Here is a 71,362-nt window from a genome sequence, read left to right as displayed (position 1 = left end):
ACCTCTACGCACACACGGTTTCAAACAAATCAATAAAATGTCCTCGCTGTAATGCGAAGGAAGAATAAAAGTAATTTGGAAAGAAAATAACAGTAATTTAGAATAAAATAATACCCACGCATTCAATCATCCCACAAATGTTTATGAGCACCTTCTGCCGAGCACGGTGCTGTCGAGCAGCAAACAAAGCCAGCAGAAAGGGGGTGCTCACACAGCCCGAGGGTCGGGTAAAGCCAGCAGAAAGGGGGTGCTCACACAGCCCGAGGGTCAGGTAAAGCCAGCAGAAAGGGGGTGCTCACACAGCCTGAGGGTCAGGTAAAGTGCAGGCCATGCCTGTCTGGGCATCCTAAAATAATAACTAGGTGCCGGTGTCTCACTGAGTTGATGACTCCCATAAACACTAGCGTTGGTGGGTCAGGCTTCATTCTCAGGGTGGGTCCCTGGGGTGAACCGACTCCTTCCCTGTGGAATTGTCCTAGACAAGACCGCAGGGGACATCCGAGGAACGAAGCTTTCAGGAACTGCCTGAGAAACTCGAGGAGCTGGCAGAATGTGGAGACCTGAGCATAAAAAGGAGGATTGCCACACACCTCCAAAGGAGAGAGAGCAAGAGAGGTGTTGGCCTGGGCAGGCCGGCTTCCCTAGCTGTCTCCGAAGATGCCATAACACCCTCCGGATCTCAGGACTCCTGAAGTCAACTGAAAGCCACTCCCAGGTTTCCTTCTCATCCCCTCCCACCTCATCCACATCCACTCTAGGCTGGCTTCTCTCTCTCTCTCTCTCTCTCTCTCTCTCCTCTCTCTCTCTCTCTCTTTGCCCAGGTATTTTCACGGACTCCCCCTCACCTCACATTTGTGCTGATAACACTCCTCAGAGAAGACAGCCTTGTCCACGGTCCCAATGCCCCTGCCCACCCCACTTCACCCTTACCCCTCGTCTGGGCTCCTTGATGACACCCTCCGTGTTCCCGCTTCTGCTACTCTGAGCGTAACTGAGCAGGACTTCTGTCTGCATCTAGGGCACTACCTGAGGTGCAGGAAGCCTTCAATAGATGTTTTATTGTTTTACTATTGTGGTGATGCTTTAGGTTTGTTTGTTTGTTGAGAAAGAGCTTCACCTAGCCCAGGCTAGACTAAAAACCTTCTATGGAGCCCAGGCTGGACTTGAACTCCTAATTCTTTGGTCTCCATCTCGCAAGTATTAGATTACACCCCGATAATACACGAGTTGAAGATGTGATCATTTTTTTTTAATCGATAGCATCCCAGAACCAGTGCATGTAGGCAATGGCACACGTCTGACCCCAGATGCTTATTCCACAATGGTGTGATGAGATCTCCAAGTCTGCCACAGCAGAAGTAGGAGGTACCGAAGAAGCTGACCTGCTTATTCAGGAAACGTCCCCCTGGGGAGTGGAGCACCAATAATATAAGTCAGATTTGGGGGTTCAACTTGAAGGTCAGAAAAACAAAACATCCAGCCACTGGCTCTTACCTCTACCTCAACCTGAAATGGCGATCCTGCCTCCAGAAATCTCAGAATGAAACTGAGCTGTCTCCTGTTTTATATTCCTCTCTAGTGCTGGGATTAAAGGCGTGCACCACTACTGCCTGGTTTCTATGGCAACTAGCGTGATTAATGGGATTTAAGGTGTGTGTCACCACTGCCTGGTTTGTGAGGCTGACTAGTGCGGCTGTTTTACTTTCTGAACTTCAGGCAAGCCTTCTTTACTAAAATACAAATGAAATGCCACTACAGGGAAGTGAGCAGTTTAAACGTTTTCTAGTGCACGCTGGACATAAGGAACAGATGGTTTTTGTCGGGGAGTAGGTTCCCAGGAACAGTAGCCCTTGCTTGCTCTGCCTGGGCTCCTAGCAGCGGGGTGAGCAGCAAACAGCCTGTCAAGCACCTCCTGTTTACTCACCTTGTGCTACATTTGTTACTGATGACACCAGAGCCACCTCAGCTAAGCGATAACATTTTTGTTTTTTAGTTCCAGTAATTAAAAAATGGCAGCCGCTAGTCATTAAAGCGGGGAAACAGATAAATGGCCGTGGTAATCATCCCATTTTTCTCTTCAGAGAAAACAGCAATGCTGGATGCGGTCGTTTTCAATAACTATAGAAAATAACTAATTATTGCCAGAACTACTCATTAGGAATCTCTGTTCCCGCTCTCCCTGCTGCAAACACATCCATTGTTTAACACAATCACGAGGAAGGGCGAGGGAAATGTCTCATTACCCGCTGACGGGCACCGCTGGCAAGGAAAGATGAAGATGCCGGCGCTCCTGGGAAACCGGGCATCTCAGGACGGCTTGTGACCAGTCACAGAAGTGAGGAAGACATGAAAAGGACAAGGGGAGAGGAGTGTGTTTCGGTTTCGGTGGGCCAGTCACAGGCGGCTGGCTGTAGCTTTGGAGAACTAATCAAGAACCTGGTAAAAGCAGTAGGTGGATGGACTTCGTCACCTCGGCCACTGAGATTCCCCACATCCCCCCCCCCCCCAACACACACCCCGTCTAATCTTGGCTGAACCACGCTTCTCAGAAAGGCTGCCTGCCCCTAATGGAAAATAAATTCCTCTGGATTCCGATAGCGCCATTTATGGCTCCCTCCTCAGCCCCTGCAGCATTTAAATGCTTTAAAGCTCACACACTCATCTCTAATCTTCTAGGAAGCCAAGCCAGGCCTGGGAGTGCTTATCTCTGCCCAGACTCCTAGGACCAAGCGGAACTGCCCTCCTCCCCGTTCAGCACTGAGCTCCACAAGGGCCAGCGGGAGAGCCCCTCACACCATCCAGGGTGCTATATCCACTCAGCACATGTAACCTTGGTCCCTCTGTGGTCTTGCTTTCTGATCTGAACAAGACACACTTCAGACCGACACTCCCAGATCTAAAATGCTTGGGACCAGAGGAGTTTCCGGCTTTGGACACGTTCAGATATTGAAGCATTTGCATGTATATAATGAGACATCTTGGGGCTGGGAGTAGAGAACGAACACGAAATTCATGCATATTCTATACACACTGTCCACATAGCCAGGAGGCAATTTTATACAATATTTTTTAATAATCTGGGCCATGAAATAAAGTGTTGGGGTTCAGAACTTTTTGTTTGCATCATGATATTAACATGTAAGCAGCTTTGGATTTGGGGTCAGGGAGACTTAACTTGTATCAACCACGGGGAAAAGACAAGTAACTGCAGAGATTTATGTCCAAATCTGGGCTCTGACTCGTGTTTGGGTGAGTCCCCCTCACTGTCTGGGTCAAATCTGTTCATTGTGAGAGATGGTGGGTTCACAGTGGGGTGCTGGTCCACAGTACGTGGAGGGTCACAAGAACAACCTTGATGCTCACAATCACTAGGGGTGCCGGCATTTCCAGACCCTGACGGGGGCACTGATGTCTTCCCGAGCTCAGGCAGCCCCAGCACAACACACTGTCCATCTTCTATGTGACTCAAACATCTCACACCCTGTACTTGTGCCCATGTGACCCTCCAAAGTCACTGTGCTTTCAGCTCTGCTCATCTTTGGCTGGGAAGTATTTCTCTCAAGTCATGGGCTGGGTGGGGTGTGGAAGGAATCTATGCAAAAGATTAAAGTAAAAATGTTGCAGGCATGGTGGTGGTGCGTGCCTTTAATCCCAGCACTCAGGAAGCAAAGGCAGGAGGACCTCTGTGAGTTCAAGGCCAACCTAGTATACAAAGCAAGTACCAGGCCAATGAGGCCCTGTCTCAAATACACACACACACACGCACGCACGTATGCACACACACTTTCTCACCACATGCACATACACACATGAATTCACATGCACGTAAGCACTCTCTCTCTCTCTCACTCACACGCACACACACACACACACACACTTCCACAAGTTCTTGACTGTGTACCATATGCCTGTTTGTAGGCTGGCTTTGGGCTACAAAACAAAGCCAGGCACCATGGGACTCACGGCCCTGTGCGTTGAAATTAGTGTTTCTAGAACACACAGATATTAATATCACACCACCTGAAGTTCAAAACCTGCCTTCAGGGGCTGGAGAGATGGCTCAGTAGTTAAGGGTATTTATTGGCTGCTTTTCTAGAGGAAAAGAATTTTAAAATTTACACCCTGGTAATGCTGCAGCATGCATGGGCAGCCTGTATATGGCGGTTCTGTTGAACTTGTCCATATTGGGTTTCATGGTCTAAGTTGATGAGGACCACAGACCAGGTCTCTCCCTCACTCTTCTCGAGGACCTGGGTTCACTTCCTAGGGCTCATATGGTGGCTCACAACCATCCTCAACTCAAATACCAGGGGATATGATACCCTCTTCTGATCTCTGTGGGTGCTGCATGCATGTGGTACTCAGACCTATGGATGTTGATATATATAAGCCTGCTTGTCTCAGTAAGAACCCCACTGGGTGCCAGGCACTAACCCAGCACTCTGGACTCAGATAAGAACGCCGCATCCTTACCTAGCTCAGGAGTAGCAGGGGTTAAGCTGGCACACACTGATGGGGGGTCCTGATCATGGAGGAGCAAACCCAGCCATGCAAGTCCGTATTCAGCTGCCAGCATCACACTGTGAGCTAGCCTGGAGATCACGCTGCACCTGCGTGATGTCATGTCAAGGAGCCCGTGTGATCACTTCTGCCTAATACCTGTTCTACTGGAAACGTTTCGGTGAGGCTTCCGTTTGTTTTTACAGACAGACTCTCAGAGGTAAGCCGAGGCTAGCTTCAAACTCTCCATCCTCCTGCCCCTGCTGGGGCTGCAGGTGTACAGCAACAGGTCTGGCTACTTGATGTTTTTATTTAGCCTATTTGCAATCGTTAAGCCAGTCTTTGTCCTAAGTGATCTTTAAAATCAGAAGAGTAGGAGGTGGTTTGTGGGTTTTAATAACGTTGTTATTTCAAAATGTCAGCTGTTGAAACCCTCTCTCCCACAAATGTTGAAATCCTAACTCCTACTAACTCCCATTAAATGACGATAGGTTATGACTTCGGGAGGAAATAGGGCCGTGAGAGTCCCAGGAATGAGACTGGTGCCTGTATTTGCTGCTTTTCTCGTGCTTGTGACTTAATACCCAACAGACGCAGCTGGGTGTACTTTGCTTCGCAGTTTCTGCGCGTGCCATTCGTGATGGTGGGGAACGCAGGGCAGCTGAGCCTGTGGGACCTGAGGCAGCTGAGCCTGTGGGACCTGAGGCACGACTTATTTACAGATTGGCGGCTCAGGAGCTCAGGAAGCAGAGTTCAGAATCAGTGCTGGCTAAACCCCACCCAAAAGCTCCATAATCTCCCTAAACAGCACCCCTAGCTTGGAGCCAAGTGTTCAGACACATGAACCTGTGGAAGGGAATTTCACATTCAAACTTTTAACCAAGCCCTTCAAGAACTCAGGCTGGAGAGATGGCTCAGAGGTTAAGAGCACTGGCTGCTCTTCCAGAGGTCCTGAGTTCAATTCCCAGCAACCACACCGTGGCTCACAACCATCTGTAATGAGATCTGGTGCCCTCCTCTGGCCTACAGGGATACATTCAAGCAGAACACTGTATACATAATAACAAATGAAGGAGGAGGAGAAAGAAGGAAGAAGAGAGAGGAGAAGGAGGAAGAAGGAGGAGGAAGAAAAAGGAGAAAGAGGAAGGAAGAGGAAGAAGAAGGAGAAAGAGGAAGAAGGAGGAAGAAAAAGAAAAAAGAAAGAGAAGGAAGGAGGAGGAAGAGGAAGAAGGAGCCCAAGAACTCTCCAGCCCTGTTCCCATTCCACTATGTGAGGGGTCAGAAGAGGGCACTGAGCATCTGGTCCCTTCCAGGTTAGCCTGACCTCACACTTGAGGATCCCAGAATGAAGAGAAATGTATTCTACTCAATCCACTCCACCTTGAATTTGGTACATAGCTACAGGGCAAATACATACCAATTCAAACTGTGTGTCCTCTGGACCCCACCATATCAGACATTTGGAGAATGCCAGCTACTACCAAATAACAAGGCCAAAGTTCACTTCTCTGTTTTAAGTTTACATTTTGGAGGGAAGCAGGCCACAGTAGAGGTCAGAGGACAATCTGCAAAAGTCTGGAGATCGCACTCGGGGCCTGCTGAGCCATCTTGGCTGTGCCACACCTGATGAGGGAGTAAGGTTCCCCATTAAGACATTCCAGGACCCAGACCCTTCATTCTAAAGGTTCCCTGTCACCCTGGACCCTGCTTGCTCTACTATCAGAACACGGTCCAAGGACGGAGTCACGTGAGGAGATTGCTGAATAATTGTGAGAATAAATTCCAAGAAATGAAGGCAAGAGCTTGCGACCTCAGTTTCTTCAAATATCCTGAATTTTTCTTGGACTTCTCTCCCCGGTGTAGCAGACAGGAGTGAGTTTACTTCAGATCGTTCGTTACAACTGGCTGTTGTTACTTGTTTGTGTGCCTCTATGGGAAGACATGCTTTTGCCACACGCAGAGTGTGTGTGGCTTGCCCTGTGATCCTGAACTTTATTCACGGGGCTCCTTTGGCCCTCAGAGGATAAACTGACGGATGTGCTGAATAAAGTTGGCTATGGCCTGAGACTTTAGCCAGCCTCCTTTATCAGCTCCAAACTCCCTGCACCCAAAGTGTCTCTCTGATCTCCTTTGTTTTTTTTTTTTTTTTTTTGTTTTTGTTTTTTGGGAGGAGACAGTGTGTCATCTTGCAGCTTACTGCTGTCACTGAGGGAAAATGAGGCAGGAGCTTTACACAGAAACCAGGCAGGATTGCTTGCTCCCAGGATTCCATTCAGCTTCTTTGATATGGTCCAGGCTAGCTGGTGCCACCCACAATGGCTGGGCCACAGTCACTAACTAACAATCAAGAACACGTCCCACAGGCCAATCGGGTGGAGGCAATTCCTCGGTCGGGTTTCTCTCTTTCCATCTTTATTGACAACCAAGATCGGCCATGACACTGCCCCTGGATTCTCTCCATCAGCTGAGAGGTGAGAAACAAAACGGCTAACACATCCCATTGTTCAGAATCCATCCGTGTGACCCTATCTGAGGGCAGGAGCGCTGGGACGTGAGGTTGGTCACTGGTCTGAAGGGAAGGAACTCGAGCTGAGATGGTCTATCACCCCCTGGGTGAAGTGGAGGTTGTCAGTGTCCTGGCCCAGGTGACACAGGAGTAGGCAAAGCCAAGATCAAACTCAGGCCAGACCAGCATGGCAGACACCCATTCACCCCTCTGGCCAGGGTTCTCACACCCCTGCTGTTAGGAATTCATCAACACTCCCCTCAGGCTGGCTAACTGAACACACGCTGAGTGAGCGTGTCTCAAGCTGAGCTCACCTTTTCCCACATCCCCAGGCCTGTCGCCTTCCCCTTTATCTCCTGTGGTATTCAATGAGACCATTGGCCATGCCAGGGAACTGGACCGTCTCATAGGTTCTGGCTGCAAGGAACAGAAAGTCCAGCTCAAAACATGCCAGAAGCTTTGGGAAGTGACCCTTTGCCTATATAATAAATCTGTAACATCAATTCTAAAAGCAAAAATCATGGTGGCTCAACCTCATATCAATATCCTGAGCCCCTCTGTCGCTCTTTGACTGCTCGATTGCACCTGTGTTCATTTCTTGTCTCCTTGCTGTGACAAGTGCCTGTCAAATGTACCTTAAGGAAGGACATTTGGGACTCAAAGGTCGAAGTACAGTCTTTCGTGGTGAGGAGATGTAACAGCAGGGTCATGAGGAACCTGGTTACATTGAAGAAGTACCAGCAGGCCCTATGGGACATCCAGTTACATTGAAGATGTAACAACAGGCCTGTGGGATACCTGGTTACATTGAAGATGTACAGCAGAGTCATGAGGAACCTGGTTACATTGAAGATGTACCAGCAGGCCCCATGGGACACCCAGTTACATTTAATACTAATAACAGGCCTGTGGGACACCCGGTTACATTGAAGATGTAACAGCAGGGTTATGGGGTACCTGGTTGTGTTAAAGACGTAACAACATTCCCACCTCAATTATCACCCAAACCAGAAATGTCATCGTAGACATTCCAGGGAGGACTTTGTCTCCTACGTGAGCCCAGATCCCCACAAGATGACAGTATTAACTATCGCCACACACTCATGGTCCCAAAGTGACTGCCCTAACTCCAGGTAGCACACGCAGATAGCAGTGTCCAAGGGTAGAAAATGACAGTGTCTGCCCAAAGGCCTCTAAAGAAGAAAGTCCTCCTGAGGTGCCCGTCACCATCTCTTTCAGTATCCTGGCTGCAACCACACCAAATGTTGTTGCTCAACCAGCCATGGGCAAGGACTTGCCGTGTGATCAGAGCTGCCGGCTGAATTGCGTTTCCTCTGGGGTTGCTGCCTGTGCTCTTGGAACTGGCAACCTGATTCAGGAACTAAACACAAAATGGTGCCGTCTTGGAACGGAAGCTGAGGTGGGTGACGCACAGTGCATATCAGCTTCCTCCTGCTTCCTTCTGCTCCTTCCTCCCCGCCTGTGGCTTGAAGATCTCACCTCCTTTGTTTCCTCTGTCTGCACACCTGACTTCTGGGCTCCATGTGGGCCACCGGGCTACTTACTTCCAAAACCTCAGTAAGTTGGAACAGCATTGCAACAAATTGAGTCCTTCTCGGGTGCCAAAATGAAGTGTTCTTTCCCTCCAATGGTTATACTGTCAAATAGATCCCCCAATCTTTCCCTCCTAGATACTCCAACCGTCAGTTTTATCCCAGTTTTTCGTGCAAACTACTTGTTTAAAAATGAGCTGTCGGAATTTCATTTCGCTGGTGCTGTATCTGATGTTCTTGGTTTCAAGAAAATAATTATACTCAAATCTGAATTTTTTTGAAGCTGCCTCAATTAACTCTGGTTTAAAGTGTTTCATGGGAGGGAGACCATGGATGTTGGTAGCTAACTGCCACTTGAAAAATGCAAGAAAGATGCGACCACCAAGCAGAAATATGTGCATATCGCACACATGGCAAAGCAAGCTTGCAGTATCCTCCTCTCCCACCCCAAACCCCATCCCCTGCATTCAATTCACTATCAGAAATGGTGATTTCATTCTTCTAGTTGCCCTGACCAAAAACCTTTGTGTATTAATTATGAACCGCTGCCTAACAAATCACCCATAATTGGGCATCTTGAAAGTATACGTACCAACTCCTGAATCCTTGAGTGAGAATCTGAATCTGGCTTAGCTGACTCCTCCTTATGGCCCTCCCAGGCTGCAGTCCTGTACTTAGTGGGTGCCAAGAACACATCTCAAGGCTGACCAGGGCTAGAGCCATGGCATCTCAAGGATCACCAGGGATAGAGCCGTGGCATCTCACCAGCCGCTGACATGATTTTGTTCTTCTTCTTATTGGACTAAAGCCTCAGTCCTCTCTGACTGTGGGTCAGGGACTGCCCACCCCAGTTCCCTGCCACACAGACCACTCTAAGGCAGCCTGCTCCATTGACAAGTGCAAACTTGGATAAAGAGAGGGAGCCCAGCAGTGAAGACCATTTGCTGTTCTTCCATAGAAGTCACGTTCGGTTCCCAGCATCCATGCTGGGTGGCTCCCAAGCACATATAATTCCAGTTCCAGGGAATCTGATACCCTCCTCCGCCTCTTCAAGCACCTGAACACGTGGCCACACTCACACACAGATACATGAATAAAAATAAATCTTAGGCAAGGGGAGGGGCTAGCCAAAAAAGTAGGTGAACTTACCACCAAGAAGGTAGGCATTGTGTTCGTCATGGAAGTGAGAACTCATAGACTTAAGTAACTGACCAGCCTGCACCATATCCAGTGAGCAACAAGTTGAATTTGGATAACTGGTTGTTTGTTGTTAATGTTTGTAAATTTTTTTTATTTTTACTTTATGTGTAGAGTGTTTGGCCCGCATGTATGTGCGGTGTGCAGTGCCAGTGGAGGCTGGAAGATAGCGGCAGGTCCCCTGGAACCAGAGTTACAGACAGTTGTGAGTGCCATGTGGGTGCTGGGAATTGAACCCAGGTCCTCTGGAAGGACCAGCTAATGCTCTTAACTGCTGGGCAACTTCTCCCAGTCCTAAAGGGTTCTTCATCTTGCAGTTAGATGCAGTCCTGGTCCCTGGGAATTTGACAAGCATGGGTTGCTGTATTTATGAGAATGTAGCAATACTAAGCCACTTTCATGATTCTAAGATATAAACACACATTTTCAGCAGCTATGTTTTCTCAAAATGCCTCCCAGCCTTTGACTTATGGTCGGTTATACAAAGTCACAACATCATCGCCATCGCTCAGTCCTTTCTGCCGAGCTCCACAGAGCTCCAGTTACAAATCTCCATTTTACTTTATATTTTTGAGACAGGGTTCCTCTATGGAGCCCTGGCTGTCCAGAAACCCACGCCATAGACCAGGCTGGCCTCAAACTCACAGAGATCTTCCTGCCTCCCGAGTGCTGGGATTGATGGCATGCACCACCATACATGGTCAGTAACAAAATTTTAAAGGGAGCCCCAGCAGCACCAGAGAGTGCATGGGGTAGAACGCCCCCTCCTCAATGCCATGGATGGCAATAACAGCATGGCCACTGCTGTCCGGCGATGTGTAAATTCTATGGACATGGGTTTTACCTGCTTTGTTTATCACTGTGCCTCACACTTGAGGGAAGGCTTCTCTGTGGGAGAACAGTAGAATACATAGAAATGTAGTCTCTCTCTCTCTCTCTCTCTCTCTCTCTCTCTCTCTCTCTGTCTAATACAATAAAGAAACTCTAAGACTTCTTCAGGGCTCCATGCTGAGTCCATCTTAGGTCTAACCACTCATCCCAACTCCAAAGCGAGAAAGTCCCCTCTGGATCAAGGGTGGTCTCTGACTTAACCTCAGAAACCACACTATCTAGTCCTTGGAAAAAGCTGCAGGGGACACTCTGCCAAGATGCGTGCAGCTCTGAGGACGCCGTCCACCAACAGACAGACGATGGGAAGGAGGAACAGTCGTGGACAGCGGCCCAGGACGGGAGGAACTAGGTGTGCTTCTCTGCCTAATAACCCAAGGCAAAGGAATCAAGGGGCTCTTTGTGAAAGGAACTAGTCAAAATTTTCCATAGCAACAGGCCCGGAGCAGACAAAAATGACCCCTCAACTCTGAGGGCTTGCCTTGTTGTGTCTGAGGTTGGCCAAGATGCCAAAAATGTGTCCAGTAGCTTAAATCATATTTTAAAACTCCTTGGTAACATAGCCGCATTCGGCTCTACAATTAGGTTTAATACAAAAACAATGTTTTGTTTGTTTGTATGGAGATAGCCTACCATGTGCCCTGGGTTATCCTTAAATTTCTTTTTGCCCTTATTTGTGTGTGTGTCCGTATGTCTAAGCGTGGGGACCGTCATGCCACAGCACACGTGTGGAGGTCAGAAGACTACATGTAGTTCTTTTGTACCAGAAGGATCCTGGGATCTAATGCAGGTAGCCAGGCTAGGTAGCAAAGCTCCTTTATTCTGACCCCCCGCGTAGGGCCTTAAACATTTGATCCTCCGCCTCTGCCTCCTAGGGACTGGGATTACGGGCATGTCCCCCCGTGCTGAGCCTTGAACTCACATAGATCCATCTGCCTTTGCCCCCTTAGATCAAAGGCACATGTGACCACGTCCAGTTAGGAATGTGTAAGAACTGGCTCTTTCTGCTGTTGCTGCTGATGACTAGAGTTTGCCCATAACAGCTCTAAAAAAATATAACGGGATACGAAAATGAACCCCAAAGAGGGGAATGTCCGAGGATGAGACACGGACTGTGGACAGGGCGGGTGCAGAAGGCTGTGTCTGAGGAGCACGTTCCTAAACAATGGCTCCTTTAAGGAGTTGGTGATTGTGTAAATGCTATTAAGATGCCACGGGAGGGGCTGGGGATGCAGCTCAGTTGGTGGCGCACTTGCCTCACGTGCATGAAGCCCTGGGTATTATCGCCAGCACTGTAAAAAAACAGATGTGGTGGTATATGCCTGTAATCCCAACTCTGGCGAGGTAGAGGATCAGATCAAGGTTATCATTGGCTATAGGGGAAATTCAAGGCCAGCCTTGGCTATGTGAAACCTTGTCTTTAAAAAAATAAGCCCTCCAAAAAAGAGAAAGGAAGGAAGGAAGGAAGGAAGGAAGGAAGGAAGGAAGGAAAAGCCAGGTGGTGGCACACACCTTTAATCTCAGCACTCGGGAGGCAAAAGCAGGTGGATCTCTGTGAATTTGATGCCAGCCTGGTCTACAGAGCAAGTTCCAGGACAATTAAGGCTGTTACACAGAAAAACCCTGTCTTGAAAAACCAAAGGAAAAAAAAATGTTCTAAGAGATATGGAAAAAAGGTGCTGTGGGTAGGACTTGGGACATGGTATTTAGCCCAAAGTCACTAGAAGATAGAAGAAGCAACTTGGAAGGGTGATGTCTCACCAGAGAGAAACCCGGGGGAGCCACCTGCCCTGAAATCGTCTGCTGAAATCGTGAGGCACCTTGCCCCGTTCCATCTCTCTCCACAGGCAGCATCCCCTGCATCTGAAGGCTGTGGCCCGCAAGGGTGACAGCAACTGCTGGGGACATCAGAACAGCATCTGTGGTGGTCTGAATGGAAACGGCCCCCATAGGCCGATAGGAAGCGGAGCTCTTAGGAGGTGTAGGGCTTTGTTGGAGGAAGTGTGCCATTGGGGGGTGCGGGTGGGGGATGGCTGTAAGCCTGCCCCAACTAAATGTTTTCCTTTGTAAGAGTTGCTGTGGTCCTGGTGTCTCTTCACAGCGATAGAAACCCTCACTAAAACAGCCTCCTTCCAGGTAGACCTTGAGAAATGGCAGCCGACTGGCTCAGTGTTCAGAGGCACCGTGTTCTTCAGAAGACGAGAATGACAGAGTCCACTGTGGAACAGCCTCGAGGATATTTTCTAACCACTCGTAATCCGGGTGGCCTTACAAAGTGACTCTTTTTCACTTATTAATTATGGCTTTCTAAGTGTAATTTTAAAAACCTGCATAATGTTCACACAGCCATCGTCATAACGTGTACAAGTTTATGAGCGTTTTTCTTTCTCTTAGCACCCCTCTGTGAACCGGTCTTCACCTTTGACAACTGCTGCGTCATTTTAGATGACAGCAGGACTTTGTTTTTAGTTGGCAACACCATAACTTACATAACAAACACTCCAGTTTCTCCCAGGTCTTCTCTGTCACTGGCTCTGATGGAAATCTTTCTCAAGGCATTTATAGACACTGACTGCTAAAACCCATTTTCATGTTCTTTCTGGTCCGATGAAAGAGGGAATTTTTTTTTTTTTGAGTGGCCTCTGAGTTGCTTTTAGAGACATCGAGTCCTATGTTTGTTATTGAACCTACAGGACAACTGGAGCTCTCTGTTCTCTGACACCAATCAGTCCCGCCCCAGAGCTGCTCAGAAGAGGGCCGGTCCTTCAGCAGCTACTCCATACGTGAGTAAGAAATGAGTGCATGGCAACACGCCCAGCGAGCATGTAAGAGCATCCTGGAATCCTGGTGTTCCGAGTCTACGGCATACCCACACGGCTGTGTTGCCTACTTCACGTACGGCAGAGGGAGCTGACCTCTGAGGCTACTGAACTATTTCAACTATGCAGAAATGTATTTTTAACGTCTCGTTACGGGCTCTCTCTTCTGCTTCCCGGCGTCTTTTACTCATCCCAGAAAAAAAAAAAATTCCAGTGAGTCATGGTCCATTAAGGATGCAGAGGTGAAAAGAAAAGAAAGCAGGAGGAGGGAGAGGGGGAGCCCTGAGCGTCCCTGGGGAAGGAAAAAAATCACCAATGTGTAAAAGATCATCTGGGCTTCATTAATTAACAACACATCACTGGTATTATTAGCTTTGGCCTTGATTAGATTTGATCAGATTAGTTTGATCCCTGCTAGCACCCTGGACGTTAGTACAAGCGATCTTCCTGTCTCATGCTCGTCCTGGCTCATCCTGAGGAGGGCCGTGCTGATGGTGACGAGGGTGGTGGCAATGATGGCACTGCTCAGGGTGGCGGTAGTGACAAAAGTAACGGGTGTGGCGGTCATGATGGAGCCTCTGTTGTGGGAGTGGTGGTGGGGATAACGAGGGTGAAGATGATGACGATAATGAAGGTGGCATACACACATGGAAATATTGTCATTCTATGCCCCAAGTCCTTCAAATGCATTGACCCACAATTCCCAACAGTCAGCTCAGCAGGTATTGTTGTTCTGAGTTTACAGAGTGGAATCTGACATTGGAGCAATTACACAATTTGGAGTATTGGGAGAGACCCTGAGGCCGAGGGAACTCTCGACTCCCCTTACACACAGGGACTATGGGTCCACTTGGCCACTTGTCTTGGTTAGGATGGGATGGGACATGCACAGTAGTAACAAGCTTTGCCCGACTTTCCCAAGCTCCTTCCCTGTCTGTGTGACCAGATTCCTTCAGGTGACAATTGGGGACAGCTGTCCTCCATGCAACGACTGTCTATCCAGGCTGCCTGGACCCATCCCTTTGAAGCTGTCCACATGGTCTCTGCTCACTGTCATTGTCCCGAGCCCGTGACTGCTCGTGTGTTCCCACCAAAGGAGGAAGGAAGGAATGGGAACTGCTGAAGCCCAGACGTGTCTACCACATTACACTCGGGCACTGTTCCTTCATCTGCCTATGTTCATGGCTGGCTGTCTCCCTTTTCTCTTTTCATTCAGTCTGGGAGTACACTCACACTGAGGGTGAGCTTCCCTCCTGCACAATGTCTGTCCGGAAATACCTTCAGGTGCACATCCGAAGGTCTGCCCCACTTGGGAGCTGGTAACCGAATTAACTGTCACGCCACGATGGGAGTTCACTGTGACCTTGGTTAAGCTTGGCTATCTCCCCCAAAGCCACACCTCCTATCATAATCTTGGGGGTCAAGATTTCAACATCTGAACCAGAAGGGAAAGGAGGGCACAGACATTCAGACAACAGAGATCTAAAGAGAATGGTATACACTGTGCCCTTTCTCAACTGTCTTCCCTTTCGAACTTGTATTTAGGACTAGGTGTCATAGTGCAGGCCTGGAATCCCAAGACTCAGGCATTGGAAGCTGGAGGACAGTGAGTTTAAGGCCAGCCTGGGCTGCAGAGTGAGACCTCATCTCAAAACAAGCAAATCCAAAATAAACCAGCAAAACCTGAAGCCTCTGAGCTGCCTGCTACTATCTAAACGGACTCCCGTTGACTGAGGCTGCTTGTTCGTTCCCGGCTGCCCAGACCATAAAATAATCACACAGAAACTATGTTACTTGCAATATGGTTTGGTCAGTAGCTTAAGCGTATTTCTAGCTAACTCTTATATCTTCAATTAACCCATTTCTATTATTTTATATTTTATCATGAGGCTCGTGGCCTACCGGCAAGGTTCCAACTGACAACTTGCATCTTTCTCCTCTGGTGGCTACATGGCTCCTCACTGACTCCATATATATTCCAGCCTGGCTATATTCTGTTAAGCCATTGGCCAAAATTAGCTTCTTTATTAACCAATAAAAGCAACACATATATAGAAGGATTTCCCACACTAGACTCTGACCTCGGGTCTCTCCCACCATCCCAAGTACCTTTTTGGAGACCTGGCTTCTCTCAGCACTTCTCAACCCGCTCCTACCCTACAACTCTCCAGCCCTTGAGTGTCCTTTCCTTCCCGTCCCCCCACACCTCCTCCCTATATAACTCAGCCATTTTGGCTGTGCAGTCTCTTGGTTCTGCTCCTGGGCCTCTCTTTTCCCTCCTGCCCTCTCTCTTCTTCCCTGTCCTTTCTTTTCCTCTCTCATTCTTTCCTCCCTGACCTCTCATGACTCAGTCTATTCTGCTGACCATGTTTGGTCTGGACATGGATGCTTCTTCTGGCTATTTTCTCCCTCATACCTACAATAAAAACCTTCTCCTCGACCATCCCTAGGAGCGGTCATGGCCTCATTTTCACTTAAAGGCCAGCTGAAGGCCCCCAGAGATGAGCACATTCCAGCCTGAAACTTGAATATGGTGCCTTGTACTGTAAAAGGTAACGTGCAGGCATTGCTAACTTAAGGATACAGAGGTGCACAATCACCCTCGATTTCCCAGATGGACCCAAGTTAATAACGAGGACCCTTACAGGGAGGAAGAGGACCCAGATAGGAGATAGGACCACAGAGCAAGAGGTTGGAGTGGCACACAGAGGGGTCGCACGCAGGCAGGGCGAGAGGAGCAACGATCTCTGGAAGCCTGGGGAGGAGGGAGGCGGCTCCTGGTGGAATGCAGCCCACGCAGCCCTGACCGAGAGCTGCAAGAGAGCAGAACCGGCTTCTTCAAGTCGCTGCGTTGGTGGTGACGTGTCACGGCAGCCCTGGGAAGCCCACTTCGACTGCCCCAGGACAAACTGTGAAGGGCCACTGGCTCCTCACGTGGACCTGTGCGAAGTGAGATGAAGGCCTGACCCTGTGCTGCCTTCTGCGTGTGTCTCCTGTACATTGACAGCATAAGACACCGGCATAAGGCTACTGCAAAAAAACGCTCAAGTACGAATCTCCTGGGAAGCCGGTACTCAAGCCTGCACGCATCTTATGCTGTCTCTAAGTGCCTCTTTCCTGTAACCCTGTGTGTAAATCCCTCCCTAACAAACTCCAGCTGCGTCTCCTATGGGCTCACCTGAGAACCTTCTCGCCAGGCAATCAGGAATCCCCACCCCAGAGGTCTCTGAGAATGCCTTGCCTTTGTGGGGTTAGAGATGGGGTTAGAGATGCATCTCCATCCCATCACCGCTGTGACACTGGTCATGTCTCAAACAAAGGGCGGCTGCTAAAGAATTCTTTCCTTCTCTTATTGTTTATTAATTTATAGGCAGGGTCTCAGGTAGCCCAGGCTGGCCGCTAACTCAATTTATAGCCAGGGATGACCTTGAACATTGCTACTCCTGCCTCTACCCCTCTGTGTTGTGATTGTAGGTGTGGGCCTCCATGACTGGTTTTCTGCGTGCTGCAGACCCAGCGGAGGGTCTCCAGCACCCTGAGGAAGTACTCTGCCAATCGAGCTACATCACTAGTCTTTCCTCCTTCCTTCTCTTCCTCCTTCCTTTCCTGCAGCAAATGGGATCATAGAATGGTCCCTGACGCACAGTGAGCAGGACTGCAGATGGTCCCCGAGGCACATTGCATAGGACTGCGGGCAATTAGGAAAAAATCATGGGTCACAAGGGTTGCACACTTAAGCTAAGACCTGCTTTTGCTGTGGATGAAGGTTACAGCCATGTTTGTAAGAATCCCAGGCTTCCAGACGGAGAGGAGAAATGCCGTATACACTCAGGCTGTTAGCATGTTCACTGCTGGTCTCATGTTCTTGTTTGAGACCACTGTGAAGAGGACCACTGTGAAGAGAACGTTGTATGGAGACAAGGCCACAGCCAGTGCCGTCAACCATGATGGAATTCTTCTCTCACAGCCGGCGAGAGTTCAGATTCCCGAGCGAGGGGCTCCTTTCTCTTCCCGTGTCCCCCTAGCTTACCCTGTCTTCCTATCTTGTTTCCATTGTCCTTTTAAGTCACCCTGGTGTCCAGGAACAACAGGGTAAAAGTCTTGGTGACAAGAGACCGAGGCCACACCCAAGCAGGACAGATCACCCCCAAGATGAGCTTTACTCACAATGGGAAGGCTTAATCTGAGGAGAGATTTTTCTCCAGAAGCCAGATTTGTTCCTTTCCCTGATCATTAACAATGGACCTGATGACCCTGCGGGACCCGAGCTGAGACAATGCCAGGCGGGAACACACGTCAGGACCCCAAGTCCCGACTCCTCCTAAAGTTCACCTGGGTTCCCTGAAGATCTGCAGGCCTCAGGCTCGGCTCTGGCTGCCCTTCTGCCCTCTGGCTGCCGACACGGTAACTCTGCCTTCACACCTTTCTTTAGCTAGAGGATCAGGACAGGTGACCAGCCCGGCCTGCTGAGGAGGCAGAAGCTGGGCTTTGGGGCTGAAACTGTGGGTTACCCTGGGAGGTGAAAAACATACAAGGAATAAGAGCAGTAACAATGCTGTACGGACAGCCACCAAGTGTCCAAGTGCACTCCTGCCTGTCTGGACAGGAACCCCACAACCCCATGGAGGAGGCTGGTCTTACCTTTACCTTAGAGGTGGACTGAAGGAATAGCGCCCCCTGCTGACAGGGCAGAAACAATCCAGATGGGATTTTTATGTATTTATGTATTTATTTATTTATTTGGTTTATCGAGACAGGGTTTCTCTGTGTAATAGCCCTAGCTACCCTGGAACTAGATCTATAGACCAGGCTAGCCTCGAACTCACCGAGCTCCGACTGCCTCTGCCTCCCCAGTGTTGGGATTAAAGGCATGTGCCACCACCGCCCAGCTCCAGGTAGGATTTTAACATAAGCCAAAATCTGGCAAAGATTCCATATGCATCTTGCCCAAGGCATGCGGCAAATCTGACTAGGGAAGTTGAGGCAGTCAGCTGGAGTTGCAGTTGAGTTTTCTCTCCATGGCTGAGCTTCTCATAGCTAAACAACTTGTTATTCTTTTTCTTCTTCTTCTTCTTTTGATTTTTCGAGACAGAGTTTCTCTGTAACTTTGGAGCCCATCCTGGAACTAGTTCTTATAGACCAGGCTGGCCTCAAACTCAGAGATCCGCCTGCCTCTGCCTCATAGCTAAACAACCTGCTTCTCTTTCCCACTCCAGGCACTTTTATACTGAGGGATTAATATCGGTAATGTCTCTTGGAAATGGTTTATCTTTTAGTTGTTTTTAAAAAGATTTACAATTTTTTTTTATTTTTATTGTGCCTCGAGTTCACAGGGATCGCCTTCATCTGCCCCCCAAGTGCTGGGATTAAAGACTCTCAAGCTGCTTTCAGGACAAGGACACGGTGTTTTTTCTCTTGATCTGTTTGCTATTCTCTTTCCTCCCTGTTACTGAGTTGGGGCGGGCAGCCAATCCCTAGCCAGACAGGAGCCTTGCGGACACTCTGAAACAAACATGCTTGGGTCTGAAAAGGGGCCAGACTCCCAAAACTAGCAGCTCAGAGTTCAAACAGCACACAACAGTTTCCCAATACAAGACATGCCACAGGCTGCACTGCCACCCGACCAGACAGGCTCAGGGTGGGGACTTTTATCTGGGCAGGGGTCTTCCACGCTGCTAACTTCTTACAGGGCTCCAGCCGGCACCATCTCTCCAGGGTCCCCCCTCTATCTGCAGAGATCAAGTACAAGCTCAGAGCTCGGGGAATTCTTGCAGATTCTACTCTCAAAGTGCATCTCACCCAAGGAACAAAACGCTCCACAGACCCTTCCAGCTGAACAGAATTGCTCTGAATTGCAGGTGGCAAGTGTATGTCCTGAGGGCCACCTAGTGGTGGTACCCGAGTCCGGGTTCTGTAAACCTGGCTTGGACAAAGTCGCCTTACCTGGCCCCCGGACACGTCCAAGATCGCCAAGGCTTGTAATTTCTGTGAAATCCCCCAAGTTTCTGCCTGGATGTCCAGGAGGTGTTCTGGATGGAGGTCCAGACTTACCCCATCTGTGGGGCATCCTCTTGAGAGAGTGGCCAGGTCTGGGGAGTCGGCATTCACTTTGGTGTGAGGCGTAAAGGAGAGAGACACTTAGAAGGCTCTCTGAGAACATATTTGTTGGGTAACTGAGGATATGCTTGAAAAATACAATTCATTCTGCACGTAACTCTGAACAGAGCCACACTCCTGCAGAAACTGAATCTCTAATCTAAAAACTCACAGAAATGAAGCCTCCAATTCCAGATGGCTCCACTGGAGAATTTACCAAATGTTGAAAGAGGAGTTGGCCCAATCTCTACACAGTGTCTTTCAGAAAACAGAAGAGGAGGGGGAACTCCCAAGCCGTTTTATAAAGCTAGCATGTTCTGATAGTAAAACTGGAGACAGCACAAAGATCCACAGCCAAAGCTCCCTGGTCTCCTCGGACTTTGAAAGTTAAGAGGACAGGGCCTGGTTAGTACTTGGGTGGAGAGACCCATAGGTCAGCAATCCGCTTGAATATGGACACAAGCATCCTTAATAAAAATATTACTAAATAAAATTCAGCAATGTGAAGAAACATATAAAATAAAAAAACACACACAATAAAAGAGGAAACAGATCCAAAAACAAAAGCAACAAATAAAAACAATAAACAAAAAAAGAAAAAAGGAAACAGTAGGTAAGAATACAATAATCAATTCTGTACTTAAGAATGAGCACACATGAATACCAAACTATAAAATACAATATTGCTTGTATTTGTGCTTGTGTTCCTCACCAAATTTAAATACTTAGCTATCAACAACACACAGTTTGTGAGTTTTTTATGCCCAGGCTGGTCTCAGGTCTCTCACGTAACTGAAGAAGACCTTGAACGTCTGATCCTCCAGCCACCACTTCATGAGCGCTAAGACCACAATCAGTTTACAGGGTGCAGGGATCAAACCCAGGGATCTGTGTACACCAGGCAAGCAGCCCAGTTCCAGCCCTAGAGCCCATATACAGATCTCTTATGCTGACAACTATAAAATATTTATGAAAGGAACTCAAGAAGTTATAAATCCATAAAGAGACACCTCGTACTTGTGATTGGCAGGTTCATCATAGTAAAGAGGCTGTTTCTGTGTGAAGCTGCCATCAAGAATGCTTAGCTATGAATAAGATTATTCTAAACTTTATATGGAAAGGAAAAAGAGCCAGAAGAACTCAGACAACTTTGAAAGAAGAATAAGGCTCAGGAGAAATCTGTCTCCCCATTTCAAGAGTTATTACCAAGTCAAAGTTACCCAAAGTGTGTGGGCTGGCAAAGGAAGAAACTTGGAGATCAATGGGATGGGATAGCAAGTCCACATGGGGGCCCAAAAGTATTGAGGGAGAGGGTGTTTGTTTCTTTATTTGTTTGAGACAGGGTCCTGGCTGGCCTGGTACTCATCATATAGACTAGGCTGGCCCTCTAACTCACAGAGATCTGCCTGCCTATCCCTCACATGCTGGGATTAAAGGTGAGCCCTACCTTTATTTTTGAGAGGCACAAAGGTAAGTCAATAGGGGAAAGAAAATCTTGACAACAGATTGCCCTGGCTCAGCTGAATATCCACTGGCACCAAACAACAACAACCCCAAACCATGCATCTCATCCAAAACTACATCACCCCCAAAGTACAATCTATAAAAAAGAAAATCTGATAAACTTGACATATCAAAACGAAGTGCTAGTTTTGCAAAAGATCCCGCTAAGAGATTAAAAAGAGAGCGACAGAAAGTATCTGTAAGCCACATCCCCAACCAAGAGCCGTTGTCTCCGTCCGTAAAGAAAAACTTGTTCAGCTTCCCTTTGTAGTTGGGAAGAAACAGCAAGACGGGAGAATAATGAAAAGTCACTTGATACCTGTCCTATAGTAGTAGGTCTCAGAGGAGCAAGGACAAATGCCAACCGAGTTGCCTACTAACATAGCAAGGCGGCTCTGGCCTCCAGCTTCTCCCAGCGTGGCAAGTACCTGTTGTGGGGTCCTGGCTCCTTTCATTACTTCCAATTCCCACCCCTCCCTAAACCTCTCCAGCCCCTGAGCTGGGCTTCCTTGCCCCCAGCTTCTGATTCTTATATAACAACCATTTTGGCTCTGTGATCTCTTGGCTCCCTCTCGGTTCCCTTCACTCTCTTTGTCTTTTTCTGTCTCTCTTTTTCTCTTTCTCTCCTCTCATAGCCTGGGCTATTCTGTGTTCTCCCTCAACTGTAATGAATACACCCCATCCTTTCAGCTCCTGGGTTAACAAGCCGGTTGTATTTTGCCGGGGCAAGAGGGGTGTCTGGGAATCTGGGACTTTCGGTGCTAAATCCAGGAAAGTCCCTGGCAAATCAGACATAGTTCGCTCTGCCGCGTCATCTCTGCTCCCTCCCCGGTTCCCTGGTAGGGGATAACCTGAAGGGCACCACTGTGTTTTACATCATAGCTGTAATGTCAGCCTTGACTGTTAGATGCTCAGGAAGGATGCGGAGACAGAAGGAACGAATGGAGACAGAGGAGGAGGAAAAACAGCAAAGTCCGAGCGGCGGTCAGCCTGCCTTCAGGATTTCCTAACTACCTCTTCAGTTCAGGAGGGCCCCACACAGAGTGCCCTGCGCTGGCTGCCCTGTGACCGCTTCTGAGGATCACGCCACACCTAGCTTTTATCTATAGGGTTTCTCCCAGCACACCAGGAGCTGGCCCTGGGCATGACTGTCCTACACATCATCCATAAGCCAAGCTGACAGAGCCCAGATGTGAATAGGATGGTTCTGAGTGTGGTCAGCCTCGATTCAAATCCCAATTGTGTGGGTTGCCAGCTGTTACCTGGGACAGCTGTTCTGATGTTTCCCACCTCAGTATCCTCACCTAAAGTGGATTTAGGAATAACAGGTGATCTAATCCCCATTAGAGAGGCTTAAAGAAGTCCACACGGTGGTCCGAAGGTGCAGCTGACTGCACATTCTGGAAGGTAAGCAGACAGCGGTTTCCGATACTGGAAAGGTCAAGAGAGGGTATTCTGGGGTGAGGAAATGACAGGGGCGGCTGCAGGTCCCCGCTGTCTATCCCTTACGAATATCCCCTTTCACGTGTGCCCACTTGTTTCCACAGAAGCCAGATAGGCCAGTGCCCCTGAGGTCCTACAACTACACTTCTGCATACCTTGTTATTCCACCCGCCCAGGGGCCCTCGTGGGGAGGTCTCCTATTCAATGCTGAGTCCTCGGAATCCAGGGTTCTTGAGTAGGCACCCGAATGATTTAAATGGCTTTTGGGATGGGTTTAAGTGTTTGGTCCCTGCTGCCCACCAGTACCCATGCCTGCCTCATAGCCTCGTCTCCAGACCTGTGCTGACTAAGGTGCTCCCAGCTGTGTTCTTCCTGTGGTTGGGTCACAAAACAGGAAGCAGAATGTTCCTGCACAAAAATGGCTCCACTTTCAAGCTCCTCACCTGTACCATCCTCCCCCCAGTTCCTCACCTGTACCATCCTCCCCCCACCTCCTTACCTGTACTGTCCTCCCCCCAGCTCCTCTCCTGTACCATCCTCCCCCCACCTCCTTACCTGTACCGTCCTCCCCCCAGCTCCTCACCTGTACCATCCTCCCCCCAGCTCCTCTCCTGTACCATCCTCCCCCCACCTCCTTACCTGAACCGTCCTCCCCCCACCTCCTTACCTGTACTGTCCTCCCCCCAGCTCCTCTCCTGTACCATCCTCCCCCACCTCCTTACCTGTACCGTCCTCCCCCCAGCTCCTCACCTGTACCATCCTCCCCCCAGCTCCTCACCTGTACCGTTCTCCCCAGCTCTCCACCTGGGACACAGTAGCAGAATGAGAACACACTGGATACAAATCCAAACTCATCCTCATCACCATCCTTTGTTTTTAAACGATTTATTATTTTTATTTTATGTGCGTTAGTGTTTTGTCCACATCTAGGTCTGTGTGAGGGAGTGAAATCACTTGGAGCTAGATTACAGACAGTTGTGAGCTGCCATGTGGGTGCTGGGAATTGAACCCAAGATTACTGGAGGAGCAGCCCATGCTCTTAACCACTGAGCCATCTCTCCAGCCCCCATCACCACCCTTTCTAGGGAGTTAACAAAACACCCCCTTTGTCTGCAGACCCACTGAGGTACACAGATTAATTTACTCTGCTTCAGGTACTCAATAGCCTGAAACACACACACACACAAAATGTATACACCACACACACCCAGCATTTACCCACACAACACATCCATAGCGCATACGTGCACACGAACGCACACTCACACAGCACAGCACAGCAATGAAATTAGAAAAAATAAATAAACCAGGTTGTTTCCCAAATGCTTGCAGTGTGGGTTTCTGGAGGAGAGGACCTGCAAGGGGCACTGGCTTCGGGAGGCCGGTGTTTGTATTTTTGGTTGTGAGCCTAGCCTTTAACGGCTGAGCCGTCTCTCCAGCCCGGCTTAGGGGAACAGAGGAGGTGGGTACAGGGGAAGGACAAAGCCCCCTGCTCTGAAGGAAACTGGATCTGTGACAGGTTGGGCGACCTCAGCCACTGTCCTTTGTGGCCTCAGGTTTTTTCAGTTTTTTTCCTAGGTAAGGAGCACACAGGAGCCGGAGCAGCAGAGATGACAAAGGACACAGTCTCAGGGATGTTGAGACTGTCCCTGCCTGGTGCTGAAGATCAGACTACCACAGCTTTCCCTGCCATGCCAGGATGGACCAAGGGAATACGGAGAGCCAATACCCAGAATCCACTGGGCCACCAAAGCCACCACAGAAGCCCCAGGGATTTGGAGGGAAGGTTAGCCAACAAGAGCTACAATGGTGCTCTTCTCAGTGGCCCCAAATGGTTTGTCTGCCATGGTGGCCTGGGTACTCTGCTTCTTCGTTACCTACGTGATTGGAGCAAGGGCCCAGTCAGCCCCGCTTGGACCTCCCAGGAGATCTATTTTTGTGTGGCTAAGGGAGGCCTAGACAAATCCAGGGGCAACCAACCAAAGCCCAGGTAGGGCACCCACAGCTCCCACAGAAAGCCAATGTCTACTACAGGATAGCGGCCTCCTGGAAGGGGCCGTGTGGGACTAGGCAAAGGCTGTCTGTGTCAGCCAGAGGGTGCTGGGGCGGAGGAGGTGGCAGGTCCGTGGGGACAGAACAGCGTCTTAGAGAGGCAACCACACAGCCCTATGCTCCACAGTCCCCACAGGCCAGGGGAAGCACACAAAACCCTGGCTGTTAGTCAAGGCTTGGCAGAGAGGAAGTGGGAAGGAACAGGGTGGGAAACAGAACCCCCCAGAGCTGCCTAGGGCCCACAGTTTACGGCTTCACCCACAGACTCCAGCAACCAGCCTGCCAGGGCCGGGCCGCACTGAGGGTCCTTTCTGAGCGCAGCTCATGTTTGCCAACAATAACTGCCAGGTCAGAGATGCTTTCCTCTCAGAGGTGGGGAGATGGAAAGTTCCAGAAAGCCCCTATGTAATGGGCCTTTCACAGCTCACCACCCATTGGACCCCAGAAAACAGTGAACAACTGGACAGCCACAGGGTCCTCTTCAAGAGAGCCTGCAGCTCTCCGGAGCGATGTGTGTTTGTGTGCCGGCGTGGCTCATAAACGGTGACCACGGAGAACCATCCCTGCGGGTAACGTCATGGTCTGAAAGGTCCCCTCCCCCTCCCCGGAAACTCAGGTAGGGGAAATGGCTCAGCAGGAAAGGCTTGCATGCAGGCGTGAGGATGAGGTCCCCAGGACCCACTAAAAGCCAGGCACACGTGGCAGTGCATGCCCGAGATCCCAGAACTCCCACCGTGATGTGAGGCTGAGGCAGGGGAGTTTCAGGAAACTCAAGGGCAGGCTAACTGGTGTTCGCGGTGGCAGCTCACAGGAAACCCTGTAGTCAAACAAGGTGGGAGGTGAGGATCAACACCAGAGGTTCTCCTATGACCGTCACACGTGTGGACCAAATTCCTACACATACAATATATGTGTATATACATATATGCATATATTCAGTTATATACTATATATACATACATATATTTAAAGGGGGAAGTAACAAAGTGGCATGTGTGGGACCTTTACATTTTTATTAATTAATTAATTAATTAGTGTGTGTGCAGGGGAGAAGGGACAAGTGTGTGAAGGTCAGAGGACAGTTTGAGGGAGGCTCGGTGGCAGATGTATTTACCAGCTGAGCCATCTTTGCCCAAGCCTTGGTAGGACCTTTGAGAGGAGGCTGGGGAGAGGTGGCAAGGATTCCAGCTTCAGACACAAGCCACCCAATCGTGGACTAGTGGATGAGTGGCTCCGTGTCCTTGCTCATTTAAGGGTCTGTCCTTCTGAAACATGCTGGTTGGGGGCTGGAGAGATGGCTCAGCAGTTACGAGCACTGACTGATCTTCCAGAGGTCCTGAGTTCAATTCCCAGCAACCATATGGTGGCTCACAACCATTTTTAATGAGATATGGTGTTCTCTTCTGGCCTGCAGGCAGGCAGAACACTGTATAAATAATAAATTAATCAGGTAGGTGCTAACCGTTGCTCCCAGAGCAGACACCAGGGGGCAGGCCATCCAGCTCTTGGGCTCAGGAGTCACCAGTCCCACAGATGCTTGAAGGGAGCTCCTGCAGGTGACCCTGCACAGGGCTTCCCTCCCTCCCGTGGCCTCTCAGGTGTCCATGAAGGCTTCAGTCTTCTGAGCATGAGCATTTCTGAACTGCCATCTTCCGGCACCCCAAACACGGCCCCACAGCAAAAGGCTCATCTACAAGTGTTTGGGCACCGGATCCATCTGACTCAAAAGGCTGAGAGCCTACTATGGGGGCATTTAAAGATCAGGCCGTTGCAATTCTTTATGTCGGGTTTGCGCCGTCACCTTCTGAAGCTTTTTAAAAAGTTGAAGGCTTTGGCAAGTGCTGGGCCTTTTGTTCACGACACTTAGTAGTTGAGACGACACAGCTGTTACTATCTTAGCAACGCTAACCGTGCTCAGAGATGACCTGCTTTCCCACCTCCTCCCTGGCGGCCCCCGCTGAGCCCTCCCAGACCCTGAGGATCGAAGGGCTGGGCACACAGCTGCCCGTGCCTGTGCCGGGTTGTTCTGTTTGATCAGAACTAAGAATGCGAGCGGATGTTGGAAGGATGACACACAGGCAACAGAAATCGGCGAGAGATGCAGAAAAATCGAAAAGAGCCAGTTGCCATGGGAACGAGAGAAAGGAGCAACATGAGCTATGATATGTCACTGTGTGCTTTTCCAGTCCAGGGAAAGTGTGAAATTCCTAGATGAGCCTGGGATCGCTGTGAGCACCGGTTGGCTGGAAGCACGGGCAAGTTCAGGCATCTAAGGAGACCACGGACAGGAGAGGATGAGACCCAGACGCTGGCTGGTACAATGCTTTGCTCTTTCAGCTTCCAGCTCGTTACTGAACAAAAGGTGATCTGTTTGCTAGCTTGGCCAGGTACGAGCTCACATTTTACAGATGAGGGACCTGAGGCAGAATGAAGCTGTTTACCAGGAGGGAGAGCTGGGAGTCAAACCTAGGTCAGGACTGCAGCAGGAATTCCCTGTACCCGAACCCGGCTGGGATAAAAGGCTGACCAAAACCAGCTTGGTGGAAGAGAGGGTTTATTTCAATTTACACTTCCAGGTAGCAGCCCATCACTGAGGGAAGTCAGGACAGGGACCCTAGAGGAACACTGGTTACTGACTTGCTGAGTTTGTCTGGTTCAAGGGCCATCAGCCTGGAGATAGCGCCCACAGTGGGTTGGGCCTCTCCACATCAACCATCTGTCAGAGCAATGCCCCACTGACAAGCCCACAGGCCAGTCTGATCTGGACAGGTCAACTGTTCTCTAGTTTGTATCCAGTTGACAATAAGAACTAAGCAGCCAATACCCAGGGAGGGACGGGGGTGGCAGGAGAAGGTGGCTCTCATGCCCAGGCAGCTGTGAGCACCTCCGTGTCCGGGTGCCTCAAGTCGGGCTCCTGCTCTCCCAGGCTACTTTCCCAGCCTTCACCACCCTCCCGTCCCACCACCTTTTACCTCAAATGCCAGCTATGCCCCCGCTTGTCTGCCTGGGACACTCTCTCCTCGTCTCCGCCCTTCACCGCCAACATGGTCCCCAGCCTCTTGGGGCTCTGTCCTCTCAGAGCCACTATGGTTCGTAGTGTTTCTTCTTCCTGTGCTCCTGCCCTGGAGGCCTTCCCACCTGTGAACACCCCTCCTGGCTGAGGTTCTGACCCTCATTCGCCCCTCGACTCTCTCTTTCCTCAACTCCTGGCTTGCATCTGCTTGGCACTCCTGCTCATACTGAAACCCAGCCAAGGCTGCCCATAGACCTGCCATGCCTCCTGCAGCTCTCCAAAATGGCACCTCCACCCGCTAACCCCTGGCTCTTTGGATGCCAGCGCATGTAGCCACCTTGGTCCATTTCCTAAACCAGCACAACACCCAATCTTTTTGTTTCGTTTTGGTTTTCTGAGACAGCCTCACCACTGGCCTGGAACTCCATGAGTGAACCAAGCAGGCCTGAAATTCACTCAAGAGACTGACCTGCCTCTGCCTTTGCGGCCTCGGCGATGCGGAAAGCGGAAGCCCGCACCACAACACCTGACGTCGATACCCAATCCTGCCAGCTCTGCTCTCAGGTGACCAGGAAGACCGACTCTCCACAGCCAGACAGGAGTCAGCAGCCCCACCCCACCCTTGGGGAAGGTCAAATCTATTCTCAAGAGCTCAACGGGGCCTCGTGGACTGCCCTCAAGGACTGTGTGGGGGCCCATCCACACAGGTGAGAGGAATCCTACTGAATCTAATTCAGTGTCCACACACACACTAGTCACACACACACTCACACACACATACACACACACACACACCACGCACACACACACACCACTCACTCACACACCACTCGCACACACACCACTCACTCACACACATCACACACACACACACACTCACACACACATACACACACACACCACTCACACACACACACACCACTCACACACACACCACTCGCACACACACACACACCACACACACACACACCACTCACACACACACACACACACACACACACACGTGCACGTGCGTTTTGCTCTCTGGTAAGGTTATTCACCACGCTCACGACTGTGGAAAGTATACTGGGTTCCTGACCCGGTTTTCCTCTGCGTCCACCTCCCATGGGTCCTGATCCAAGCTGCACCTTCCTGCCAAGCCAGTTACGCCAACTTGCAGAGTGCAGGGCCTTTGCTGGAGGCTCGGAGGTGAAAGACTGGAGAGGGATGATCGACCAGCTCCACGCAGTCACTGAAACAATGCCGTGAACCCCGAGAGGAGACGGTGGAGGCTGGGGCAATACAGAGTGACCTTTTAGGGAAGCCAGCAGTGTATTTGGAGACAGAGAGTGGATGGCAAGCCCAGTTGGCAGAGTTGGGCCTCACTGCATGCCTGAGAGCTCGAGGGTGGTTTAGGAGCAAGGTCTGCTTCGGTTCGGGAGTGAGGGGCAGGGGTAGACTGTTGGAGCGTCCGAGTCCAGGTGGCTGTGAGAGTGTGTGACCGCGGATTGACGCGCAGCCCAGGATGCCCTCCTGTCGGAGATGCAGTGTGGGAAGGGGACTGAGGCTGGGGTTTGGTGCCACAGGCCTGGCCTCCGTAGCTTGGTGTACCACAAACTGACGACGAAAATCCTGAAAGAAGTGACTCACACCTCCAGTCGGGTGCTGCGGATCAAGCCATCCAATCATCATCCTCTCGGGGCTGTGGTGTGGAAGCCAGCCAGCATGTCTACCCGTGTCTGGCACACGCTTCAGGGCACGCATGAAGCTATTACTGACGACAGCCTATAGCTGTTCACGGTGAAAAGCAAATACGTTTCGGGAAGATACTTGCTAAGAACTAACCCCAAATGGGGGTTGCTTCTGCGTAATACCCGGTGCGTGGAGCAAAGGATCTGTGACATCACCAGCGAACGCGTCACTGAAACCAGAGACTGCATGTCCAGGGGCGGGGAATGTGAGCTGAGTGACAGGAAGACGCTAGAGGCACCAGCTCTGTGATTCAATGGTGTGGATAGCTTTGCCTCCTGGAAGACCAGGGTGGACAGGCCAGTCAGAACCAGAAGAGGTAACTGAAGGACCAGCACCCTATAGGGAGACCTCAGCTGAGAGAGCCCAGGCAATAGCATAGCACCAGAGGCTTAGTACAAATGTCAGCCTTCTATACAAAGCCGTGGGCCTGCTCGGCTCCCCGCAGCATCAAAAGCCCGACCATCACTCAATAAGGCACACAGTAACACCTTTTACTCGTTCACGTTTTTTTTTCCCAGAAAATTTGTAACAAAAATACATGGAATTGGAATCTGAGTTACAGTACATTGTGCGATTACAGAACATAAACAAGAAGACCATTCCTTCTCGTGGGGGCGGAACATTCCGTTCCACTAAGAGAATCACAACATGATTAGGAACAGTTAACCCTACACTGTCGTTCTAGTCTGAGACTGGCAGACTTGGGAGAAAAAATGTTTAAAAATAAATAAATAAAACTGAACAGAATCAACTCCCCTCGGGTCCCCTATCCTCGCTCCTCTTCCTATCGTCTTCACATGAGCTGATGGGATGAGGACGTGCGGGAGCCTCGTGGGGCCAGGAAGGTGCTGAACACTGGACAGGCACAGGTTCCCTGAGGTGGCCCAGAGTGTGCTGGGAAACACCAGTCAGTACTGCAGGTAGAGATGGGTGAAGGGGGAGGGCAAGAAAAGGAGCTACAGGACCAGGGCTGGTGGCCTGATGGCTGTTTATAGTGGGAAAGACGGTGTGAACACAGCCCTCAGACTGTTCACGGTCACATAACCCAGGAGCTAAAATCACGCTGCAAAAACACCAGCGGCAGTACCGCCAGAGTTCCACTGGGTTCAAAAGAAAAGGGAAAAACCAGTTGGTTTTTCATTGAAAATCCTTCACATCCACCTGTGTTCGATAATAATAATAACTTACATTATGAACAGCTTCCTCACAAAAGTAATTACCTCACAAGATTTATGTGCTGTGTCTGGAAAGAGCTGCTTGCCTACGAATGTAGCTCTCAGGGGACAGAAGCTAAAAACCAAATCCACCTCCCAGAAACCCCAAGTTTAAAGCAGATAAAGCATTCTCCATTGCAGACAATCTCAGTTGGTTCAGACCAAAGGACAATAAACCATATCGAGAAAGACGTTTGTTGTCCTACATCCCGTGCTGGCAAAAATCTACCCTACAGCGAGGGCCGCACAACAGAGCTGAGAAGTCCGGCCAAGTCACCACCTCCCTTCCTAAGCGGCTTCAGCGCTGTGCGCAGCTGGGAAACTTGCAAAGTGGACCGCGGTCTCTCTGGTTTGGGACATAAGCCTTACCAAAACAGATGATGCTACACGGGTCAGCAAAACCATGAGTGTATTTTAGTCACAGGGCAATTGCTCTTCCTGGGACAAACGTGTGTGGCTCCCGTAAGCCAGTTCATCCCCCTTCTACACACTAAGACTGTGGCCAGTCCAGCCACATTAGACATGCTATTAGACAAAACTGATTGCTAACATTCCCTATCTCTAGTGTCATTGACCCCATGGGAAAAAAATGAAAACGAGAATCGACATAAGACAGCGTGAGAAGGAGATTACACAACCTAAGGGAAGGTCGAGCTGGACAGGTCCGACAGCTGATCTGTCACTGCCCACCGCGAGGGCTTGAGGCTGGTGACTTCATGGACGCATCTCCTGATGCGCTGCCGAAATGTCTGTCTGAGTCCGTCAAGGTGACCCCAGTGTGATGCTGCCACCTCCTACCTGCCACCTCCTACCCACGAGATCCCAGGGACCTGGTGGCCGTAGGACAGCACCTTGGGTAGGTGCCGGGAGCCCAGGAGTCTTCCTGAACTTCACCTGGATGTGGGCAAGGGAACAAGGCGGTGTGGTCTGTAGTCCTGCAGCAGCATCCACACCAGGGCTTAACCTCAGCAGCCGGTCTGGAGGATGTCTCCCCCAGAACGCTTCGTCACCGACAACGTGGTGAATATCTGCAGCAAAGACCAGGAAAGAGGAAGAAGTTTCAAACCTCTGGGCAAAGGAGCCCACACGCAGCACCTCGCGCATTACGACTTAGGTGGCGGTGAAAGGAACAGGACAGAGTGAGTCCAACATGGACGTCCTCTAGTACTCCAGAGGACAAAGGAGGAGCTGCATTAAAATGAGTCGTTTCATACGTGTGCAACAAGCTAGTGGTTAGGAGGGACTCCCTACCCTTGTTCTTACACACTGGAGAGCTAACCCCAGCTCGTACAGATCAAAGCCATGGAAGGAACTGTCGTGTCTCTTGCTAGTGTCACCCACCCCCTTTCCTCTTGTCCCCACAGCAGTGCTCCCGTGTTCTGGTCCTGTTCTGTAGCTATCTGCCCACGGCTGAGCTGTGGTGAGACCCTGTAGACCCAGGTCACCTTACAGACTGCCCCGCCTTGATGTACGAACATCACAATAGCCAGAAAGCTCTGCTGAGTTCCACCTTAGCTTCTGTTGTCAGTATTCGGTGCTGATTCTGGGAGCAGCTCCTTGTGGGTACACAGACACAGGCAATCTCCTGAACTGGACCCCACCCCCGCCCGACCCGCCAATGACTTTACTGTAAGCATAGTGTGCCCATGGCTGAATTCTTCCCAGCTCCTCTCAGGAGTTTGTCTCACTCCACCCTCTTTTCTTGTGAAGTTCTCGGGGTTCAATCACCAGGTCGGCCCCTATTGACTCTGCTCACAAAAATCATATGCTAACGACATGGTAGGCTCTTCCTGCCCTCTCACTATTTCAGACGTCAGCACAAGCAGAGGGGACTTTAAACTGTGACCAACAGGCTCCACCGCCCCTGCCCAGCAGACCCCCCTTAAACTGAAGACCACAGTGCATTTAGAAGGGTCTGGGGAAAGCTGACAGGGATGGCATATACCTCACTAGCATATTCTGGAACATAATTTCCTGCCAAATACCTTCACTGGTTCTCAAAGACTAACTTACTTATTGACCCATATACCTGAGACAGGACCTCACAGTCACCCAGACTTATTTGAAGCTCAGAGCAGTTCCCCTGTCGGCATTCCGAATACCACGACTCACAGACGAACCATTACTTAGTACAGGGAGAAAAGAGCAAGAAATCAAGGCCGTCTTGACACACATGGACCAGAGCAGCGGGAACCAGTCGAGCAGCCTATGTACGAAAGAAGGTTCCTAATCCTGAAAAGCCCTTGCTCTGGCTTAACCTTCGGGCAGAGACACGGCCTTTTCATACAAACCAGCTGCGGTGTGCGAATTCACGCTTGAGAGCCCAACTCCTAAAATAGGACTAATTCACAGTCAAAGCCAAGGGACTGTAATAGGGAATTCATCTTTGTTAGCAAGAATATGAAATCCCTGAAGTAGGCAATCCCTTTTGTAACGACAGAAAAAGGTCCATTCGCACCGAATTCTGCAAGGCTCATTAGCACCCTTACACTCGATGCTGACACTCTGTGAGCCAGCCCAACTGTTTCTGAAAAGAAACACAATTCCTTTGTTTAAAAAATGTGCGTTATGGATGAGACAGGGACAATGTGTGATAATGAAAATAGCCGTTAGGATGACGGCACTGTGTATAATGTAAGACGCCATCAGAAGAGCACTTCCCGCTACGGGGGTAGGAGAATGAACAAGAGAATCCATTCCCACAGACTCTTGGCTCCCGACACCTGCAAGTTTAATTTTGTTTCTTGGGGTGTAGAGGGATGGCAGCAGGTTGTTCATTTAGTGTTCTCCTGCATGGCAGTCATGGCCCGGGTGCCGTGGCCACTTCAGAACAATTCACGCCAGCTCAGGACCGGCCTCTAATTTGCCATCACGTCTATCTGTCTGTGGACTGACATTCGTGAGATTCAATAAAACGCATTAGGAAAATGAAATCTTAAAAGACATGTAAATTAGCACTCATTTTGTATTATTAAACTGTGATCACTCCAGTTTCTGAACCCTTCTCTTTATTTCCATCCCTTTCTCTCAAGGGCATAACAACCATCCCCGGGACCACACGGGGCCACACTCTGGACACCAAGTGTCTGGACACTGCCTCAGCTACCTGAAGCAGCTCAGCCTTCAGCAGAGACGTGCCTTTGAGAGGCCAACTTCACTTTTCTAGATCAAACCCTTTCCCATAAAAAAAGATTTCTGCAGTCGGAAAGCCTTTGATTTGTTAAAATTCTAATTTCTAGTCAGAGATCACAGGCAAGGATGATACACCAACAAACAAGGCCTTCCAGGGAAGCTGCTCCTTCTGTGCGGGAAGAACCCTAGGGAGAGCGGCCACCGACTCAGCGGGCGCAGTGGCAAATGACAGGGTCTAGATGCTTTGCCACGGCTCATGCCCCAACTCTGCTGTGCCTGTTTGGAGAACAGGTCAGTAGTTGATGCTTGCCGACAGTCTGGAGCAGGACACATTCCTAATGACAGAAGCTCTGTGTTTTCCTGTGTCTGCATTCTGGTTTGTTTTAAAGATGGGGTCTTTAACCTATGTGGTGCATAAATTCACTATGTAGCTGAGAATGACTGAACTTCCGATTCTCCTGCCTCTACCTAAGGGCTAGGATTGCAGGTATGTGCTGCCATGCCCAGGTAAGTGCTGGGACTGAACCAATGGCCTTGTGCATGCGGAGGTGAGCACTAGGTTGCTTCCCACCTTCTATTTTTAGACAGTCTCTCACTGAACCCGCTGCCAGGATCCACCTGCTTCCATTCCCTGAGCCTTTGACAAGCCCCCACCCCAGTCCTGGGGTCACAGAGGCAGACCACCACATCAGAGTGCTCAGGTCCGCTTTTGAGCAAAAGGCACTTGTCCCACTGAGCCATTTCCTCGGCCCCTCCCTTTCCGTGTCTTTTCAAAACTGGCTTTCACGTGTTCAAAGAGTTCAGGTGTCCAAGCACCACTGGAAACAGAAACCAACCAGTCATGAACTGCAGCTATAACCACTAGGAATGCACAAACACAGGCCTCCTACATGCGCGCGCGCGCGCACACACACACACACACACACACACACACACACACACAGCGTAGCATGCGGCTGTTATACACAAACATCACCATTATCAGCCCACACCTAAACCACTGAGTCCTTCACTTAACACTCAGCTTATAAACCCTATACGGCAGCAGCATTCAAGCCTGGATAATCGGGGACAGTGAGGGAACACTGACACCCAGAGGCCGGGACCAGGAAGTTTCCAGTCTTCCTATTATTGGCTCAGTGTTTCTAAGCTCAGAGGCCCACACCATCTTCAGCTTCGAGGCTTTTCCAGGCAACTAACTAGACAGAAAATAATCACCATGGGAAAACTTTAGGGCATTATCGTAATAAAAGTTGTGAGGGGTTTTGTTATTGTTTTTTCTTCCTTTGAGACAGGATCTCACTATGTAGCCCTGGTTGGCCTAGAGCTTGCTATGTAGACTAGGCTAGCCTTCAACTCACACAGATCTGTCTCTGAGTCTTCACATACTGTAATTAAGGGGTGTGCCACCATGACCAATGGTAAACAAAAGATCTAGGGTCGCTTCTCTAAGTATCCTCAACAACTTTTTATCTGCAGTCTCTGATCTATACTAGCAGCTGTAAATACGAAAGAAGGGGAACCCCAGTCTAGCAGGTGAGCCTTCTGTATCAATCACGGCCACACGGTCAGGTACAGAAGCAGATGAAGGAGCGGAAGAACACCAGCGAGCCGAGGTCTGCCGCTCTGAGTGACAAACATGGGCATTTTTCCGGAGCTGGGAGCGTGCGTGACTCACCTCCGCACAGACGGGATGGATTCCGATAGTGCTGTCCAGCTGCTGCTTGGTCATCCCACATTTGAGTGCAGCTGCGAAGCCCTGCGTCACTTCCCCCGCGTTCGGACCCAGCACGTGAAAGCCCACGACACGTTCCTAAGATAGAGAATAAAGCGACACGGTTAGGCTGGTCTCTCTTCTCTCCCACAGCCTTTAATCCCAGCACTCGGGAGGCAGAGGCAGGCAGATCTCTGTGAGTTCAAGGCCAGCCTGGTTTACAAGAGCTAGTTCTAGGACAGGCTCCAAAACCACAGAGAAACCCTGTCTCAAAAAAAACAAAACAAAACAAACAAAAGAAACAGGCAAAGGTCCCTCTGCTGCCAGTCCTGCTAATATGGTCTACACAACTAGAGGCTTGGGGTGTGGCTAAGGAACACGCATGTGCTGTAGTCTTAAAGACATTTAAAACATACCAGGTTTGTATATCCTTATGCAGGAAACATGACAATACAATCAGGCTTTTGTCTGTGCGGTGACAGATGAACCAACCCAGAGCTGTTAGCATGCTAAACAAGCATTCTACCACGGAGCTACATCTCCTGTTGTTTCAAAAAAACAACATCGAAAGTAAAAGGACCAGGCTCCATTTCCTGAGGGTGACTCCTAATTAAATCGCAAAACATTGTGTAAAGTTTATATATGTGCAGAGACACACAAGCAAACACTCAACAGTCATGAGAGACTCCTGTTCCAGACAGGGCGTGAAGGAATCTAGTGAAAGTATGCCAGCAGGGAGTGAGGCCCACTGGCAAGCCTGCTACACAGGCTGGAACCTAAGAGCCCTGCCATTCGCGACGGAAATGACTGGACTCGGTTTCCTCATCCATGGAATGGGCAGAAGGGGCAGGAGTCATCACTAGCCACTGGTGTGCTAACCAATCAGCACGCATTAACACAGACCCTGAGGTGCATGGGTGCATGCTCAGGAAATGGACCTGCGGTACACGGCGGGCGTGGTGCTGATCTCTTACACCACGGGACGCTGGTGCTCACTGGCCTGTGTGTAAATTCTGAACAGTTCACATGTAGAACACTAAGTGCCAATCAAAGCCAGGGCCACCCAGTCACTGAGAAGTCAGGTGACACAAAGACACCTCACGCTTGAGCAGAACTTATGTCCAAGAGATAGAGAAAACGACAAAACTATCCCTTAAATCCACGGCATAAGTTCAATAGGGGTCACTCCAGAGTGTTCATTTGCTAATTGACTTTTGCATCCAAGGCAATGCCCTGAAACTCTGGGTTCTGAAAAAAAATTCTGTAACTGTCTCATCTACAACAGTAGTTTTCAAACAGAGTATGTGTCTTCGTTACAGGCAAACCCTAAGGTGACGTTTCAATCATCTAAACAAGTTCCCCGGTGTGGAGCACGGGGTCTGGTTTTATTCACGTTTTTCCGAAGGGATGTTTAAGATAGACATCCAGTTTCTGATGTAGTATTTAAAGAGAGTATGTGTTCTGAAATATCATATAAAGTGTAACTCTTACTGTGTGGTGACAGGCAGAAAGTTTGGAAAACACGGGTCTGGAATAACCAGGGGAGATGGAGGAACCTGCCCTACGGCTCAGTCACCTCTGTAGGAACAAATGTGTCTGAATCTCAGTCTGGAACTCAGGTGGCTGAGGGTCCGAGGAGTGGCATGCCTGGGTTTGGGTTTTTTTTGGGGGGGTGGGGGTGTCACTTTTTGAGGTAGTGGAGTATTTCATGCTCTTCACTCAATACAGAAAAGCTCCAAATGTCCTTGACTTCCCTCACTCCAGTGTGCTCTGACTGCCCACGGACAGGGAAGAATGAGTGGACAGGAGGGCCAAGACCCTGGCCACAAATGACACATCTCCTCGTCAAAACTGAGCAGTGTCAAAAGCTAAACATCACCACGATATCATCACTGCAATTACACTGTCTCCAAGGTCACAGGTCACCACTGCACCACACTGTCACCGTCTCTAAGGTCACAGGTCATCTCTAAGGTCACAGGTCACCACCGCACGGCACTGACGCCGTCTCTAAGGTCATAGGTCATCTCTAAGGTCACAGGTCACCACTGCACGGCACTGACGCCGTCTCTAAGGTCACAGGTCATCTCTAAGGTCACAGGTCACCACTGCACTTACGTTGTCTTTAAGATTACAGATTATCTTTGCATAGCACTTGTTGTTGTCTCGGGAAGGAACCGTCCACTCCAACGGCCAAAAGAAACTGTGGTAAACCTGGGAAGACACAAGGACAGTTTGGACGCGTTACCTTCAGTGGGCTGCTGTCAAACCCTGGGTGTGGAGCAGCTTCAGTAATTAGCGCTCTGTTAAACAACACAACTTAACTCTGTTAAACAAATAACTTGAAATTCTGTTGTCAAAGCCCCTTTGACTAATCTTGCTTATTTGAACATGACTTGTCAACCTTAAGTAATATGACAAAAAGACCAAGAAAATGAAGAAGTCATGTGATTACTGTCTTATAGAATGATGCAAGCCAGGTGGGGTGGCACACACCTTTAATCTCAGAGCTTGGGAAGCAGAAGCAGGTGGATCTCTGCGAGTTCAAGGCCAGACTGGCCTACAAAGGGAGTTCTAAGTATTAATGTCCTCCGCCCCCAAAAAAAGAAAGAAAAGGAAAAAAAGGGAAGAATACGAAGTGACCACCTTGTTAATGGTTCTCAACCTGTGGGTCCTGAACCCTTTGAAGGTCGAATGACCCTTTCACAGGGGTGACCTACGACCTTGGAAAACAGATATTTGTGTTTCAACTCATAACACTAGCAACGTTATGAAGTAGCAATGAAAATAATTTTATGGCTGGGGATCACCACCCCATGAGGAACTGTAAAACAGGGTCCCAGCGTCAGAAGGGTGAACCACTGGAGGAGGCTCAACTGTAAATAAACGTTTGGACAGGTCTGTGTGCCCAGGAGGAAGCCAGAGAAGGAAGCCACCAGGAATCCTCTCCTCTCTGCCCTGTTCTCTTGACCCTGGAGCACACGGCTGTTTGGGGAGGCTGGTGACCAGCATTCTTCCTGTGGGGTTTATGTGAGGGCTGCGGTTTGAACTCGCTCTGATGCTTGCACAGAAACATTCTTACATTATTTAGAGCTAAAACTTTTTTTGATAGGCAACCTATCCTCAAATAATAATCAGAAATGGACAGACGGTTCTAGGCATGTTCACAGATGCCCAGCAGTACAAGTGGCACTGGTGGTCCTCCAGAGGACCAGGGTTCAAATCCCAGCCTCTACCTGGCAGCTCATAACCCCCTGTAACTCTCGTTCCAAGGGATCTGATGCCTTCCGGCCTCCAAGGGCACATATGTGGTGCAGAGACACAAGCAGGCCGAATACCCACACACAGGACAAAAAAATAAATCTTTAAAAATTAAAGTAAAAAATTAATAAACATGCTCACTGATCTATTTATAATTGTAGTTTTCGGTACATTTGAAACCACGTTGAATGTTTGAAGCAAGTAACATGAGAAAAAGGGAAGGAAAACTCACTTCAATGTTTTCTTCCCCGAATTTCTCGATAGCTTTCTCTTCAGGCAGGCCACAGCAGCCGTACTCCAGAGGAGTAAAGACAGTTGTTGGGACGTTTTCATAGTCACACTGTTTCAAATGGAGAAAAAATGGAGACATGAGATGATGTGGGGGGGGGTCCTTCTGTATATGTGCTGCTTTTATTGGTTAATGAATAAGGAAACTGCTTTGGGCCTAGAGCAGGGCAGAACAGAGCCAGGCAGGGAAAACTAAATTGAATATTGGGAGAAAGAAGGCGGAGTCAGGGAGATGCCATGTAGGGGAAGCAAGCTGCCAGCTGGAACCTTGCCAGTAGGCCACGAGCCTCATGGTAAAATATAAAATAATGGAAATGGGTTAATACTAGATGAAAGAGCAAGCTAGCAATATGCTTAAGTGATTGGCCAAGCAGTGATTGAATTAAGAACGTTGTCTGGATGGGTGACGGCACAAAACTCACCTTGACAGTGGAGCCCCCATACAGCCTCTGAGCCAGCAGCCTCCCCGCCTGGATGGCCACCGGTGTCAGCTCCAGCTTCCCCTCCAGAATGTCACCAATAGCATAGATGTAAGGCACATTGGTCTGCTCTTCATCTGTGACAGGTATCTTTCCAGTCCTGCAACCATCAGTAGCCACGATTAGTCAAGTAAAACCATGTCCTCTTCTCCGTAGAAGAACACGGCTCTAGTTACTAAAAATAAACCCGTGCACAGGAATCAGAGTGCTCAGTGAAGATCCTGCCAACTGCTTTAAAAATCAAATATGGAAAACATTTTTTTGTTTTGTTTTGTTTTTTTTTGTTTTTCAAGACAGGGTTTCTCTGTAGCTTTGGAGCCTGTCCTGGCACTAGCTCTTGTAGACCAGACTGGCCTAGAACTCACAGAGATCCACCTGCCTCTGCCTCCCGAGTGCTGGGATTAAAGGTGTGCGCCACCACCGCCCGGCTATGGAAAACATTTTTAAAAGCAAAACCAAACACCCTTTACCATGGTGCTCAAGACTGAGGTACCGTACACTGCTGGGTACGGCAAGAAGAGCTCTCAAAGCTAGAAGTTAACTGGATAAAGCAAGGCAGAGCGGAGCAAGGAGCAACCGCGCCACGCTCGCTTCCTTACTTCTCATTGATCTTCACGCCCACCGTCTCTAAGCCAATGGTTCTCGTACAAGAATCTCTTCCTACTGCCAGCAACACCTGAAAAAATAATAAACTATTATCAAAGACTGCAGCTTAAACCATTGACCCCCAGACCCAGGAAACACATTTCATCAATAAAATTCAAGAGTGTAAGTAAACTAAAACCTTTTGTTTTTAGAAGTCTTTTGAACAGACACAGCAAATGTCCCTGGCAGGCCTTAAAAGAAAGGAACTCACTGCCTTAATTAAGACTCATTCAAAACGAAGAGCACAGGCCATGGCTCAATTATTTCCTAAGTGACAGTCAGGGGAGACAAAAAGGGAAGACCATGGACAGGAAGTCTACTCATGAACAACTTCTGCTGTCTGTGGCCACCTGACATGCAGCATGCTGAGTTATAGAAGGGACAGTTGGCGCCATCCTTGTGCTGAAATAGATCCTACTATCAGAATCATTGAGGTGTCTTAGAATGGGCAAAGATGGGGGCGTTTTAGAAAGAGGAGAGTCAGCCGGGCAGTGGTGGCGCACACCTTTAATCCCAGCACTTGGGAGGCAGAGGCAGGCAGATCTCTGTGAGTTCAGGGCCAGCCTGGTCTACAGAGCTAGTTCCAGGACAGGCTCCAAAGCTACAGGAAAACCCTGTCTCGACAAAAAAAAAAAAAAGAAAAGAAAGAAAGAGGAGAGTCATTTGAAGTACACAACAGACACCCCAAGGACGCAGCCAGACCTGGGCCCAAGCCTTACTGTGTTAAATTCGTCTTCAATGGTCTCTTCACTGGTCGTGGACTTAGCAGTTACCCTGAGTCGGCCTGGAGTCCCTGCTTCAATTTGTTCAACCTATAAAAGGAATCAAGTTTTGCTCTTAGAGACACCAACAAGGGGAAAAACTATTTCCTCCTTTTCTACCTGCTCCGTCCGGTGAAACAGAACTCAGCCCCGCGAGGGCCTTTACATGGATCCCCCTCGCATAGCAACATCGGGATGAGCATCTTTTATTTACCTCCTGCTTTCACGCTAACAGAGCAGTGTTTACTTGACAGGCTTTTTCTCAGGTAATTCTTAAACAGAGAAATGGAGGACAGCGTGGGAAAGAGGAAACAGAGAAGGCACAGTGCGATCCCTGGGAAGGCTGCCACCACCTACTGCTGTCTCCAGGTTCATCGTCACTCTGAGGACCACTGCCTCACAGTCTGAGGGCATCCCTTCTGACTACCGCTGCTCACTCGGCTTTCTCTGACAACAGTGAAGTGTGAGTTAGGATTTAACTGACACAGTGGAAATGTGTGGAAGCAGACGTGCCGCAGTTGCTATGGACACAGGGAAGGAGATACAGGCTTCTTCATCAGCAGGAGCACGAACATCCCCAGCCTACTATACACAGACGTTCACGGCAACCCACTGACAGGCTCAGGGCATCAGACGCCACTGGACAGTCCACCGGCTCTCTAAAGAAGCCTCTTGGACACTATTCAGGAAGATGCTACATTGCGGAAGAGCAAATCCTTCCCAGCAGTACAACACAACTGTCTCCTAATCTCAGCCTTAATGCAAGAAGAGCAAACCCTTCCCAGCAGTACAACACAACTGTCTCCTAATCACAGCCTTAATGCAAATGTAAGTGCCACACCTGTTCCCTAAAGTCAGCTGGACTGGTGGGTCTCCACCTTCCTGATGCTGAGACCCTTTAATACAGTTCCTCATGTTGTGACCCCTACCATAAAATTATTTTTGTTGCTAAACCTTAGCAGTAATTTTGCTACTGTTATGAACTGTAATGCAAATATCTGTTTTCCAGTGGTCTTAGGTGACCCCTGTGAAAAGGTCACCCAAAGCTCTCTCTCACGGTAGACTGCACAGGAGCCTTGAGCTCTGTCTATGCCACACTGTGCTCTAGCTCCTCAGACACATTAGCTAGCACCACCCTCACGGGAAATACAGAGACGCTGCCATTATCCTAATTTCCAGAAGAAACTAATCTCGGAGAGGTTAAGTAATTCTCCCTAAGCCATACGAGAACAAACTGACTGAGTATCTGACAAGTGAGTCTGCTCTCCAAATGCCATCTCGCCAACACTAAGAGATTTAGTCAAACAAAGTCAATTCACTGAGGGAAAAACAACCCTAAACTTTACCAAAACCAAACCCCTTTCACTGGCACCAGAGGGGCTGCTAGTGTGAGGTGCTAAGTGATGGGCTTGCCCTTGTAGCGTGTTAGCAGACGGAACCCAGACTGAGCCTTCTGTTCTTTACTGCTGAGCTACGACACAGCCCAATTTTACCACTCCTGTGTGGTAATGGAAACAGACACAGGCATGATGAGGTGTGTGCACGCAGAGCCCTAGTGATGTAGCAGTGTCTAGTGTGCGGGTGTGTGCACGCAGAGCCCTAGTGATGTAACAGTGTCTAGTGTGCAGGTGTGTGCACGCACAGCTCCAGTGATGTAACAGTGTCTAGTGTGCGGGTGTGTGCACGCACAGCTCCAGTGATGTAACAGTGTCTAGTGTGCGGGTGTGTGCACGCACAGCTCCAGTGATGTAACAGTCTAGTGTGCGGGTGTGTGCATACAGAGCCCTAGTGATGTAACAGTGTCTAGTGTGCGGGTGTGTGCACGCAGAGCCCTAGTGATGTAACAGTCTAGTGTGCGGGTGTGTGCACACAGAGCCCTAGTGATGTAACAGTGTCTAGTGTGCGGGTGTGTGCATACAGAGCCCTAGTGATGTAACAGTCTAGTGTGCGGGTGTGTGCACACAGAGCCCTAGTGATGTAACAGTGTCTAGTGTGCGGGTGTGTGCACGCAGAGCCCTAGTGATGTAACAGTGTCTAGTGTGCAGGTGTGCGCACGCAGAGCTCTGGGGGTGTAAACAGTGCCTAGTATGCAGTCGTGTGCATGCACAGACAGTACCAAGTACGGCAGACCAGGGTGAGCAACATAAGCAAATGCAATAAATGGAAAAGAAACAAAGACAGGGTCACTGGTGTGTAAAGAACAATGGTATTGAGGCGGCAGTCAAGCACACACTCGTGCACTAACACAGCATTCCTAGTGGTTTATAGCATTCAAAGGTCTTCGTCTACCACCAATCCCGCCTGCCTCTTCCCAGGAATATAAGACTTACTTTAATCGGAACGAACTGTCTTATGAACTTGATGCCATGTTCTTCCATGTGCTCTCCAATTTTGTTGGCCATGTCCTGGTCAAACCCTCGAAGGAGAATGGACCGCACCATCACGGTGACATCTAAGCCGATACCAGCGAGAAACCCTGCACATTCCAGAGCAACATAGGACGCTCCGACCACTAGGGTCTTCCCCGGGCAGTAAGGCAGGGAGAAGAGATCGTCACTGAAAAGGTAAGGGGAGAAAGGAGAGGAAAGAGGAAAATGTTCAGATATGGATGATAATACAAGTGTTTTCCACTTCCCCAAGAATTAGAACTTCTGGTAAGACACTATACATATAATGTGAGAAAATTCTAAAAGGTCTTACCTATTATTCCTTGGGGGAAATACCCAGCCGGCTTTCATGTATGGCAGTGGCTAAATACAGTCAGTAGTGTAACCTCTGGTATGAGACCCCACCGCCATTTTGCACCGACTGGAAACATTACCCACACCACTGATCTACCACTCCGTTTCATTCCTGGGTGGGCTTTACTTCTTACCAGGAACACCCAGCATCAAGAATGGAAGGGAAGAGCAGGAAGAAAACTTCGAAAATCTAATTTTTCCAAAATTAAAAGTTATAAAATTTTAACTCAAAAATTTTGTAGTGCACAACAGATAAGAGATCATAAAATCGAAATACTCAAGAGGCAGAAGCAGGTGGATCTCTGTGCATTCGAGGCTAGCCTGGTCTACAGACTGAGTTTCAGGGCAGCCAGGGCTACACAGTGAGATCTTGTCTTGAAAAAAACAGATGAGGGTGGGGGGGGGGAGAAAGATAAAAAAAAAAATATGAGGTTTTAAAAAAAATCTTAAACCAGGCGTGATAGTGCACGCTTTTAATCCCAGCCCTTAGGAGACAGAGACAGGAGGATCTCTTGAGTTTGAGGCCAAACTGGTCTGTATAGAAAGACCCTGTCTCAAAAAGCAAACAAGGACAGGAAAAAGGACAAAAAAAAAAAAAAGCCAAAATGACATATGAAGACAGCTGGGTAAGGGAGTGCACAGTTATAATCCCAGCACCTGGGAGACAGAAGCAGGAGGATCATGGAGTCAGGGTGGCCCTCAGCTATGTACTGAGTCTGAGGCTTCCCTGGGCTACACCCTCCCTTTACCAATCTCCAGCCCATCACTACCAAAATGCTTAGCTGTCGGCCACGCTGGCACATTTTTGTAGTCTCAGCTTCTCAGGATGCTGAGGCAGGAAGACTGCTGGAGCCCAGGAATTCAAGGTGGGCCCAGAAAACACAGAGAATCCCTAATTCTAAGAAAATAAAAAATAGGAGTGGAACCTGACAGGGTCTGAGCTTTTGTGCGCCCAAACACTAAAACTCCTGCTAAATTTATCCAAGTGTGCCGGTGTTAAGGGGTTTTTATTTTATTTTATTTTTTTGGTATTCTAAGACAGGGTTTCTCTGTAGCATTGGTGCCTGTCCTGGAACTAGCTCTTGTAGACCAGGCTGGTCTCGAACTCATAAAGATCCACCTGCCTCTGCCTCCTGAGTGCTGGGATTAAAGGTGTGTGCCACCGACCAGCTGCTAAGGGGTTTTTAGTAGATGGTTAGGTGTAAAGGTTCAGCTCCCATGAATGGGTTGGAGCCTATAAAGAAGCCCACAGAGAGGTCATCACCTTCTTCGCCACACAGGGACACGACAGGAAGGTACCATCTATGAACTAGGAATTCAGTCGGGAGTCACTGCCAGCGCCTCAGGATTACTTTCCCAGCCTTCAGAACTGTGGGGCTTGCTCCCTACAGGCCCCGTTAGTCACTGTGGTACTGCAGACAGCAGCAGCTCGGGGCCCGATCCTTTCAGTTCATACTTTCCTAGTGCTAACAAGGACATGATCCTTGCTTTGCAAAAAATAAACCTACATACATGACCACACTAATTTTACAAAATGTTCCTGAATGCCCACCTGGTTTTCAACTACATACACATTAATTTCAATTGACAAGAAAAGTGTGTATCTATCTACTTATGTGGCCAGAGGAACAGGCTAACTGCAGGTCAGGAGGACCAACGCCTGCAGCGTCTAACTTTTAGGACGTTGTCAGTCCTGTTTCTCCCAATCTCCAAGGCCAAAACGAGGCAAAGGATTCTTTCCTGTCCAAGCACTGGACAAACAGGGCAGCCCGTGAGCCTGCTCTCCCACCTGCTGATGCAGTATTCCTTGTCTCCGGGGATGCCCAGGTAGCGCGGCCTTTCACCAGTGGCGATGAGAAACCGCTCGGCTGAATACACCTTTTCTTTTCCTTTGTTGTTTGTTGCCTGCAAAGGAAACCATGTCAGTTCCAGGACAGGACTGTCCCTTAGAACCTCACAGTTCATAAGGGCACCTTGTCCCCTCCGTCCTCTTAATGACAAGCGACACTGACTGCTGAGCAGTAAATCCAGGAAATCTGGACCAGGACCTCGGCGCTCCACCAACCCCACAGAAGGGCCCTGAACTGTGACAGCAAAGTAACTGGACGGGACAATCTGGATCTCGGTGGCCTTGACTTGGACACTTTGATTTATTTAAAAAACATATTGGAAGATTTTTTTTCCTGCTAACACCAATGAAAACTGTTTTGAAAGAACCGGGGAAGAATACAGAATGTAGCTTTACAATCACCTTAATCCTATGCGGACCAATGAATTTCCCGTAAGCGTTCTCATAGACGACCTTCTTCTCCCGGAGAGCTACCCGGTAGCCCCAGTTCAGCGAGCCAATGTGGTTCTGCACCGACTCGGTCATCTTCTCCCAGTCGTGCTTGACTGCGGAGGAAGAGAGGGACATTGAGTTTCCCAGGAACTCACCTAGGGCCAGGCAGTTTCAACGCAGAAGAACAAGTTCTCCGGGAGCACAAAAGCCACTTTCCCACGTTCAGGATCCAAAACCACAAGACGGATTCTTTTCTTTTTCATCGAGGTGTGAAGAGATAGTTTACTTTGGATATAAACCCTGACTGGTGGGGAATACGGTGCCATTAAGGCTTAGGACTGCACCTGAAACAAACTCCAAGACTCTGCCGTAGGCAGGTGTGGGGTTACTACACTGGAGACACACAGGCTCCTGTGGGCACGCTGAGGCACCACGGGCCGGTCCTGATTTTGGTCAATGGTGTTTTACTGAAATACAGCCAAATTCATTTACATGTCATCTCAAGCTGTCTCCACAATATGAAAACAGAGCTCAGTGATGGCCACAGAAACTATGTGAAGGCCCCCAACATCTCGAACATTTGCTTTATCTGCCAGTTTGCTGATTCCTTGTTCAGAGAACTTGAAATCCCAGTGCCCAAATCCCCACCTGGAAAAAATAAACGTTTCTATTCCATACTTAATCCTTTAAGTCAAGACATGCAATACGTCTTCATGTTTCAATTTTTGTCTGTGCCCTGTTTTCTTCAAGCACCTGTACCGGCACTTACGAGGGCAGCTGAGCTACCCAGTGCGTCCCAGGCCAGCCTGGGCTACAGAGTATGCCTCTAACACCAGCACTCAGGAAACAGACAGAGGCAGGCAGATCTGTGTGTTTGAGGCTAGTATGGTCTACAGAGTGAGTCTCCAGACAGCCAGGGCTACCCAGGGAAACCTGATCTCAAAAAACTCCAACCACCGCCAGCAAAATCAACCTTGGTCGTTGGTTAATGACTTCAGGGAAACTGGGCACACAGAGGACATTCAGGAGACAGAGAGAAGACAATACTTAGGGAGGCTGTGTTTTAAGAAGAAACAATTATTTTTAAAAAAAGGCCTCTCTCATGAAAAGGAAGAATGTCTACATCACACTAGTCAATCAGCCTGGCCACCGAGCGCGTGGTGAAGCCAGGCCTATGAGACCTAACGGTCTGCTTCTTCCATTGGAAAGATGAACAACAGCTGGGCTGTGGCTTTTACAGAGAACAAACTGCAGACACACAATCCACACAGCATACAAGGTTAGAACCAGATACTTGGGGGGCGGGAGTGCTGTAGGGAGCTGAAGGCCTGGCTGCCTGGCCTCTGTTCACAACAACAGAACCCACTGTCCACCAGGAGGGAAGAGGACAGAACAAACCTTACCCCCAGTGCCGACCATCTAACTATAGAAACTAACAATGTTTTATCAACCTTTGTACCTCTGTGGGTTGAATTTACCTTTTTTCTTGTTTGTTACTGTTTTGTTTGTGTTTGTTTTTCACCACGGCATTTTAAGTAAATCTAGTAGATACTGGGCTTGTCACATGCTAGCGAGTGACAGGGGCAAGCCTCAAACCCAGGGAAGTCACATGATGTAGGTAAGGACATAGCTGAACGCCCAAAACGCAATGAACTCAGTACAACTAAGTTCTCTCCACAGCTGCGAGAGCCAGTCACAGCGCCCCAAGCTCAGAGCTCAAGAGGGGCCTCTGAAACTGTATAGCATACAGCCCCGGGCTAACCCAGGCCAACACGGGCTACTAGCAGAACCCATCTCAGAACGAAGTTCTGGACATTTCGATGGCATGCTGCAAGACCACAACACAAAAGCCCGTCTTGTCTCCCACACCTGTGTCCTCGACTTTCCATCCATAGTTGCGAGAGTCCTTCAGGGCCTGCCCCAGCAGAGCTGCCTGGTGCATCAGCTTCTTCGGGATGCAGCCCACGTTCACGCATGTTCCCCCGAGACCTGCAACAACAGGGAGCGTGAAGTCAGTTCACAGCCCGCTTCAGCGCCTTCAGAGAAGCCAAAGCTATTAGGATCTAGTGAGACGTGACTATCATTATTATTAATGCTTAGAGTGGTCAACACTGCAAGTTTGCTCCCAAGCCCCATCACGTGTCAGGGCCATGTACAGAGTCCATGGACAGAGCACAGCAGTCATCCTGAAACAAAGCAGACAGATTTCCACAATTCTCTAACTTCCAGATCCAAATGGTCGAGAGCCGCACAAACCTTGAGATCTTACTAGGTGCACAGCGCTATACTTGCTACTGAACCTACACACAGACACCAAGAAGAGGCTCTTACACACGGCCTGGTGCAGGTCTGAAGCATGTATAAAATTTGGTGTCTACGTGAATGTTTGAGGAAATACCCTGGAGTTTTCACCAATTTCAAAGAATGACATTAGAACTCCTCTCTCCTAAACAGTCGCCCTGAAGCTTCAAGAACACTGGGATCACCCTTTTCTATCAGAACGGCACGCAGGCAGGGAGGGGGTGGCTCTGGAGCTCACGGTTCACAGGATGTCCTCTGAGAACGCCACCACAGTGTCGCCGCGATGACCAAACTCCACGGGTCAGTGCCGTGTGTTCAACACTAATCATTTACTGAACGGATGCGTGAATAGATTGAGAGGCCCCTATCTACCACTTGTCACTGCTAACGCAGACCTGAGCAACCTCCATAAATGCACTAACCACTTCTCGAAGGAGCCGCTATCTGCCTTCACAGTCCAAAGTCCCCAACCTGGCCTAGAAAGTTCCGTACAGTTGGACCCGCCTTTCTTTCCACTTTTACTTTTTGTCATGTCTAGCTCCGACTACCCTGCTGCACCCACAAAGGACTCTTAGCTGCCGTGGGACCTATGAATCCACTCTGAGAAGGCTAGCAAACACTGCCTCCAGTTCTGCCTCAGCTTTTAGAGCACCTACCCACTTCTCTGACAGAGATTCTTCTTTAGAGCCCCTGCCTCACTCACCCACAGCTCACTGCGCTCCCCTCCACCCAGGAGCCCCCTCTTTTAGCTTGGCTCACCGCCAACACTAAAGGGCTCACTTTTGTTTCCCACTGAAGTTCAAGTCCACAGGGACAAGAACCGCTTCTACAGCGAGTTCGCCTCTGCGCCCCCATGCTCCTGCCTGACAAAAAGTGACAGCTGTCCACGAATGAGCAGCCAGTATGTGATTCACCAGGACGCAGAACAGCCACAGCCGTCTTACTCGGGTATCTGAACGCAGGAGGTGGATTTAGGGGAGGACACTTAAAAAGCTCCCAAGTCCACTGTGTAATGGATCGCGTCTCGTCTACCCCTTTAGCCGGCTTGTGGTCAGGGTTCCTGCTGAACATAAATCTGTAGCATTTAGCTGGGTCCCTCACTCAGTCCTCGTGGAAGCGCCGGGTTTTAGGAGTGAACACATTCCCGCCAGGGGACAGGACATGCTTCTAGCAATCACATGTACGGTGTCTCCGAAGCTCACCCCATCGAGTTCCGAGAGGAGTCGGTGTGACAAAATCCAAGACCAGCACCTTCTTGTCAAATTTGGCCGCCTCCTGGGGAAGAAAAGGATGAACTCGAGTTAACGACAGAAGGGAAATGGGGCGGGTTTATTATGCTCTAAACACGACCCATCAGACTGACGTGTGGGAATCTTACACACCGCTGACTGTGCCAAAGATCACACAGACCACAGCTGGGCAACTGTTAGAAACCGCGCGCGGGGCTTGGCCAGCTCCTGCGTGACTCCTCCAAACGTTAACAGACACAGCACAGATCTAAATAGCTCTATTCTTCCACCTCCAAACAAGCGGCAAACACCTGATAAGGCAGGTTAACTGCGAGCCCAAGGTGTCTGCCTCACCCTGCACCCTAAAAATAAAATCATGTTTCACCCACTTCTATCTAAGCCAGAGTAATGGAGGGAGGGGGCTTTTGTTTGTTTTTCTGAAACTGTCTTGTAGAGACTATTTTTCCCCCACAGAGCAAGCATGGTTTCTTGGTCAACGACTCGCAGAGTTTACTGGAGAGCAAGGACTGAGGCTGCGCTCCTTCAGACACACCACCGGCACCCTCACTGGCTGTCCACGGCAGCACCTTAGAGGGTGTGACCACCTTCGTCTTTCAGAGTTCCTACTGGAAGATGACAGCCCTGAGGGCTGTCACACGGGTGTCTTAAGCAACTTTCCTATCAGCAGATCTTTTTCCCAGGCGGGTCCTGGGCTGACTGACTGTTCTCAAATCGCCCCAAACACAACAGAGGCAAATCCGTTCTAATTAAGTTTAAAAACACTGTTTGGTGAAGATTAATTACAGAGAAATCAAATGTTTTTTAAAAAAACAATGTATATAACTTCAAACCATTCCCACACACCTTTACTATCCTTGAAAAAAAAAGCAAGGAAATTCAGAATGAAACAAAGTGTGCCTTAACTCGGGGCTCTGACTGTTTACCTGAAGACCCAACACTTCAGCCTGGAAAGTGACTTACAAAGCGGTCCCTCTATACGTCTTGCCTAAGTTAATGGGAGACACAGCCTACACAGAGCAAATCCAGAGAAGATGGACCACTATTGACCATGGTGGGAGCACCGGACCCCGACCGTCACCCAGACGCCATAGCACAGAGGGCCTTGCCTTAGCTGCGGCCAGGCCTCCCGAGCCTCCTCCGATGATGATGAGGTCGAAGTCGTAGGACGCAGGGGGATCTTCAGAGTCGTTCATGGTTGGCAGCTTCTCAAGTTGGCCTTTTTGACAGGTCTGCAGGAAAACAACAGAAACGAGAAGAATTTAACTGAGAAGCAGCCATGTCCAAAAAGCTTTGGAAATCTTTCTTTAAAGAAAAGTAAAGGTCATTTTTCAAAGAGAAAATGTCAACTACTGCAGCTACACCTGGAAACATCCAGCCTTCCTGCGGGCATCAGCGCCCTCCCCTCTGCCGGCTACCACATACAGACAGCCCATCTAAACGGACTAACACCTAAATGAAGTCAGATGAACACTCACCTCCAGAATTCAGTGTTCTACAAGCATGTATGATTTATGCACGATGGTTTTCACTGTGATATTTTCATACTGATAGCCCCGAGATTTATTTTTCTTACCTGGTTATATGTATTTTATTGATTTGTGTGGGGGGACCTGCCGCAGCACGGCTGTGGAAATCGGAGTCTGTTCATCAGCTCCGTGGCAGCACCTTTACCTGCTGAGCCTGCTCACCAGCCCTTCCTAGAGTTTTTAAACTAGGACTTAAATTGGGTTTCGCTCACTTTGGGGAAAACGAGGACAGAAACAAACTTCTGATGAAATTCCCCCATCGCCCAGCGTGAGACTATCAGACAGGAACACCCAGCACGTTCTCACTGGGGCCAGCAGTGTGGTCTAGCAGTCACCTTTACTTTCTCGCAAGAACACAATCAGTGGGCTACGGTCTCAGGCTAAGAAGAGAGTCTGGTAAATTGTGAACACAAAACTTTAACGATTGTAAAGTTAGCCGAGACTTTACCACAGCAGTGTGGTTGAGACACAAAAATCTAAAATCTAAGAAAAATCACCAACCGGTACTTTTCTACATGGAAGTTCAAAGCGTCTCTCTCTACAGGGTGTCTGACAGGCTGGGGGACTTTGTTTTCTGAGACAATGCTTCCCTACGCAGCTCTGGGTCTCCTGACACTCAGGGTAGAGATCTGCTGCTGCCTCCTAAGTGTGGGGATTAAAGGCGTGCGCTGCCGCAGCTCAGCCTCCAGCCCTCAGTCTTATGGGCGCATTCTTCCACCCAGCGCTGCAGGACGTTTTACACAGGCAGGGTCTGAAGTTGCTTTACCTGCATGTCTGGCGTTCCGGTCAGTTTTGTTTCAGTGCTGGCATGCATCAGACTTTAAAACAGGGTACAAAGGCAGCATTTTAAATACCTTTTCTTCTAATACAGTCTGCACTGTTTTAGCAATACATTCACTAGTACCTCAGAGTAAAACCCTGGGCTAATGAGGCTAATAACTAAAAAGTCAGAAAGTATAATAAAAATATTTCTTAATCCAGTTTTACCCTTAGTAACTAAAAAGCCCCAGACTTACCAGCCCAGACTGCGTGTTTTTCTCCTGCCTACCATCAGGTGTAGAGGGTGGAGGGCAGGGATGGGGGTCAGCAGAACCAGGCATCTGAGATGTGAAGGGGGGTGCCGTGGAGGAACGTATAGGAGGACGCACAGCCCCACGAGTACCCCTCCATAGCACATGGGGCGCACGCAGTGGCTGGGGGGCTGGAGGGAGGAAACCCGGAAACCAGCAACAGTTGGGGCAAGCCTGTGCCACCCAGACAGTCCGCACATAGGGGCTAGCTCGAGGTCTCCCCCAACAAGCTGGGCAGCACCACCAGCATTCATCAGCTGGCATGATGGCCAGGGCTTCTCCGTCAAAGCAGAGCACTGTGGGGGGGGAAAAGAAGCTCGTAAAACAGCCCCTCAGATCAAATAGGGTCAGATAAGCAGCGTGACGCCTTCCTCGGGGACACCAAAAGCAGCATCGGTTGGCTTTAAAGAGTAAACAAAACAAACAGATATTCTTAACAAACAACCATGTGGGCTGAAGCATGAACAGTGTCCTGTTCCTAATGAGTCTGCTTCCCAGGCACCAGCTTTCACACACTCAGACACTTCCAAATCTTAAATGGAGGGGCGTTACGGTTCTGCGGTTAAAAACACTGGCTGCTCTTCCAGAGGACCTAGGTTCAATTCCCAGCACCCATATGGCAGCTCACACCTGTCTGTAACTCGACAGACACCAGACATGCAAGCAGACAGATACCACACACAAAAAAAAAAACAAAAACAAAGTAATAGTTACTGGTAGCTCTTGTGTGCACTTTTGTTCAACTGGTGAACAAAAGACAGGCTCCAAAATAAATCCTCTTCTGGGACGAGTGTTCAGTGAGAAAGGCACTAGAGCACGCACAGAACCCAGCACCAAGAGACGATGATGCTGGGACCGAGGTCAGCGCTCAGAAGAGCTCATGATTTCAAAGCACAGGGAATAAAGAAAACTTAAATGTCCAGATCAACATTCCAATTTTAACTCAACGGACAAATATCCCCTCCCACCCCCCGGAACATGAGTCCAAACTGAAGATACTGGTCTAACCGTGAATGGACGCTTGTTTCCATGGAGTGGGGCACAGCCCATCCACACACCCCAGTATTCTAAATGGGATAGGAATGCACAGCATCTGAACTCTTCTCTTTTTTCCCCGCTTCGGTTTTTTTGAGACAGGATTTCCCTGTGTGACAGCCCTGGCTGTCCTGGAACTCGTTCTGTAGACCAGGCTGACCTCGAACTTACCGAGCTCCGCCTGCTATCACGCAAAGCCTGAACTCATTTATACATAAGAGACCGATGTCAGCAAGCACAGGCAGATCTATCCTAAAGTAGACTGAACAAACTGGAAGCCAAAGACCTCCAATGGGAAACTTTAAAGTTGGCCACGAATGTGCCTGTCTCTAAACCACTCTGGTAACAGAATCACAGTTGTGGGCTGACGTCACAACTAGGTTAAGCATTTGTTCTTTGAGAAAAGACTATCTTAGAAATCTTGAACTTCAGTGACCTCAATGAAACCCCATAAATAAATATTCAACTTAAAAAATAACTATCATCATCTGAAATTCATTTTTAACTGCCTGTTCTGAGGGCAGACGGGTACACACCCCGACCTTTTGCCTACACCTAAGCAGACCAGGCTAGAATACCCTGATATAATGCACCCTGAAAGGCCACACACTCCCTCCTCCAGGTCTGTGACGGCCCCCATGGACTCACAGGGATGGCATGACTAAGACGCGTGGCCTCGCTGAAGGAACTGTGTCACTGGGGGCTGGCTTTGAGGTTTCCACAGCTCCAGCCAGGCCCAGGGTGGCATTCTCCTCCTGCCACCTGCCAATCCGGACATAGGGCTTCCGGCTCCTTCTCCAGCACCATGTTTGTCTGCTGTGCCATGCTTCCTGCCATGACGATAATGGACTGAACCTCTGAGCTGTAAGCCAGCTCTGATTAAATGTTTTCCTTTATAAGAGTTGCTAGTCATGGTGTCTCTTCACAGCAATAGAAACCCCATCTAAAGCAGTTTAAAGTGTCCTTTACCAAAATTCTCTATCTAATGGATTTTACGGTTCAAGTTTTAAATCAAACGATATCAACCAGCTTTATTTTAAAGTGTGCGAAGGAGCCTGACGCTGTAAGGTGTAACGGGAGAGACGGGAGCAACCGGAGCATTCAGGAGACCTGGGGCTGAACACTACACTTTCATTTTAACCCTACTTAAAATTAAACTGGCTTTCATCAGCTCCAGCTAAACGGTGTCCCGCTCAAAATGTGATCAATGAGCACAGCTCCAAGATAGGAACCAGACTGCCAATGTCTTGATTTTAGTCCAGGCAAACCCGCTTTGGACACCCAGCTGCCGAGACTGCTGTGGTAGTTACGGTCGTACTGTCTAGGGCTACCGGGTATTTGGCGATGTGTCACTTCAGCAGAAAGAAACCGGCATCCCAGGACGCTGCCAGTCACGCTCTGCCGCTCTTCTCCAGCAACCCGAGCCGCGCCTGGCACTGTGGGCACCTGCCAGCTGCTGAGTCAGTGAGCAGTGTACACATGACAGTCCTAGCAAGGGAGTCCCCAGAGCAAAGGTAAAGAAGTTCAAAAGTATGAGACCCAAAGTGAATGTCAACACAGAAACAGGCGGCGCTGTGCAATATGCCGAGTGTCCACAGTGAGACAGACACTGTGCTGAGCGTGCTTTGTGCACATTAAATCCCATCAAATCCAAGCCAGATGTCACTTAAGGTATGACAGGCTACGGCATTAAACCTGCCCAAGCTGGTGAGGTCAATCAACAGACAGTCACCTGCCACCAAGCTCAACCTAAGTTTAATCCCTGGCACCCACATAACAGAAAGAGAACCAGCTCCCAAAAGCTGTCCTCTGACCTCCAAATGACTATGCGCATCAAATAAATTAAATAATTACTTAAAATGTTTTTTTTTAAAAAAAAATATCGGGGAAACTTGCCCAGTGGAGCAGTCAGTAAAAGTGCTTGCTGGACAAACCTCACAATGCCCGAGTTCAATCCCCAAATCACACACATGAAAAGAAACCACTTTCAAAAGCTGTCCTTTCGTGGTGGTGCACGTCTTTAATCTCAGCACTCGGGAGGCGGGGCAGGTGGAGCTCTGTGAGTCTGAGGTCTGCTTGGTCTACAGAGTGAGACCCTGCCTCAAAAAATCAAAATAAATAAATAGAAAATAAGAAGAGGTTCTCTGACTTCACACATACAAACATTACAAGCATGTGCACACACACGCACACACACACCACTCAAAATACATCTTTCTTTCATCTCTTACTTTTCCCAATGCATCATACCTAGTAACTATATTTAATCCCATACATTTTTCTAATTTAACCCTGTTGTGTACGTGCCCCACAGGCACGAACTATAAAACAAAACCCACACACTCTCTCCTTAGAGTGGGCCCCTTCTAATGAACCTCGACAAGCAGATTTGCGATTCGGTTCATTTCTGTAACTGAATTCATCTCCTATTGCTCAATGCTCTTTCTAAGGTCCCTGGTTTAATCCGAAATAATGCAACGAACTGCAGCATCACAACTAGCGAAAGCACAGGCCAGAGGCCAAGCTCACCTGTGTAGAAACACCACCCCACCCGCTGACCAGAAAAGTAAGCTCTCCCCAAGCCTCTTTATTTTCTAGAGTGTTTTTAAGCCGTCTTTGCATGTCAGAACACAGCCAGGCAAAGGCATTCAACAAAGCCATCGGCTGGCTAAGGAACTGAGTCACATCTTGTAACCCAGCAGCGTCTTCTCTTCCCACAGAGGACAGCCTGAAACCCCGGGGCTCTGGCTGAGAGGCCCCAGGACCAGCAAGACCAAACGACACTGCCCTTCACCTTGAAGGGTGGCCAGTGCTGGAAGGGTGAGCACTTCAGGTCCGAAAAGGGGGGAGACAGCTGTTACAGGAAGCGGTCTCTTTTCATTCCCAAGGGGTTTTCTCCTCAGTTCTCTCTACTTTACCGGTGTGATGGAAAGAACTTTCTCCACACCAAGATCCCATCCCTCCTCTCAAGCTTGGTATCATTTAGACTTTACATCTCCTTCCTCTGTACTACCTTAGAACCAGGAGGAAATTTTACCGTTACTATTAAGCATAACAAAAATAGCACTAACCACACCAGTGGCAAAATCTTCCACCATCGGAAACTTACATTCATAAAAAGGTAAGAAATAGCTCAGGCCATGTCTGCTGCCTCTTCTGAAACTATCTTAATAACCCCGATTTTCTACCCTGACCACCAAACAATACAGACACACACAGACACCGTTGGTGCTGAGGACAGAAGCTAAGGCAGCACTCATGCTAAGAAAGCATTCGACCAGTGAACTACATCCTCAAGTTGTCCTGGGATTTACATTCTTCAAGGCAAGGTTTCTCTGAGTAGCTTTGGAGCCTGTTCTGGAACTCACTCTGTAGAACAGGCTGGCTTTGAACTCCCAAAGATCCACCTGCCTCTGCCTCCCAAGTGTTGTGATTAAAGCCGTGCGCCACCACCACCTGGCCCGTAATTTACAGTCTTAAAACTGCAAAGCACCAAAGAAAGAAAGAAAAATCGTGCAATATCTAGAGTCCTGCTTCCTCTGATGGCATCTTCCAGAAGCAAAAGGTTATATTGCCAGCAGTACTCCTCAAATCAGCACCTGGCTCCATCCAACTTAGGCCCACAAGAAACCGGGTGTTTGTGGCACAAGCCCTAGGGGTAGATGAAGAATTCACAAGTCTTGCTATACAGGCCCAGATACAGAGCAAACCTCTTCAGATGTTTTTTAATATTTATGTGTATGAGCGCTCTACTTGTACGGTAGTGCCTGCATGAGAGAGATCGCCAGAGAACACGGGTCCCATTACACGGGACTGTGAGCACCACGTGGTTGCGGGAATTAAACTAATGACCTCCGGAAGAGCAGTTGGTGCTTCTAACATTGAGCCACCTTCCCATCATCCCCTCCACTTTTTAATCAAGGTTAATTGGGACGTGTACCCCAAGTTGTTACGTGTTGAACCTGCGCTGATTCTGAAGGACACTGTGTAGAAATCAGAGTGGGGCGATTAGCCAAAGATAAAGCCACGGGGTGTGATGAAAACATCGTCTACCTCTGAGAAGACTGGAACAGCGGCTACGATTCCTGCCCAGCTGAGCACTCAAGCAGAAAGGTTTTCTACGAATCTGCACGTCCTCTCCAGACTTGCCAGTCCCACACATTCGACCTTGTTGCCTTACCCAGAATGCCTTCTCGAAGAGAGAGCGAGGAGGAGGTGCACACCGGGTAATGTCAGCAGCTGGGAGGCAGGTGCAGGTTGATCTCTGTGAGCGCCAGGACAGGCAGATCAACAAAGTGAGACCCTGCCTCAAAACAACAAAAACAAAACTCCCAGAATGCCTTGGTTGCTTGAGTCTAACAGCACGCATGCCTTTGCATGAATGCGCATATGCACACACACACACACACACACACACCACACACATGCGCACGCGCGCGAACACGAGCACCCCCCCCATTTTCTTATTAAGGTCATTCAGAAAAGAAACTGGAATATAGCGATCTACTTCCTGAAAGGAAGCACATCACGTATGTTTTTTAGTCTCAACACTGCCCAACTACTGACTCACACTGATTTTTTTTCTGGTCCTTTTTTCTTACCCTTTCCCCGCTTGATAAAAAGCCCCTTCCAGTCCCCCTTACAGGACCCTGGGTTCACCAGGACAGAGAAAGCAGTTCAGTATGAGACCCAGTTTTTGTTTTTAGCACGTCGGCTAATAAATACCTTCCAAGAAACTCAAGAGCTTACTAAAAGTATCGTGTGGATATGAAAAACTTCCCATAAGATTACAACCTTATCAAGAAAAATACACTGCACAGTAGGCAATTGACTTGTTCTTGAAAATAGTTTACTAGGGCACATGCTTCTGTTCAGGTTCTATTCTGAGGGCGTCAACACAAGATGGAGTCAGCACCACAAACAAAAATCTTTTAATATGGGTTTTTGATCATGGCCTCTGAAATTTCAAAAGTGGAGACAATATTTTTCCAGTCCTGTAAACTCAAAGATATAACTCCTTGTTTCCTGCCGAAAGAGCAGTAGTCACTTTCTTCCTCCCCCTGGCTGACGTTAGTGGGCTCCAGGATGGGCAGCCTGTCTTGGTCAAGCCGGATTCTCGCGAAGCCATCCCGGATGATAAAAGACACGTAGAAGATGTTCTCCACAGTGCGGGAGAACGAGTTCGGGTCGATCACAAACTCGAAGTAGGACACGGGAGTATCGGGGTACTTTTGAAAGTAGGTTTGCAGCAACCCCAAGATTCTTTCTACTTCCTTTTCTGTCGTCTCCTGGTTGGCATGCACGTCCAGCTTCCTCAACTTCGTAGGCATATCTCCATTCCCTTCCATTTTGAAAGCTCTCTTGTGATGTTCAAGCCGGGGCTTTCGTGTGGAACGTTCTGCCTTAAATGAGCCATAAACGAAGTGGAATGTTTCAGCCCGCAGCATCCAGGACGCCGCCTCCTTCTGCACCATCCCCCAGAAGGAGAGCGCTATGCAGTCGTCGCAGTCGCTCAACTCCTCTGGCTGGTCCTCCACCCAGTTCAGGCCCACAAAGACCAGCAGCAAGTCACAGAAGGCGACTTGATTAAAAAAGCTCATGTCTAAGTTTAACTGCTTTGCTTTCTCTTTACCCAGATCAGAAGCCAGAACCAGGAACTGGGCGTCGAGGGCCGCCTCTCTGGTTCTGCTCACGCCATCGAAGAGCACGTTGGCTTCCTCCAGGGCCTCGGTCAGCGAGTCACTGGCTGTGTTCACGATGTCCTCGCGGTTCTGCTGCACGCTGTAGATGAGCTGCCGGTACTGCCTGCGGATGCTGCGGCACTTCTCTCGGTCCACCGCCAGCTCCAGGAGGTCCGGGTGCACGCTCAAGTCCTGGCCCTCCTCCTCCTCCTCCTTCTTCAGCACCTCCTCCTCCCCCTGCTTCACCAGGTGCCGCCAAGCCAGGCTTTCGACCTGCTCCTCTCCTTTCTCTCTGCCTCCAATCAGGGAACCGTCTCCTTTAGACATGTTGGTGACCACGCAGGTTAATAGCTTTCCCTCCGAGGGCTACCAACGGTGACCACTGCGGCAATGGCAACTGAAGATCGTTGGAAAGGCAGCCGGTGCGCATGCGGCCCCGCCCCCAGCCCACCCCGTGACCACACCCCCTGCTCAGGCCTCAACCCCGGCCTTCTTTTTAAGCTACGCTAATTCGCGCACCATTGGGTGAGGGCTTTTGTGTCACACAAAAGCGAGCTCACAGGCGGCTCCACTCAAGGGTGGAAGGGCAGTGGGCGGGATTATGGAAAGGCGCTGATTACCTGGAAGCCTGCCAAAGGCCAAAGAAAGATTTTTATACTCTGTGAGGTGGTTAACCTGAATCCTAGAAGATGGCAATCTGCGAAGATTTTAAACCGCATCCGGGTTGTCATCCACTGGGTGAATTACCTGCTTCGGAAAACCCACACACCAGATCTCTGGAGACCCATCGGGCAGTTAAAGTGGCTCCGGTTATCAGGACAGCGGTGTAACAACCTAAGGGGCACTGTGTTCCTAAAGACCACAGGCTCTTGCCCACCTAACACCACAGAAAGCTTGACTGGGGACAGTCCACTGGATCAGTCCAAAGTCCGGGGATAAGCAACTGTTAGCCCCCCCTTTTTTTGGTTTACCTAAACCTTGGGGAGGGGGCAGGGAGACAGGGAAGACAAGCAAGATTCTTTGCAATGAAGAGGAAAATAACATCTATAGCTATACTAAATTATTCCAAAGTTCAATAATTTCTTCTACCCAGGAGCAACTCAGAAACACTCAGGTTGGATGCGGTGACGCAAACCTTTAATCTAGCACCCCCTCCCCCGTGGCAAAGGCAGCCAGCTCTCTGGGTTCAGGACCACCCTGAACACCTTAACCACAGGGTAAGTGCTAGAATAGCCAGGGCTATACAGGGAAATCCTGTCTTGAAAAACCAAAGGACAAACTTTTCCTTAAATTAGAAAAAAGTGCTATTTTGTATGTATGAATGTATGAGCATTTTGCTACATGTATGTGCACCACAGACATTCCTGATGCCTGAGTAGGTCAGAAGAGGACTCGAATCCTGTGCTTCCCAAGGAATAAGCACTAACTTCTAGCCCTAGGAGTTCAATCAGCCTGTGAGACCTTGTCTCAAAAAAAGACAGGAAGATGGGCTAGAAAAATCACTGCATATACAAAATATACTTCCTTGGTGCTGGAGGGATGTTTCGGGGTTTGAGAGCCCTCCCAGCACCCACGTGGGGTCACTCACGACCACTGCCGGGAACTCCAGCTCCTACACTGTCCTCCAGCCTGTCCTGGCACATGTGTGTGGCGGGTGGACTGCCGCTAGACAAAGTTCCCGCACTTCAACAGTGCGGACCAAACTCTCCATCACTGCGCCTTCATTTTTAATGGGTCCTTGTGCCCTTTCTTTTGGGAAATTCGGGTGCATGTTGATGAAAGAAGAGAATATATACAACGGCAGTCTCTTTAAACAAAATAATTCTTTGGAATTACACCAGGAATAGGGAAGTTAAAGATTTACTAACTGGGCACATCAGGTCCCAGAGAAGAAAACACATCAGGAGAAGCAATGGGTCCAGACCCAGAGCCTAAGGCCACTTAGGTAAGAGTGCAGTTAGTAAGTATGGAATAGTGCCCACGATTAGGGGCTTACGGGAAGAGTGGTGAGATCTGGTCTGCCCTCCATTGTGAAGTTAGACTGGCTAGATCCCCCCTGCCACACAGGGGAGTACACACTGGTGGCAGCAGAAGGGTAAGATGTGAGGACCGTCCCTTTGGGGGAACAGCCTGCGATGAGGAAACGACACATACAAACAATGTCACGCCCTCTCGAGAATGGAAATTGCGCTTATGGGACTATTTCTCAGGTGTCAGACTCCACACCTTCTCTGTAGGACCTGAACCCTGGAGCTGGACGTGTGTACACACACACACACACACACACACACACACATTAAAAATAAAACTTGAAAAAAGACAAACCACCGAAAGTGGATACTAACTTGTCCTCTGAACTCCACACATGACCATGGTACCCATGCCTACACACACATGATACATGCACCATAATACTAATTTTTGAAAATATTCCTGATGGAATGGAAGGGCTGGGGATGCGGTTCCGAGGTTAAGAGCAATTGCAGCTCTTGCAGAGGACTGAGGCTCACAGTGGCCTGTAACTCCACCTCAGGGATCCAACCACTTGTGGCCTTTTCAGTGACGGGCACACGCACGGGAACATCCACAGAAACAGTTACAGATGTACACACATTTACACTTCAAAAATGGGCTGGAAGAAAAGCCTCCTTCCCGATCTTTATCTACCCTACTTGGTATCAGCTGAGACAGGTAGCTAAACTTCAACCCACCACTGTCCGCCGTTCGTGAGGCGGGAATTCATAATCACTCAAGTATAGAATTAAGATTACATAACCGATCAGTGTGTTTGACTAGAGTCGGTACTTATTATAATTCCAATGCATCTCAAAGACACTTTTACACACAAAGCCGTCGTTTCCTTTACACTGTCTTAGGAAAAGAACAATGTTTTTAGGCTGAGAGCGCAGGGCACTTGTCCTGGTCGACTGAGACGCCCTGGGCCTGACCCTGAGCACTGGGTATTGGGATGCACAACTGTAATCCTAGCACTTGAGGGTGGAGGCAGGAAGATCAGATTAAAGTCATCTCGAGCTACCGAGCCAGTCTGAGACCAGCTACGGATATTTGAGACTCTGACTCAAAAGAGAAAAGAAAAGAAAAAAAGGCAAGAAAGGAAAACTACTTTTCAAGGTTCAAAAGTCAGTTGGGATGAGCATTAAGCATAATGCACTGTAGAGAATATCAATCAGTAGGAAGAAAAAAATAGCTATTTAAAAATTGAAGGAAAAAAAAAAACCCACTAAGATTTCAGCTAATGAAAACGATGTTTAGAACCCTGAAGAGAGGCTGGAGAGGTGGCCCGGATGCTGAGAGCACTGGCCTGAGATCTCGTGCTGCCCTCTTCTGGCATGCAGGCATCCATACAGGCAAAACACTGCATAGTCTGTATATATAATAAAATCTTTTGTTTGTTTTTTCAGACAAGGTTTCTCTGTAGCTAGCTTTGGTGCCTGTCCCAGAACTAGCTCTTGAAGACCAGGCTGGCCTCGAACTCAGAGTGCTGGGATTAAAGGCATGCACCAACACCGCCTGGCATAATAAATAAAATCTTTAAAAAAATAGAGGAAAAAGAGCAAAACTCCTGATAGCTGTTCCAAGGCAGGGTCAAAGGAGGCTGGTCTGCGTGCTCATGAATGACTCCCTGAACTTCACAAGTCTTTAGAAGTCCAGTGCCCGCAAAGGGACTTTGAGTAACTATTCTTTCAAATAAAATGGACTATATTATTTTACAGTACTGGAGATCGAACCCCGAGCCTCACACCTACTAATCACACACGCTACTAAAAAGCTGCATATTCCCAGACACAAGGTAGCAGTGCGTTCAGGAAGCAAAAGATAAAACGCAAGCCAAGTCACACTAAATACCTTGTGCCTAGACAGTAGAGCATTTTAGAACATACAGACCGTCCACCTTCCTCTGTGGTAACAACACATACTCCGTGACACGTATGAACTAGGGACAACCCACACACTTCAGAAGAACATCACTCTGACCAGCACAAGAGGTGAAACCCTGGGTGTGAGCCTATGTGAGGAGGAATTGAACTGGGTTCATATAAAACTCACCTGCTCTGGAGGGCTGGAGAGAGCTCAGAGGTTAAGAGCACTTGCTCTTCCAGAGGACCCTTGGTTCCTAGCGCCCATGTCAGATGACTCACAACCACTGGAACTCAGGCCCTCTAGGGCCCTGTACCCAGTGCACAGATCCCCTTACTGCTCTCGAGGAGTGTTTGTTTCCACATTTGCAGTCTGCTGGGTATTCTAGTCTCTCTTAAAATACCGTTGCTGGCCTTTTTATTTCTTTAATTATAGAAAAACATTTGCTGGGAGACATTTTTTGGTTGTGGATCAGACTCAGGACTTGCGGGTGCCAGGCCTCTGAGCTGCACTGTAAGCCCTAACCAGTTTTGAGACAGGATTTCTGTGTAGCCCTGGCTGTCCTGGAACTGTCCCGGCTGGCCTCAAACTCAGAGATCCGCCTGCCTCTGCCTCCTGAGTGTTGGGATAAAGGCGTGCACCAGCAGTGCCCGACTATCAGAAGTAGGTTTAAGTGTACACACTACTGTACAGATCTGTGTTAGAGATAACACACTAACGCCTAGCCTGGCGCGACAGCAGAGGTGCCTGATACAGCAGCTACAGCAGCCACTTTCTTCCTGACCGAGAAAGGCTCACCTGCATGCCGTGACGCGCTGACTGTGAGATACAAAAGGTCTCAATTATTTCCCAATGTGCTACTGAGAACCAGTGCTGAGCAGCTCAGAGCTTCGTGTCTGACAGCCCATCTTCAATGAAACCAGAACCTTCAATGTCAACTACTCCCATAAGGGAACCTTTATGTCCCTGCCACTTAAAGAATATTTAGAGGATTAGTATACGAATGAAGTGTTCATTTATGGAATGCATATGAAGCGCTGAAGGACAGGTGGAAGACACATCGTCAGGCAAAGACTAACATCCTTCTGGCTGGCTGAGTGGGCGCAGTGGAATGAAGGCTCACCCAGCAAGCCTCTAATGAATGGAGGTCTACCGTGCGCTGGAACTATGTTAGGACGACTGGGGTTTGCACAGGCTCTCTCTCAACTCACAACCCGAGAATCAGATCAGGAGCAGGCATGTGTCTCGGGGAGCAGAGCCCCAACTCCGGCTGGTAGGGAGCCGTGTGATCTGGACACGCTCCTGGAACTCTGCAGGCCTTCATTTCCTTATCTGAATACTGGATCACACCCGCTCCTTCACCGGGCAGTTGTGAGAACATAAGAGTCCGGCACACAAACCTCTGTTACTGCCACTAATGTGTATTCATCTAGAAAGAAGTGTCCATGTGCCCTTGCAAACACAGGCACACAAAGGAAGCCTACTTCTCTCCCTTGATAAGTAAACCAGAGAATTATCTCTGGCAGGGTTCCCCCTTTTCCAAAAATAAGGATATGTGGGATGCTGTGGAAACACAGAGGCAATGTGGCCAAATGAACAGGTAGGTAGTCACGTGGCAAAGCGGGGCTATCTAGGAAGAGATGGAAAGAAACCAGTAAGGAAGGGAGATCTAGGGAACTACAGGTATGACCATTCCCAGGGGCCCACAGTAGCTTGGCAGAGGAAGAGATGAAAAGAAAACCACATTGGAGAAGGCACACAACACTGCACTGAAAAGTGAGCCCTTTATCCTGGAAGCCATCTGGCAGCAAGAAGCAGCAATCAAGAAAAGGGCCCCAGGCAGGTTAGGGAAGGAGCCTTCAGAAGGTGAGGCCTGCCTGAGTGAGATGCGTGAGGTGATGCAGGCAAGAAGAAACCCATACCATTCTCAGAAAGTGTCCAGGCTGCTGCTAAATTGGGCAGGCTGGAGACCCTAGCACGAAAACAACTGGGCCCGTCTTCCCATGACTGTCACAATGCTTTAGCCTGCCTGTCACCTCTTCTATTCCTGCCATCCAGAAACTGAGCCTCGTGTGGCCAATTTTAATCTTCCACGACTCTTCTCTCACACTACTGAAGGCGTAACTATGCCCAGCTGCACCCCAATGGGCACCTTTTCACCCACTGTGCTCCTTCTTCTCAGTGCCACCAAGGGAGGCATTTACATGAGTGGTTTCCAAACCCCGAGCCAGGGCTGTTGAAATGGGTTAGTGTGGAAAGGCAACAGCCACTAAACCTGGCCATGTGAGTCCAATCCGAGGCCCTCGTGCTGGAATCACACAAGTTATTCTTTGACCTTCACATGCACACCATGCTAAGTGCACACAGGCACACGTGTGCGGCCACATGCACGCACACACACACACACACACACACACACTTCTGATTCTTGCAATTTTGTCCTAAAGATAAAATGAAACGCTGCCAGGCTTGGTGACACACCTGTAATCCTAGCATTCAAGAAGGCAGAGACAGGAGAAAATTCATAACTCTAAGGCCAGCTTGCTCTACATAGGAAGACTGCCTCAAAAAAAGAAACAACAACACGAAGAGCTAGGAATGTTGGTGGCTAAGCAAGCGCAGGGCCCTGGGTTCAAGCCCCAGCATTTCAGACAACACTAAAATGTTGCCCTGGGGTTACAGCTCTCACCCAGAATGTTTACCGCCCTGTTCAATCCTGGCACACGTGCGTGCGCACGCATACACACACAAAGGGAGGGAGGACAAACATCGGCACAGACTCCTCTAGAAACACTCAGCGTACCAACCTAGCCCTTCCAAAGTTCTCCCTCCCTCATCACCCCAGCCTCACCTGCTCTGCCCCCTCCCGCCTTTAGCACCACTCATTGAGACCCAAAGAGAGCGCGAGACACACCAGCTCTGTGTGTGTGGTAAATGGCGCGTAAGCACTTCGCTCATGACCCTGATCCTCACCAGAGGCCTGAAAGTGACGGGTACAGGACACTGGAACGGTCAGAGGAGCAAGTCACCGTCAAGCCATTTCTGCTCCCACCGACGTCAGAATCAAGAGCGTGAATAATATCACGTAAAAACCAAATGATTATAACTTCTCAACATACACTTACAACAGAGGGGGGTTACCCCGGTACGCGTCACGGTCTTTGTGTGATTTTCCTTGCAAACTCAAGGTCTGATTAACACAACTGCTTGAACCAAAGGCAGAAGCCTTTTATCTCCCTTAATTAGTTTCCGTCCATCTGCCGTTTGTCTTTGAAGTCCAGCTCCAGATCCTATATTCACTCTTCAAAAATGCCTGTTTCTTTTAGAAGCAAGCAAAGACTAAGTAAAAACGTGAATCAATCGTTAGCATCCTTCTTAGCGACACAGCCACCTAAATGTTTTTACACTTAGCAGGCCTCCTGTTGACTAAGAGGGCAAGGTTTCCACATATGTCGGTGAGGGCTGGTGAGAGACTCCATAGGGAAAGGCACTTGCTGCCTGGCATGGACATTGGAGTTTGAGCCCCACGACCCACACGGGGAAGAAAGAAACAGACTCCACAGTGCCCTCTTCACACACTACCTGGTGTCTCCTCGTGGTTTTCTGTGATTCTTTGGGCCGTTGCCCTTCCACCCAAGTGAAAAAAAAAAAAGATATCCGGTATACTTGAGACTGGAGGGTATCTCCACTCCTTTATATCAACTCTGGACTAGAAAAAGAAATGCCTGAGGGAAACAAATCCAACCCAGGGATTCCTGCCTGCTTCTCGGAACCTGGGGTTCCGGGGTGTCCCGTGCCTCTGAGAATTAAAGAGGAAGGTGAACCCTTTTCTCAAGACTTCCCCAGGGCCACTCACCCTGCCGCTGCAGGCTGTAGAAGGGGGCACCCGAGCAAAGGGCCCTGTGAACGGTCCCTTTAAAAGAAAAGGCTAGACTCTGCTTCCCGGTTCAGGGATCTGAGCACGTGGGTCGGTAGCCTCTAGTGGCCCGGGGGCTGGGAATCCGGGGTCGGGGCTGGGGAGCGCAGCGCGCGGCTCCTACCTTCAGGGCTGGACCATGGCGACCCTCCGCCGCTCGCTCGCACCTCCCGCCGGCTCGCCGCCGGCCTCGCCGCCTCTCTCCGCTCGCACCCGCGCCGCCGCCGCGCAGGCCCCGCCGCCCTCTGCAGCACAAAGCAGAGCGGCAAAGTGAGCCTTCCTCCTCCGGGCGGGGCTTCCGGGACGCCGCGCGCCCTCCGGGCACTCCCGCCGGCGGACTCCGACCCACCGGGGCCGCCACAACTGAGCTGAGCTCTCAAGGGCGGCTAAACACGCCGACCTCGCGACCACAGGGCACTAACACGTCCCAGTGTGGTCTGGCTTTTGACATTGCACCCGGAGGATGCCACAGCCAGGGTTCCTGGAATCTGAAACTGCGGTCCATCCACACTCTGGATGAGGTCAGGGGAGGATGGTCCCATTTCACTAAGGGGTGAACTCACTCGGTTTAGTCTGGGACAATTAAAAAACGGAGCACAAAGCTACACTGATACCATCCCTTAAAAGAATAGTTATTCAGTACTAATACCAACAGTTAACATGGCCATAGTGCTATATATTTATGATATATATACAATGCCATCTATATATAATGATGTAGGTATTACCACGTCTTTCCACAGGTAGGGAAACTAAGCTGCCTTTAGCCAAGCAACTTGCACAAGTTCGAGCACCCTGTCAAGAGTGGAGGCAGGACAAACCCACTCAGGACAGTCTCTGCTCTTAGGTTAGGGAAGGGCTGTGTAGCAGTCTCAGGTACCCTGTTTAACAGCCTGGGTCAAGAAGGACAAGGCCCTTGGAAAACATTACATACACCATGACAATTTCAAGGAGTTTCTTAGGACTTCGCCTGTGAAGCCATTTGTAAAGGTGCGCAATTTCTTAATATTATCACGGATGTGCACTGATATTCCTCACACTGTCATATATGTATAAATCAATACCCTTGCTCTGCAAAGGATACCCTTTTCCTCTGGTAGCCTGCAAGCCACCAGTTGCCAAGGACCAGACGTCAAGTCCCAGATACTGAAGCTTTGTGTCCTCTGCACCCTGCCAAGAGCTTCACCCAGCCCTCTCGGACACACATTAAATGTCCCCGTCCCAGACATTTCCAAAGCACCACCCCGGAGCAACGTTCCCCTGACAGAGAGCTTACGTGAAGAAGCAAGAAGCAAACAGCAGCTCTCCTCGCGCCGCGGAGTCCCGCACTGCCCGCGTGGATGCAAGGCCTGACGGAAGCAAACTGAGCATAAAGAGCGGCGGGTTCCTAGTGGCTCCAGGAAGCCACGCCCTACTCTTAGGAGGCGGGTGAACTGCCAGTGTCAGAATGACAAAGCAAAAATCCAGTCCTCGTGCAGCCCTGGCAACCTGTCCCCGTCGGCTCGGGCAAAGTGACAGCTCCTAATAGGACGGTACCACATCCTGCTGCTCAGAACCGCCCCCGACCCAAAGCGGCGGCTGCAATTCAAAGAATGCTGGGAACCAGACCCGAGTTACGAGTGAGCGTGAACTGAGTCAGCTGGCCTCTGCCCTAGGCGCTGCCCTCTAGTCTTTCCTAGTCACATGAGGAACTTTAGAAATATTGACGCCTGGCACCCACACACATGATCTGACGTCCTCGGTACCGGCTGTGACCCTGGCAACTAGGCTTTAAAAACTCCAAAAGTGACTAGTAGACAGCGAAGTTAGGGACGCACTGCCCTAAGGCACTGGATTAGTCAAACTGGTAATTCCCTCTGGTCACCCGGGTTTTTAGAGCGCTGTCTACTTCTGCCTGACTAACCCTGAAAAGAGGTGACTAATTCTCCTAACAATACTGCCTCCTGGCCCCAGTCAGCCGTGGGGCTGTCTTATTCACTTTAAGGAAAACTGAGAGTTTATTTAGCCCTTGGCACCACCCACCAACATCTGCCAAAGAAGGCCATGGCCTGTCGCGCCTCCCTGCCCCTAGGTCAGTGAGACTGCTCGGTGGATGAATGAATGAAGCATTTGACCCAAGCCTCTGGTTAATGCCAGGGTGGAAAGAGAACGAGGTGAAAGGGTTGTTGGCTCCTAACTGCTTGAAGCCACACCTCCTGGTACCAGGGTGGCCTCCTACAATCCTCCTAGGCTCTTCTAAGGTGAAAGTGAGAAACTTGCATAATGTGCACACACCAGGCAGGCTGACCCAACACTCTCCCACACTTCCCACCCCACACACTTCTCACACACTGCAGCCCTTGAGCCAGCGCCGCCCCTGATTCTGAGGTGTGGGGTCTGTGACCAGCTGCTTCTCAGCTCCTAAGTGGTCAGGACAGCGTCGGTAAGGACCAAAGAAAAGAAAATGCCCAGAAAAAGCTTTAGCCCTGGCTCCTCCCAACCAAGTTCTGCATTGCGCATTCTATTTGCCTTTTCTGGGGCAGTCCACAGAGCGACAGTCCATACAGTGTGGTCACGAGCACCTCATTCTCAAATATAGACAGAGCATGGCCTGGGGTAGAGAGTGGCTCTAAATCGCTGGACCGATAACGATGCGGGGAGTAGGATTCCAATAGCTCGACACTGACAGAGCCTTACAGGGACCGTCAGGGAGATCAAGGGGAATTTTCTAAAAGCTTTATTAGAAAAGACCACATAAACTGGTCCAACTTCCCGATGCTCTTAAGATAAGCAAATCTTAAAACAAGCACAGGTGAGTGGAAGGCTTCCCCTTTGGGGGAAAATACAGAGACTGCTATTCTGGTGATTTAGTTACAGGCTAAAGGAAGAGGCTCCTCCTGGACTCCCACCACTGTTCACGGTTCACATTCTAAGCTAACACCTTAAATGGGCTTTGACTGAGCTCTTGCGTTCTTGTCTTTCTTCCCTAAAAGCCTGGGTAGTCTACAGTCCGTTACCTCCTCTGGGTGGGGTTCCCTCATTCTCACCCATTATTAATTTCCCTCCCCTCTTTATAGCCCCAAGTACCTTACTAATAATTATACATCTTCTAAATCTTTCAGAACTTTGGGAAAGTAAACCCTTGTTTGATTTCTTGCCTCTCCAGAATGTGGTATCAGGCAGGTACGCAGAAAATGATGGTAAACGCTTGTCTGTTTTCTGAACTGCCACTCAGCTAAGACAGATGACATAGTCGTACTGCACTGGAATGGTTCCACTGTGAACGTCCACCTATAGGGAGACACTGAGCTGGAACAATCACCCTTCAGGCCTTTCTCCATGCCCTTGAGATCAAGTTCAAGCTTCTCAGTGGCACAGTCAAGTCAAGACCCACCCTTGTTTTTGTTGTTTTGTTTTGTTGGTTTGGTTTGGTTTTTCATGGCCGGGTTTCTCTGTGTTCCTGGCTGTCCTGGAACTCACTCTGTAGACCAGGCTGGCCTCGAACTCACAGAGATCTGCCTGCTTCTGCCTTCCCAGTGCTGGGATTAAAGGCGCACACTGCATGCCACCACCAACCAGCTAACACCCACTCTTACTAATGCTAGCTGTCCACACAGTCTGCACCTTACTTAGGCAGCAAAACACTGTTGGAGAAACACTTGGAGAGAAAAAGTGATTTCCACTTAAAAGCCAAGATCACAAACCTCAAATCTGTCCTCAGCCCTGCCCAGCAGTCCTTGCACCCTGGCATATGTTCCGAGGAGTCATTGCACCCTGGCATATTTTCCCAGCAGTCCTTGCACCCTGGCATATGTTCCCAGCAGTCCTTGCACCTTGGCATATGTTCCGAGGAGTCCTTGCACCCTGGCATATTTTCCCAGCAGTCCTTGCACCCTGGCATATTTTCCCAGCAGTCCTTGCACCTTGGCATATGTTCCGAGGAGTCATTGCACCCTGGCATATTTTCCCAGCAGTCCTTGCACCCTGGCATATTTTCCCAGCAGTCCTTGCACCCTGGCATATTTTCCCAGCTGCCATGGTAACACTTCCATTTTTCTTCTTTTGTTCTAGCATTTCCAACAGTTAAGCTGCATTGGCCTTCCCTCTGATCATAACCTAGTTTCTACTTAGGAAAACAGAATTTCCCACTATTTCCCCATGGCCACCAAACTACTAAATTCTTTGCCATGGCTCCAGGTAGAAGAAAAGCTTCTGCTCCTGTGTGTGTGCTCACCGATTCTCGCCTTTCTGTTCAACAATCCTGGAAAGATGCCCCTCGGGCATAGTCAATTTATTGTTCTGTATCTGATCATGTCTCTTATCACACAAACAGTTCCCAGAAGCCATTGCTTCCTTTCACCAGGCAAGGGGGACGAGGTGGGAGATGAAAGAGCTCTCTGCACTCTGAAGAATAAAGGAAGTAGAAGGTAAGGAACTAAGAATGTGCCCGTGGGGCAAGACGAAAGGGAAATAAGGGCCCACACACCACCCGAGCAGCTGCAAACCTTCTAAGCAGTGGAGACAAGAAACAAAGAAGAAGCCAGTCAGGCAGCCAGGAGCAGGGAGCCGAGAAGAAATGGAGGCACAGACACCAGGTGGAAGCCGCTATGGCAGCTGAAGTGAGAAGCCATAAAGGCCTGGACTGGGAGGCAGCAGCTCAAAGCAAACACGGGTTTGCAGACAGTGGCTGAGAGGTGTCACGGAATGGTAAGAATCCACCATCCCAGATGCTGGGCCTTGGCAACTGTGTGCGTGGAGGAAAAGTTAGTTTGGTACAAATCCATAGACCGACTTGAGAGTTCTATGTTGTTGGGGTTTTTTGTTTGTTTTTTGTTTCCTTAAACAGAGATTTCCAATAGGTAACTGGCTAAATAGATCTGGAGGTCAGAGCTATAAGTAAAAATCAGA

General features: G+C 49.3%; 2 protein-coding genes across 3 annotated transcripts; both read right to left on the bottom strand.

Moving 5' to 3' along the window:
- Positions 1-29,786: 29,786 nt before the first annotated feature.
- Txnrd1 (thioredoxin reductase 1) lies at positions 29,787-68,058 on the bottom strand. Of its 2 annotated transcripts, none has more exons than XM_041666549.1 (15): positions 67,752-68,058; positions 66,600-66,720; positions 50,475-50,597; positions 49,321-49,393; positions 47,687-47,806; positions 45,788-45,930; positions 45,326-45,441; positions 43,126-43,351; positions 40,754-40,846; positions 39,989-40,065; positions 39,333-39,489; positions 38,855-38,962; positions 37,480-37,575; positions 35,326-35,460; positions 29,787-31,543 (listed from the first exon to the last, which is right to left on the bottom strand). In XM_041666549.1, the coding sequence occupies exons 1-15, from the start codon at positions 67,844-67,846 to the stop codon at positions 31,481-31,483; spliced, it is 1,746 nt and encodes a 581-aa protein (XP_041522483.1). In that variant the 5' UTR covers positions 67,847-68,058; the 3' UTR covers positions 29,787-31,480. The 2 variants fall into 2 exon arrangements, with proteins under 2 accessions (XP_041522483.1, XP_041522475.1); XM_041666541.1 differs by lacking the exon at positions 67,752-68,058 and adding an exon at positions 51,911-52,260 and having other exon boundaries at positions 66,600-66,713.
- Eid3 (EP300 interacting inhibitor of differentiation 3) lies at positions 57,875-59,072 on the bottom strand. The gene has a single exon (XM_041666560.1). The coding sequence runs from the start codon at positions 59,005-59,007 to the stop codon at positions 57,931-57,933; it is 1,077 nt and encodes a 358-aa protein (XP_041522494.1). The 5' UTR covers positions 59,008-59,072; the 3' UTR covers positions 57,875-57,930.
- Positions 68,059-71,362: the final 3,304 nt, after the last annotated feature.

The sequence above is a fragment of the Microtus oregoni genome, unplaced genomic scaffold, assembly GCF_018167655.1.
Source record: "Microtus oregoni isolate MIOR12 unplaced genomic scaffold, Mior012 000001F_ref0000356, whole genome shotgun sequence".
Taxonomy (NCBI): domain Eukaryota; kingdom Metazoa; phylum Chordata; class Mammalia; order Rodentia; family Cricetidae; genus Microtus; species Microtus oregoni.
The sequence above is the reverse complement of the archived record's forward strand: the minus strand, read 5'-3'. Positions and strand labels throughout refer to the sequence as shown.

Excerpts from the sequence above, each read along its gene's own strand:
- Eid3 (XM_041666560.1), bottom strand. The coding sequence starts at position 59,007 with ATGTCTAAAGGAGACGGTTCCCTGATTGGAGGCAGAGAGAAAGGAGAG.
- Txnrd1 (XM_041666541.1), bottom strand. The coding sequence starts at position 52,228 with ATGCCAGCTGATGAATGCTGGTGGTGCTGCCCAGCTTGTTGGGGGAGA. Across the intron at positions 40,066-40,753 it reads TTGAAGACGAATTTAACACA|GTGTTGCTGGCAGTAGGAAG; the intron begins GTAAGGCTTGGG and ends TTATTTTTTCAG. Across the intron at positions 37,576-38,854 it reads TCGGGGAAGAAAACATTGAA|GTTTACCACAGTTTCTTTTG; the intron begins GTGAGTTTTCCT and ends GTGTCTTCCCAG.